The sequence below is a fragment of the Halichoerus grypus genome, chromosome 14, assembly GCF_964656455.1.
Source record: "Halichoerus grypus chromosome 14, mHalGry1.hap1.1, whole genome shotgun sequence".
In the NCBI taxonomy this organism is placed as follows: Eukaryota; Metazoa; Chordata; class Mammalia; order Carnivora; family Phocidae; genus Halichoerus; species Halichoerus grypus.
In genome coordinates, this window is record NC_135725.1 from 66,450,144 (window position 1) to 66,522,232 (window position 72,089).

At 36.1% G+C, this 72,089-nt stretch overlaps 2 pseudogenes; one reads left to right on the forward strand and one right to left on the reverse strand.

Moving 5' to 3' along the window:
- Nucleotides 1-19,744: 19,744 nt before the first annotated feature.
- On the forward strand, nucleotides 19,745-19,834 carry LOC118527945 (U2 spliceosomal RNA; annotated as a pseudogene).
- A 4,564-nt stretch (nucleotides 19,835-24,398) lies between these two features.
- LOC118527932 (small ribosomal subunit protein uS5-like) lies at nucleotides 24,399-38,681 on the reverse strand (annotated as a pseudogene).
- Between the last annotated feature and the right edge of the window lie 33,408 nt (nucleotides 38,682-72,089).

Genomic DNA, 72,089 nt, shown 5'->3' on the forward strand with positions numbered 1-72,089 from the left:
TTTGAGGAACCTCCACACTGTTTTCCAGAGTGGCTGCACCAGCTTGCATTCCCACCAACAGTGTAGAGGGTTCCCCTTTCTCCGCATCCCTGCCAACATCTGTCGTTTCCTGACTTGTTAATTTTAGCCATTCTGACTGGTGTGAGGTGGTATCTCATTGAGGTTTTGATTTGGATTTCCCTGATGCCAAGCGATGTTGAGCACTTTTTCATGTGTCTGTTGGCCATTTGGATGTCTTCTTTGGAACCATACTGTCTTGATGATGACAGCTTTGTAATAGAGCTTGAAGTCCAGAATTGTGATGCCACCAGCTTTGCTTTTCTTTTTCAACATTCCTCTGGCTATTCGGGGTCTTTTCTGGTTCTATACAAATTTTAGGATTATTTATTCCATTTCTTTGAAAAAAAAGGTTGATGGTATTTTGATAGGGATTGCATTAAATGTGTAGATTGCTCTAGGTAGCATTGACATCTTCACAATATTTGTTCTTCCAATCCATGAGCATGGAACGTTTTTCCATTTCTTTGTGTCTTCCTCAATTTCTTTCATGAGTATTTTATAGTTTTCTGAGTACAGATCCTTTGCCTCTTTGGTTAGATTTATTCCTAGGTATCTTATGGTTTTGTATGCAATTGTAAATGGGATCGACTCCTTAATTTCTCTTTCTTCTGTGAAATTGACCCTCAACTCTATGGTCAATGAATCTTTGACAAACCAGGAAAGATTGTCCAATGGAAGAAAGACAGTCTCTTCAACAAATGGTGTTGAGAAAATTGGACAGCCACATGCAGAAGAATGAAACTGGACCATTTCCTTACACCACACACAAAAATAGACTCCAAATGCATGAAAGACCTAAATGTGAGAAGGAGTCCATCAAAATCCTAGAGAAGAACACGGGCAGCAACCTCTTTGACCTCAGCTGCAGCAACTTCTTCCTACAAACATCGCCAAAGGCAAGGGAAGCAAGGGTAAAAATGAACTATTGGGACTTCATCAAGATAAAAAGCTTTTGCACAGCAAAGGAAACAGTTAACAAAACCAAATGACAACCGACAGAATGGGAAAAGATACTTGCAAATGACATATCAGAAAACATTACTGTTAAAATGAGAAAGATAGTAAGGATTTATCTTATTGTTCTTACTATTCAACATTGTACTGAAAATCTTAGCCTAAGCAATAGAATAGAAAACAAAAGTGGGGAGAGGATTTAGAAAGCATAAGATTATACTGAAATTATTTTTATGCATGTGTTGGTCCACAAAGAAAATGCAAGAACATATATGGGTTAACAAATGGAAATAAGAGTTCAGGAGAGTTGTTCTTATGTTTGGGTCTTCTGTTTGATCACTTTGCTGTTGTGTTTTACTTTCTGAGACCTCAACTCAATTTATATTTCAACCCATTTACTGAAATCCTAAAATTTCTCATGTATTTTTATTTTTTAAGAGCTGTTTCTTGTTTTCTTAAAATACCTGTGTCATAGAATTCAGATCTTGTTTGTAGATACAACATCATTTTGAGGATATTACTAATTGTTGTCTTTGGCTTCATCTATCTCATTCTGAGTAATTATAACAATTAATAGGATTGGTAGTATCTTCTTCATATTGAAACTATTCCTCAAATTCTTAGTGAAATTTTTCTGGTCTTTTTAATTTAAGGATAAGCCAATAAAGTTTGATAAGGTGAGGATTGTTAATTGATGGTCTACTTAATATCTGACTTTTTCCCCATGAGACTCCCTGAATTACATGTGAGCATCTTTCCTCTTAAGATGTTTTGTTTCTTTGGGCACACATCCTCCAATCCCCTGTCAGTATGTGTGTTCATATTGAGGTGGGAGGAGGTAATATGTCCATGCCATTATCCTGAGAACAAAGTGGGTCTAAAGGCCACGCGATTCAGAGTAAAGAAATTAACTCAATCCCTTTGTTTTCAGCTCCTTCCTTGGACTCTACTTTCTGCTATGCATAAATTCCCTTAGAAATAGCCTTTTCCATTCAAATTCTCCTGAGAAAAAAGGAGGCAACATATCAGTCATTAAGAGAATGGAGACAGACTGCCCCGGGTTTGAATCATAGTACCCCCACTTACTATATGGGTGACCTTGAGCAAGTTAAACTTTCTGTGCCTCAGTTTCCTTAGCTGTAAAGAGATAACATTAATATTCTACTCTTAGGTTCTATTATAGAAGTAAAACTCTATTTTCTGTAAAGCACCAAGAATGTGCTTATTAGCACATAGTGAGTGCTATATACATACCATAGTAAGTGCTACATTAAGTAACCACTCACTAGACAAACTTAAAACTAGCTCCCAAGTTTTCTGGGCCATATTTCACACCTCTCTGCCAGAGGCAGTGGGTACTGCCATAAAGAAAACTTACTAGAAATGCTTATTGTCATTGGCTTTCTCAGGGTTGGTATTTTTCACCTAGTCCAGATACAACATAAATTTACTGGTAGAGCCCATGCTATACAGATCATGAAATATTTTTACTATCATCCTTAGGTAAAGCCTCTTCAGGTTCTTAAACTGTAGCTTTTCTTTTGTTTTTCTTTTTTTAGATTTCTAGGCTCAGCTATCACTTCTCCATCTGGTTTTTGTCTTCCAAAGATTTGCAGAAATATTTCATCTGCAGCTCCCTCTCCTATTCTCATTGTCCCTTGTGGGTCCATAAAGTTTTTATTCGTGAGCTTTCAATTTAGTAGTGATTTAGTAGTGATTTTAAATTGAGTAGTAGTGATTAAATACCTAACCAGAAACTGATGTGTCTTATCTTTCCTTCTTTTTTAAAAAAAGCTTTAATATCACATAGTAGCAATGGAATCTGTTTAGACACATTAGTATGTGTGTGCTCACATATATGTATTTGTGGGTTTTAGGTCAGCTGCAAAGTCTTAGGAATTCCATAGGGATATGTACTGGGGATGAGGTGACTGTATAGGAATGGACTCCAGAACTCTTCTTTTTGAGGAGATCTCAAAAAGAAACGCTCCTTTTTTATTGGGTTTATATATTGCTTTTCCACTTAAGATTATATTTGAAGAAAAATGCATTTGAGGAAATCACTAGTTTTAACCTTTGTGGTTACAAAAAGAGCAAATATAATATAAAAATATGATTGTGAATAAAGACAGCCATGAGACATTTCATGAGGATGGAGTAAATATATATAGGGTTCAGTCATGTGGGAAATACACTGGTGGTCCCCAGAAATAAAACTACTTACTTGACATAAGTGGATACTTGGATACAAAATGAAACCTATGAATTGCAGTAGATATTTCAGGATGAACAAATAAAATATGAGTGAGCAATCCAGAAAAGAGCCAGGAACTAAGGGAGGAGAAGGGTGGATGTATTCTACCCTTCAAAATAGAAAGGAAGACCGGAAAGCTATTTGTAAACGTCCTGTTGTCATTAAGAAACTTAGGATAGGGGCGCCTGGGTGGCTCATTCACTTAAGCGTCTGCCTTCAGCTCCGGTTATGATCACAGGGTCCTCGGATCGAGCCCCGCATCGGGCTCCCTGCTCAGTTAGGAGTCTGCTTCTCTGTCTCTCTGCTCATGCTCTTTCTGTCTCTCTCAAATAGGTAAATAAAATCTTAAAAAAAAAAAAAAAAGACACTTAGGATAATGACTACAAGAACTGCTAAAAGAAAAGTCCTTACATTACTGTCACGTTGCCATATTTATATTTTAATGTGTTATGCTCAAGTCTGTCTTCTCAGTAACACTTTTTATTAAAAATCTTCAGGCAGCCACTCTGGGGAATGTCACATGACAGTGGGTGGTGATACAAATGAAGAGAAAGGAAGACAGACTTAGGTGCTGAACCCCGTAGTGGGAAAGAAAAGGAGAGCGCTTCATGCTGGTCTTGGCATGCTCTGAGAAATGCATAAAGTTCAGGAACACCCGGAATTGTACAATTCTCCAACAGAGACTCATACTTTCCAAGGATGAGGTACTGTTTTCTCTGCCATGTCAGCAAAAATAAAACAGCTGCTAGGACACATGATTAGTAGATATTATTAAAATACAAGCTTTTGTTCCACTCTCTCCCTAAAAATATTGAGTCAGCATTGAATAGCAATGTGCACAGGTCAGCGGGTGCTCCCTAGATTTTAATGGATTCATTTGCCGGAGAAGAGTGCAGTGTCTGAAATTAGTTTAGCATGTAACTTTCCTTTTACTCTGAGTTGCCCAGAGGAAAAGGAAAAGTAAACAGTCCCTTGGATCTGCTGATCCAGATTAGATCCACATTTTAGATGGCCTTTCTTATGGTTTATCATGTGGTTGCTTCTATCACTCTGTAGTAAGGGAAAAGAAAAAACAGATCACAGGCACGACATGATGTCACAGACTGGTTGCTGATGTACTATCCCCACCTTTTCATTGTTAAAAAAAGTATGAAAATTTGCATGACAGGGAAAGGTAAGATTATCAATAAAAAGTTTCTTTGATGAAATGTTTTTCAATCTAGAATTCACAACCCAATAGTGGATTGTCAAATCAGTTCAGTGGCTTGCAACCAGTTTTTGTCTAAAAAAAATAGAATTAAATTGAGTCAAATCAGCATATAGAATGGACTAGAATAGAAGTATATCTCAAATGTATAGGCTAGTAGTATTTCATAAAATGTTTTTTTCAGTGGTGAATATTTATGAGTGTGTGTGTTACATCAAAATGTAAAAATGTATTGTGAATCACAGTTAAAGTTGTTTGAAAAACATGCTTTTAGAGTAACTATCCCTAAATAAACTATAACGTAGGTAGATTAGCAAAAATTATACACTAATTCATACCTAAACCTCTGAAACAAGAACATGACCACAAAGGAAAGGGATTGGCAAAGATTTCTGTTCCTTCCTTGAAGACATAGAAACTTTTCCACTATAATATAATATCCAGAGACAAACTTAATTATTTCTAATATCTCTCTTTTTTTGAAGTTAAAAAAAAGAAAAAAAAGAAACATGTATTTGTGATTTTCCAGAAGCTTTCTGGGAAATTTCAAAGATATTTTTACATGTAATAGGTATCCTAAAATATTTTATTTTTTTCTAAATTTATTTATTTTGTGAATGCAGATTTCAAAAATATTTTCACAGATTTGTTTACTTGGCTGATTAAGAAATGCAAGTGACTGGGGCGCCTGGGTGGTTCAGTAGGTTAAGCATATGTCTTTGGCTCAGCTCACGATCTCAGGATCCTGAGAACAAGCCCCAAGTCAAGCTCTCTGCTCAGCGGGGAGTCTGTTTCTCTCTTTTCATCTCCCTCTCTGCTTTCTCTCTTTCAAATAAATAAATAAAATCTTTTTTAAAAATTAACATATAATGTATTATTTGTTTCTAAATAAAGTGTTTTTAAAAAATTTTTTAAAAAGAATTGCAAGTGGCTGAGAAATCACTTGGTTACCTATTTTATCAAATGGACAATAAAACATTTAAAAATACATATAAAAGGGATAGGGTGGCTGAGTGATGGACATTGGGGAAGGTATGTGTTGTGGGGAGCTCTGTGTATTGTGTAAGACTGATGAATCACAGACCTGTTCCCCTGAAACAAATAATATATTATATGTTAATAATAAAAAGAAATAAAAATACATATAAAAGGTAATACTATTGTAAAGTATCTTAGCTCTTCAATAAGTGAAGAACCTTAGTTTTTTGTGTTTTTTGTTTCTTCCTTCACTATCACAGACATAATAAGAGTGACATAAAGCACAGAAAATTATTCTAGTAAGAAGCAGGATCACTTTTATTTAGGCAAATAACACAGAAGGTAAAGAACACCTGTCAATAGTATAGGTTAAGACTTCAATTAGTTTACCAAGGAAGACAGCCCATCAAGACTTAAGTAAAAGGAGGGAAGGAAAGATGGCGGAGGAGTAGGGGACCCTATTTCAACTGGTCCCCGGAATTGAGCTGGATATCTACCAGACCACTGTGAACACCCACGAAATCAGCCTGAGATGTAAGAAGATCTGGATCTCTACAAACAGAATATCGCAGGTGGTTGGTTTTGAGGTACAAAGAGGGGAGCCCTGATTCTGCGGGCAGATATCGGAGGATAAACGGCAGCGGGAGGGTCCCTGGCCGTGGGGATCCTACACCACCGGTGAGCGACAGCCTCGCGCTCTGGGGACGGGGCACAGACTCGCAGACCAGTAGCAGCGAGGAAAGGACTTTAGGGCAGCCCCCGGGGCGGAAACCTGGAGTGGCAGGGTCACGTGGGCGAACTGGGAGTGGCTGGCGGTCTTAGAAGCACAAAGGGCAGAGACGTGTTCCGACCTGGAGGCAGGACTGGGGGCACTGCGGAGGGGCGCACAACCCAGGACGCTGCAGTTTATAGCAGCACGGAGAGAAACGGAGACGGTGTGGCCTGGAGAGCTCACTGAAGAACAGACTGAGGTCTCTCTGCTCTGAGGCAGAGGGTTGGAAACGGTCTGTTCTGCTCTGACTTGCAGAAGAGACGCGGAAAGCCGCCAGGGAAAGCTGCCAGAGAACAAAAGCCCCAAAAACTGATTCCCACTGAGCCCATCCCCCGTCACAGGGGGGCAGGGCAGCTCCGCCCAAACAGGGTTGCCTGAGTAACAGCTCGGCAGGCCCCTCCCACAGAAGACAGGCTGGGAAAACAAGAGGCCAACAACCCTAAGGTCCCAAGAAAACAGGTGCATCTTGCTTGGGTTCTGGTCAATAATTTGGACTCTATACATTCCCTCAAACATCCATCAACAGAATGATTAGTAGGAGGAGCCCCCAAAATAGAAAAGACTCAGAGATTATGACTTATGCTGCAGATTTACAAATGGATGCAGATAAAACCAAGATGTCGGAGATGGAATTCAGGCTAGCAATTGTGAAGACAATGGCTAGAATGGAGAAATCAATTAATGGCAACATAGAGTCTCTAAGGGCAGAAATGAAAGCTGAATTGGCAGAACTTAAAAATGCTATCAATGAGATCCAATCCAATCTAGATAATCTAACAGCTAGGGTAACTGAGGCAGAAGAACGAATAAGCGACCTGGGAGACAATATAATAGATAAAAAGGGAAAAGAGGAGGCCAGGGAAAAACAACTCAGAATCCATGAAAATAGAATCAGAGAAATAAGTGACACCATGAAGCATTCCAATGTCAGAATAATAGGAATCCCGGAGGGAGTGGAGAGAGAGAGAGGACTAGAAGATGTATTTGAGCAAATCGTAGCTGAGAACTTCCCTAATCTGGGGAATGAAACAAACATTCGCGTCCTAGAGACAGAGAGGACCCCTCCCAAGATCAAGGAAAACAGGTCAACACCCCGGCATGTAATAGTAAAACTTGCAAATCTTAGAACCAAGGAAACCATCTTAAGGGCAGTTAGGGGGAAGAGATTCCTTACGTACAGAGGGAGGAACATCAGAATAACATCAGACCTATCCACAGAGACCTGGCAAGCCAAAAAGGCCTAGCAAGACATATTCAGGGTACTAAATGAGAAGAACATGCAGCCAAGAATACTTTATCTGGCAAGGCTTTCATTTAGAATGGATAAAGAGATGCAGAGCTTCCATGACCAGCAGAAACTGAAAGAATATGTGACCACTAAGCCGGCCCTGCAAGAAATATTAAGGGGGGTTCTATAAAAGGAGAAAGACCCCAAGAGTGATACACAACAGAAATTTACAGGGACAATCTATAAAAACAACGTCTTCACAGGCAACATGATGACAATTAATTCATATCTTTCAATAATCACTCTCAACGTGAATGGCCTAAACGCTCCCATAAAACGGCACAGGGTTGCAGATTGGATAACAAGACAGGACCCATCCATATGCTGCCTACAAGAGACTCATTTTGAACCTAAAGATACATCCAGACTGAAAGTGAAGGGATGGAGATCCACCTTCCATGCCAGTGGACCTCAAAAGAAAGCTGGGGTAGCAATTCTTATATCAGACAAATTAGATTTTAAACTAAAGTCCGTAATTAGAGACACAGAAGGACACTTTATCATTCTTAAAGGGTCTATCCAACAAGAAGATCTGACAATTGTAAGTATCTATGCCCCCAACATGGGAGCAGCCATCTACATAAGCCAACTGTTAACCAAAATAAAGAGTCATATTGATAACAATACGTTAATTGTAGGAGACCTCAATACTCCACTCTCAGCAAAGGACAGATCATCTAAGCAGAAAATCAACAAGGAAACAAGAGCTTTGAATGATACATTGGACCAGATGGACCTCATAGATATTTACAGAACATTCCACCCTAAAACAACAGAATACTCATTCTTCTCGAGCGCACATGGAACTTTCTCCAGAATAGACCACATACTGGGTCACAAATCAGGTCTCAACCGATACCAAAAGATTGAGATTATTCCCTGCATATTCTCAGACCACAGTGCTTTAAAACTGGAACTCAATCACAAGAAAAAATTTGGCAGAAATTCAAACACTTGGAAGCTAAAGACCTCTCTGCTCAAGAATGTTTGGGTCAACCAGGAAATCAAAGAAGAACTTAAACAATTCATGGAAATCAATGAGAACGAAAACACATCAGTCCAAAACCTATGGGATACTGCAAAGGCGGTCCTAAGGGGGAAATACATAGCCATCCAAGCCTCACTCAAAAAAATAGAAAAATCCCGAATTCACCAACTAACTCTACACCTTAAAGAACTAGAGAAAAAGCAACAAACAATGCCTAAGCCATGCATTAGAAGAGAAATAATTAAAATTAAAGCAGAGATCAATGAATTAGAAACCAGAAACACAGTAGATCAGATCAACAAAACTAGAAGTTGGTTCTTTGAAAGAATTAATAAGATCGATAAACCACTAGCCAGACTTATCCAAAAGAAAAGAGAAAGGACCCAAATTAATAAAATTATGAATGAAAGGGGAGAGATCACTACTAACACCAAGGAAATAGAAACAATTATTAGAAATTATTATCAACAACTATATGCCACTAAACTGAGCAATCTGGATGAAATGGAGGCCTTCCTGGAAACCTATAAGTTGCCAGGACTGAAACAGGAAGAAATTGACAACCTGAATAGGCCAATAACCAGTAATGAGATTGAAGCAGTGATCAAAAACCTCCCACAAAACAAGAGTCCAGCGCCTGATGGATTCCCTGGGGAATTCTACCAAACATTCAAAGAAGAAATAATACCTATTCTACTGAAGCTGTTTCAAAAAATAGGAGGAAAACTTCCAAACTCATTCTATGAGGCCAGCATTACCTTAATCCCCAAACCAGGCAAAGACCCCATCAAAAAGGAAAATTTCAGACCGATATCCCTGATGAATATGGATTCCAAAATCCTCAACAAAATCCTAGCTAATAGGATCCAACAATACATTAAAAGGATCATCCACCACGACCAAGTGGGATTTATCCCCGGGATGCAAGGGTGGTTCAACATTTGCAAATCAATCAATGTGATAGAACACATTAATAAGAGGAGGGAGAAGAACCATATGGTCCTCTCAATTGATGCAGAAAAAGCTTTTGACAAAATACAGCATCCTTTCCTGATTAAAACTCTTCAGAGTATAGGGATAGAGGGAACATTCTTCAAGTTCATAAAATCCATCTATGAAAAATCTACAGCGAATATCATCTTCAATGGGGAAAAGCTGAGAGCCTTTCCCTTAAGATCAGGAACACGTCAAGGATGCCCACTCTCACCACTATTGTTCAACATAGTACTAGAAGTCCTAGCAACAGCAATCAGACAACAAAAAGAAATAAAAGGTATTCAAATTGGCAAAGAAGTCTAACTCTCTCTTTTCGCAGACGACATGATACTTTATGTGGAAAACCCAAAAGACTCCACCCCCAAATTACTAGAACTCATACAGCAATTTAGGAATGTGGCAGGATACAATATCAATGCACAGAAATCAGTTGCTTTCTTACACACTAACAACGCAACTGTAGAAAGAGAAATTAGAGAAATGATTCCATTTACAATAGCACCAAAAACCATAAGATACCTCAGAATAAACCTAACCAAAGAGGTAAAGGATCTATACTCCAGGAACTACAGAACACTCAGGAAAGAAATTGAAGAAGACACAAAAAGATGGAAAAATATTCCATGCTCATGGATCGGAAGAATAAACATTGTTAAAATGTCTATGCTACCCAGAGCAATCTGTACCTTCAATGCCATCCCGATCAAAATTCCAATGACATTTTTCAAAGTGCTGGAACAAACAATCCTAAAATTTGTATGGAATCAGAAAAGACCCCGAATCACCAAGGAGATGTTGAAAAAGAAAAACAAAGCTGGGGACATCACGTTGCCCGATTTCAAGCTATATTACAAATCAGTGATCACCAAGACAGCATAGTACTGGCACAGAAACAGACATATAGACCAATGGAACAGAATAGAGAACCCAGATATGGACCCTCAACTCTATGATCAAATAATCTTTGACAAAGCAGGAAAAGACATGCAATGGAAAAAAGACAGTCTCTTCAATAAATGGTGCTGGGAAAATTGGATAGCCACATGCAGAAGAATGAAACTCGACCATTCGTTAACACCCTTCAGAAAGATAAACTCAAAGTGGATGAAAGACCTCAATGTGAGACAGGAATCCATCAAAATCCTAGAAGAGAACATAGGCAGTAACCTCTTCAACATCAGCCACAGCAACTTCTTTCAAGATACATCTCCAAAAGCTAGTGAAACAAAAGCAAAAATGAACTTTTGGGACTTCATCAAGATAAAAAGCTTCTGCACAGCAGAGGAAACAGTCAACAAAACAAAGAGGCAACCCACAGAATGGGAGAAGATATTTGCAAATGACACTACAGATAAAGGGCTGGTATCCAAAATCTATAAAGAACTTCTCAAACTCAACACCCAAAAAACAAAGAATCAAGTCAAAACGTGGGCAGAAGATATGAAAAGACACTTCTCTGAAGAAGACATACAAATGGCTAACAGACACATGAAAAAATGTTCATCATCATTAGCCATCAGGGAAATTCAAATCAAAACCACATTGAGATACCACCTTACACCAATTAGAATGGCCAAAATGGATAGGGAAAGAAACAACAAATGTTGGAGAGGTTGTGGAGAAAGGGGAACCCTCTTACACTGTTGGTGGGAATGCAAGTTGGTACAGCCACTTTGGAAAACAGTGTGGAGGTTCCTCAAAAAATTAAAAATAGAGCTACCCTATGACCCAGCAATTGCACTCCTGGGTATTTACCCCAAAGACACAAATGTAGTGAAAAGAAGGGCCATATGCACCCCAGTGTTCATAGCAGCAATGTCCGCAATAGCCAAACTGTGGAAAGAGCCGAGATGCCCTTCAACAGATGAATGGATAAAGAAGATGTGGTCCATATATACAATGGAATATTACTCAGCCATCAGAAAGGATGAATACCTAACTTTTACATCAACATGGATGGGACTGGAGGAGATTATGCTAAGTGAAATAAGTCAAGCAGAGAAAGTCAATTATATGGTTTCACTTATTTGTGGAACATAAGGAATAGCATGGAGGACACTAGGAGAAGGAAGGGAAAAATGAAGGGGGGGAAATCGGAGGGGGAGACCGAACCATGAGATACTATGGACTCTGAGAAACAAACTGAGGGTTTTCTGAAAAACAAACTGAGGGTTTTAGAGGGGAGGGCGGTGGGGGGATTGGTTAGCCCAGTGATGGGTATTAAGGAGGGCACGTACTGCATGGAGCACTGGGTGTTATACGAAAACAATGGATCGTGGATCACCACATCAAAAACTAATGATGTATTGTATGGTGACTAACATAACATAATAAAATTTAAAAAAAAAAGACTTAAGTAAAAGTTGCTAAAATTTTAATATCTTTTGTGGCCTACTTGCAAATTCAGGTATTCTGAACCAAGGCAAATAAAATTCAATTCCATATTGTTCTTCACTGTGCTCTTTGGTATTCTGGAACAGACTGACATTTCACTTTAGGACAGTGATTCTCTCTCAATTAGGTCTGCAAAATCAAAACTATTTTTATTGTAACACTACGATGTTATTTGCCTTTTGCACTCTTCCAGGAACGTACTGGGGAGGTTCTTAGAGGCTGTCTAACATGTGATACCTCAGAAGACCAAGTACAGAAGCAGACCTAAGAACCCATCTGTCTTCTAGCAAGTAAGACATTTAAGAGATTTGCAAAAATGCCACTCCAATCATGATTATTTTTTTCCTTTGGAAAAGAGTTATTTCTTCATAAAAATGTTACTTTGCTAACATAAAATGAGTTCACTTTGCCTATTTTCAAATGAATTGATACATATGTATTTTAAAGTTTTTCTTTATTTAAATTTCTGAGAGTATAATTTTGATAGCAGTCATTTACATTACACCCCACATAAAAGGAAAATTTTAGGGGCCCAGAGACCAAAAAGTTTGGGAGATGCTGCTTTAGCGAAAAACTACTCTTTTCCTTAGGGGAAAAAAAAAAGCATGCATAGTTGAATTTCTCTGTCATAAATATTCTTTCTCTCAACTGTCTATATTCAGTATAACTTCTACCCAAATAACTTATTTTCATAAGTTTTAAAAATTCCCTTCAAATATACTCTGTAATACACACGTGCGTGCACACTCGAGAGAGAGAGAGAGTGGGAGAGACAGAGAAGATAAGTAAATGGGACAAAATATAAATTTATATAAATATAAATAAGACTCTCAGTCATCCAGTCAGGCCTCAATCTGAGCTAGCCTTATTCACATAAAAAATAAGAAAAAATTCCATCAAAAGTCAATGCCCAACATTTAATTAGAGTAAATGTATTTACATCACACATACAGTAACACTTTTAAAAAACTTAAAATGAGGAACAAGCTAAATTTCACCCAAACTTCCCTTCCTGAAGCTATTCTACTGGTTGAAGAATTGAGGAAATGTTCCAGAAAGCATAAGTCAGAGAGATAGAGACAGAATTGGAGTTGGAAATAAGAAGGCAGTACAGGAGTCGGGGGAAAGGGGTGAAATATGAGAAGAGAAAGATGAAGGTTTGGTTCTGCCCAAAGGAGTGCAGCTGCAAGGGATTCTAGAGAGAGGGGGAATTCCTGCTTTTACCTTGAAAAGACAGATTTCTAAATGTGGGAAATAATCCAACTTTAAGGAAGGAGTTTAATATGTTGAGGAGCCTTCAATGATCGATATCCCCTGCAGTTTTCCATCCATCATCTTCACCATTGTAGGTTTATGATTCCTGTTCTTTTGTTGCTGTTAACTGCACTGGGGTCTCAGGAAGGGGAGAGATTACTGTACATCTTCAGTCATCCTCCTAATAAACTCTTTTTAAAAAACACATGTATGTATTCATCTCTCTATATATACACATGTATGTAAATACATATATATGTGTGTGTGCTGTGTATTATATGTATATAGGTATGTGTATATAAAGAAAGACAGAGAGAAAGAGAAAGTATTAATAGGAGAGTAGTCTCTGTAAGAATTATTTTATGGAAACCAGGTACAGAGAGGGTTGAAATGAGCTAACCAAAACTCATGCTTCTATGGTCTCCTTCTATAACAATTCAAGACTTCAGTTAAGGAATTTAAAATGTGAAGGAGCTATTTTATTTCAGGCAACAAGCAGTTACTGAATACCACCAGAATAAGCTCCTTGGACCTATGGCAAAAATTAATGGAGAGAACACAGGATACATCTTTGTGTCTAATTTAGGGCTCTGAATCAATCAGTTAAGAGTTGCCTGTGAGGTTCACCATGGTATTAACCTCAATCCTGCAATATATTTTTATTTTCCTGGGCTTTATTTATCCTACAAAATAAAAATCTTTACATTGGCTAATATTAAAATCTGCTGTATAATACCACCTGCTTCTACCCCTTCTTAAGTGGCTTTCTCCTGTTTCTCATGAAACAGTTTTCTCCTAATCTGTACATAATCCTTTTGTATTCCTAATTCCAGGGGTTGTTGGGGCAAATACAATCTCTTGATTTTCTTGAAACTCTAATTCATATACAGCATCTCTTACTTTATTTATTGATCAATTTCTCTGTGAAACACTCTTTTAAGCTCTGGAGAAGTAGTGGTAAGCAAAATAGAACAAAGACCCTACCTACCTAGAGCTCAAAATCTCATGAGAAACCCCAAAATTACCAAATCATCCCACAAATAGATGCAATATTATAACTGGTATACTTTCTATGATTAAAAGGCACATAATACTATGAGAGAAAGGTTGATTTGAGGAGGTTAGAGGTTTAGGGAAGTGATCAAAAAATATTTGCTTGATGAACAAGCAGTTGAATAGATAGTTGAATGAAAATAAGAGAAAACACTTTCCCTTGAGGTAGAAAACAAAGAAAGCATTTTTAAAAGATCTGTCATCAAATTCCAATATTTATGTAACAGGATGTTTTTGTTTATGTGATTGAAGTACATAAATTCATTAAACTAAGCATGAGAACCTGGTTGGTTTTATGTATCCATTACCATTTTTAAAAAGGATCTTGCTTTTTTATGATGTTTTGCTTCTTCCAGATTGAATTTATATTGTCTCCTTATTTTATGAAAATCTAATATCATATATTATCAGCCTTTTATAATAATTCTCTCTTTACTCTGAATTTATGAATACAGCTAATTAATTCACAACCTTAATTTGGCAAGGTCAGTAAATAGCATGAAAGATTATAAACATCTGGAGGGAAAATCCAAGACCTTTGAATTAAAGTGTTTAGTTTTCACTTGATGTAAATCTTAATAAATAAAACCCCTAGGCTATTTGCACAAGTGACATGTCTCAGAACAAATTGATGGTGTATGTATGATAAACTGTTTGTATGCATAAAAATTCCTGGTATTTACTGGAATTACGTACAGCAGATGTCACATTAACATTTGGCAAGAAAAAGCCCATATGAATGATTGGAGAAAGTAAATAGTCGACAGGGTTTTAATAGAATGTGTGTACACACCAGAGACTTCAGAAGACTATTAAATATTGAAATATATAAACTGACATTGTACTTGGTAGATGTATTTGGAATGAATGCGCCAAAGTAAAAATCAATGATTCATGGAAGTGGGGTTTTTCTTCTCCCTTGTAAATCCCGGAAATGTGTTCTTCACCAAAAAGTTATCAATCAACGTTTGTTAAGGATTTGTAGAAAATGGTAGAAAACTAGTCACAGGAGTATCCAGACAGTGACACAGCTTCATTAAATACCTGATAAAAACACGCAAAATACACACAAATACTTCATTCTGTGTCATTACAAAATTTAAAATTCATCGAGAATATCCACAATGTTCTCTATTATTGTTATTTATAGCAATTATAGTCAAGTTGGTATCAGTAATAGAGATATATGGAATTGTGAAGAGAAAATGGAGGTAAACTGACTATAGACTATGACTCTGAGATTTTGGATTCTTTCCTGTCTTGAAGAATGGACGTAAGTTGTGGGTAGAAGGCAAAATAAACATGGTATAAAGTACCCTCTCCAGCTCCTTGAAGTAGGAATCACATATATAAACAAAACTTTCCCCCTTAGCTTGAGCTCATTTGTCAGAGGTGAAACCCCAGAAAGGAAAGGAAAGGAAAGGAAAGAAGAAAAGAGAAGAGAAGAGAAAAAGAGACGAGACGAAAAAAGAAGAGAAGAGAAAAGAAGAGAAAACCCACTTGGCCCAGTGGCAAGGTAGAAGAGTTAGGCTGAACCAAGCAAATCCTTGGAAATGTGAACTGAAAGACCAGAAGTTACTGTTAGGGGCAGAAACTGAACAGAGCAGCAAAAATGCTGTATAAGTTCCACACTCTCAGTTTTGTTAGACAGTGAGCAAGCTATATAACCAAAGGAAATGAAGAAGAGTAGAAAATGATGAATTATTTTACAAAACAATAGCTGTAGCCTATATGAGAAGAAATCTCATGCATTGCTCGTGGGAATGTAAAATGATAAAATTATTTTAAAAACTGTTAGTTTCTGCTAAAGCTGAATATTTGCCTTCCATGCAACTCAGCAGTTTCACTATTGGTACATTCACAAGAGAAAAGAGTACATCCGGCCACCAAAAAACATTCCCCCCAAAAAACCCAAAACAGTAACATACATAATGTTCATAGCAACTTTATTCAAAGTAGCTAAGACTGGATGCCCATCAGGAGGAGACTAGATATATTGAGGTATATTCACACAATGAAATACTACACAGATATAAAAATCGGACTACCACATACAAAAACATAGGTAAATATCATAGATATTATGTTCAGTGGAAAAGTCAGATACATAAGTGTATCTTCAGTAACATTCCATTTATATTTATATTAAGTTCAAAACAGACAAAATTAATCAATGGTTATAAAAGTCAGAATATAGTCATCTGATGGGACATATAGTCTGAGGTACAGACACAAAGGTATCTAATGGAGTGCTAGAAATATTCTATATATTCTCTGGATAGTGGCTAGACAGGTATAAATATATGTAAAAAAATCATGGTTATTAACATTCAAGATTAGTATATGTCATATATCGATTGAAAAGAGAGAGTTCTATTTCCTTTCATGGCAAATAGACAACTCATTCTAAACCTCCCTTTGATGATAACTGGGAAAACTGGAAAAAAATATGAAAAGAACACCCATTTGGAAGTGTGGGAGAGCTAATAAACCTGCAAAGAATTCAGGGCCCAAGATCCAAGAGAAAAAGGAAACGAAGAGATGTGAGCTCAGAAACTGGGACTTGCTTTTTCCTAGCTCTATCTACCAGTTGAGGTGTAGGCTAATACTGCTGCATGAATTCCCATGGAGACTTGTGTGATACCACATAGAATTTTGACAGTTTAAGTTGACAAAAATTGGAGTTCAGTATTTAGGTATCAAAGGGCTTCAACTTAGAAATAGACTGTGGAATTGGAAGCCCCAAAACAGAGAGAGAAAGTAAAAGAATCAAGATTTAAAGATGTTAATTACCACTTTGTAAAACTGATTAGCTACATAAAGCCACAATTCCGGGGTGGGGGGAGGGACTATGAAGTAAAAGAGAAAATCTTAAAAGCAGCCAGAGTGACAAGAGAACCCAGAACTCATTGGATGAACATTTTCAGAGTTAGGAGGAAAACTTAGTAGCATGCCCTTTTATTTTTTTATTTTTTTAAAGATTTTATTCATTTGACAGAGAGAGGGGGAGCGGCAGGCAGAGGGAGAGGGAGAAGCAGGCTCCCCACTGAGTGGTGAGCCCAACGACGCGGGGCTCAGTCCCAGGTCCCTGGGATCATGACCTCAGCCGAAGGCAGACGCTGAACCAACTGAGCCACCCAGGCGCTCCAGTAGCATGTCCTCTTAAAACAAAAGCAAAATAAAATATTTTTAGACAAAGAGAAACAGATTATCTGTCAACCAGATTTGCACTAAAAAGAAGATAATGGACATTCTAAAGTCAGAAGAACAGTGATCCACAGATGCAAGTTTGGAGATGCGAGAAAGAACATAAAGCAACAATAAATGTAAATATGTGGGTAAGATAAATAAATATTTAATATTTAAAAGTTATACAAATTTTGTGTTATATATATGTTTATAACTAAAATGTATGACAATATGGCAAAATATAGCAATAGCATGAAGTCGGGAGAGAGATAAATAGTGTTAAAACGTTCTGAGGGTCTTGTTCAGGTAAAGGAGACATGTTAATATAAAACTTCAATGAATCAGAGATATGTGTTGTAATCTATAGAGTAACCTTAAAAATAATTTAAAAGCGTATAAACTGTGAAGCTAAGGGCAAATATTGACATTAAATTAAGAAATATATATTTAACACATATATCAAACGAGATCACAGTAGAAATTGAAAAATATTTGTGAATACATAATGAGAATATTGCAAGGAAATTATGTGGGATGTAGTTAAATTTATGCTTAAATGGAGAATGGATAGCCTTCAACTCAGATGTTACAAAGAACAAAGCCTGAAAACAAATTTTCTAAGTATCAATAGAAGACATAAAAAGAACAGCACATTAAGGTGTAAGAATGAAAATTACAAAGATAAGAGCAGAAATTATTGAAAGAAAAAATTAACGAGGAGGATGGAGGGAGCCATTTTACACTTTCATACCTCTAACCATGAAAGTAGTAGAAGGTTTCCCTGTAGGTGGCAGCAGTCTCAAATCTGGGGACAATAAAGATGATGGAGCATGCACAGTACTGATGCTGGTAAATGGGACTGGCCAAAGGCTCTTTGAGTTTAAGATTTTAGAGGTCCATTAGAGGTCTGATGAGGAAGAGGAAAAGAACAGGTAACCAACCCAGAAGCAACAATTTTTTAAAAAAGAAACAGAAAAGAAAACATACAGCACAACTAATAACCAGTGAAGGTAACATGAATCTTAGCTATAGATGTATTTTTATTTTTATTTTTATTTTTTTTTAAGTAGGCTCCATGCCCAGCATGGAGCCCAGCTCGGGGCTTGAACTCACAACCCTGATATCAAGACCTGAACTGAGATCCAGAGTCAGATACTTAACCAACTGAGTCACCCAGGTGTCCCTATAGATGTATTTTTTTAATTAACATAATTTCCATTAATTCTTATTAAGAATGTTTGCAAGGATTTAAAGAGAACATCAGCTGTTCTGTATGTATTTTTCCAGATGTACTGGGTAGGAAAGGGATACTTCTAAATGACCTGGTATCCTTACCTTAGACAATATAGGGATTTCCTCCAATGTAAGCAACCGAGAGAACATAGTCAGGCTTCAGACTAAAAATATTTGATGGCCCCAGTTGGATGTGGTTCAAGGTTAAGCTATATTCTTCCTCCTGCTCATTTTGGTAGCAACAAACCCTAGATTGTATTCAGATTAGTAATTAAAACATGAATGCAATAATGGAGAAAAAAAAAGAAAAGATTGTTTATCTAGACCTGGACATGGGAAGAAAATAATTTCAGTAGAGTCCAAATGGATTACAAGCACACTGTTTTCTATCATAAATATACTAAAAATGTTAGCTGTCTTCTAGAATTGTTCTTTGTCGATTTTAAAATATAGCCATTTAAGAGAACAATTAATAAATGTAAGATAAAGTAAGATAAAATTATGCCCTTATCTCATCGTGCCCTGTAGCCTTAAAGCTAATCAGAATCCCTTGAGAGGAAGAATTCAAAGGAAAGGGAGGGAAGGTGAAGCCTAAATTTTGCAAGAAAAAGAAACAATAGAAAATCTTAAGTTTTCTAATAAATTATAGAGGATGTACTGTTTTATTATGTTCAGACTTACAAATTAAAATCTCAGATCATATTTCTCATTTTCACCTTTTCTGATTTCCATGAGGAATAGCTGGCATTTCATTTCATTTTGTCTCATTAATAGTAATGAGTCAATGTGAAAGAATTGGATTTTGAATTGTCCATTACCATTAATGGTAACACTGAGGGAAGGCATTGTCTATGTCTAATGATGTCTGCCTATTTACTTTTGGAAAGCATGACTTCTAGGGTTTATATAAGAAGAAAATTTCCTTCAGAGATAATTTTGTCAGGTTAATGTTAAAATTCCTTCCACAATAAACTGTTAGATTTCTCCTCAGTCCCCCAAATCAGAATTAATCACTGTGTGCCCCGTAGCATTTCATCATACTTCTTTCAAGGCACTTTTTGGTCTAACTTTATTATAGTTTCTCATAAACATGAATACCTCACCCATTAGATTATAAACTACTTATCACTTCTCGGCCTTTTGGCTAAGATCAAGTGTAGATTATAAACTACTTAAAGGTAAGAATGAATCTTATTTTTCTTTTTCTACCGCATGCAGTAAGGACATGAAATAAATATTTTTGAATGAATAGAAAATCAGCTTAATAAGAAATATGCAGTATTTTGCAAGTCCCTATGGGGGGAAATGCAGTAATAGGTAGAGTTTTTCTTACCATCCTAACATATGCACATATATGAGCATAAAAGATCCAGTACACAAGGAATTGGGAGGAGATATTGACCCCTCAGAGACATGTAAAGAAGTTAGTGCACAATTGGAATATTAACTATCAGCTTATGAATCTTGTTTTCCCTAAGCAGATACGAACCAAACCACCCAGGGAAGATAACAGAAACATATAAACATAATGACGTTGAGGAGCAAAAGTATATGAGACAAAGTCATGGGTCGCTGCTTTAGACTGAGAGCTATGCAGTCTTTTTTAACTGGAAATCAGCAAAATTTTGGAGTCATGGGATAGAGATCTGCTAGAGGGTCTAGCACCCATGAATGAATCAATCACCAAGATTTGAACCAATATGATCATAATTCAATAGAAGAGAGAATAAATCTAACTTTCCCAGGAAAATGGGGCTAGGAGATGGAAAGGGAGCAAAACACTATGATGCATAGGGATGAAAATATAACCCCCACTGCTGCCTAGAAAGTCTCTATCATAAGGGACCTTCAAAAAAACCCCATTTATTGCCCCCAATATACAGTATGGTGATTAGAGATAATGTGATTAGGAAAAATCCCAAAACCTGAGCTGAGAGTTCTAGTCTTTTTCTGTGGGTTTTTATAGACAGAAAATCAAAGACCATTTGCTATCAAGATCACATGGAGTCCTTGTCTGTTGCACATGTAGGTATGGTGTGGCTGGACTGCAAACTTGTGTTGATTTTATTCAATACTTTTCAGAAGAAGAAATTAGCAACAATATCCTCACTAATTAGCCCAATTAAGGAATGATCCTTTGAGTTTGAGGATGGAACCTCTCTCAGTTGGAAAACTGTTTTTCACATATTAGCTACATGACTCTTGCCATGCTTTTATTGCCAGAAAGCACTTGCACTTGTAGTTGATGACAAGATCTTCCCCATTTCATCCCCCAAGAACATGGAAGGTGTCCCATAAGAATAAGATAAAAATCAAACCAATCAATCAGAACACAACTACACAAAGTATAGTATGCCTCAAAATAGAATGGCACTAAAACCAATTAAACTTGGTAGCAGATCTAAAGGTTTATGATGGAGGGTGGACAGTGCATTGAAAGCATCACTAAGGAAGATTTATAGAGACAAACTTTGACATTCTTTCCCATTTCCATTCTTTCCCAAATTGCTGTGCTAATATCCTGAGCAACTTTCAAATCTATTATAATTATGAGATGTAAACTTTGGATATCAAGTCTGATGTCATTAAACTGAACATCTCAAATAGGTGGCCTGATTCGACCTAAAAAACATATTGTCTTTGGCTCATTCAGTTTTAAAAACTGAACTTAGGTTTACAAAATAGAATTTTCCCCCTGAAATCTAAATTTTGGGCTTCTCTTGAAAAATCAGATCTGATAACATTGGGACAGAATTTCTGCCTCATGTGGTACTGTACTCGGGTGTATCTGCAGAGTGGCTGAATCCTTGTGATGGGGCGTACCTTCCAGTTTGTAAGCACCCAGCATTCAGTCACAAAGACACCTTCCTTATCTACTTAGCTGCTAAACATTGAATTTCAAATCCCTTAAACCAGTCTGAAATCCTAGTGGCTTTTCTATAGTTCCTGTGAACAAGGACAAATTACTAACAATATTTCCATGTAAGTGTTTATTTTAATTCATGTGCATAATGGACAGTCATTGTCAGTAATCTTTTTGTGGACCAGTAAATGATTTATGAGAAAGCCAACTGACATAATTGTGTGTCCAAACACAGGGCCTCCTAAATTCAAAGTTTAGTCCTTCTGATAACTTAAGGAGGTTGAAAGTGTAAAATGGTTGATAAACAATAATCCTAAGTAATTGCTCTTCTAATAATAAATAATTACTTTGTATAGTGTGGTCTTTCATTGTAATAGGTGTTTTAACAAGCAAGAATGTGATAGGTAAAGAAAATAAATATTTTTTATACTCTTTATAATCACAATAGATTTTCCATAGACAGTTATATTAACAGCTAATTTTGATTAAAGAGATTGTGAAAGCATTCAAAGAAATGTATTATTCTACTAATGTATGGAGAGACCACGACAGATATATTTTCTTCTGGGTGCGGAGTAGAGATGGGGAGGGATATGAGGTATTTGAGAGATAATTCATAGTGGAGATTTGTCTTGTTAGGAAATAAAGATTTCAACTTATTGGGAAAATACATGAAATAGTGACGGGGATGCTATTATAATGTTCTGAATAGAGATACCAAATCATCAGGGTCACTGTGTTTCTCTTCTGTTCATATATTCTTATAATAGTTCCACTCCTGAGGTATGTAGTGTACCCAGTGCTTCTGATCCTTGGTCCTCATAATATCCATTATTTAAAAGAGAGGCACTTTTCTAGACCCTGCCACTTTGATTTATTCACTGGGCAGAAGTGAGAATGTGGATTGAGTTTTATGGTAACTGTATTCAGCTATCAACCAACCTACTTACAGTGGCAAGGCAAGTTGAAACATACCATTCTGCCATTAAGTACATATAAACTCCTTCCTCTCAAATCTCCCCCTACTTCCATTTCCTAGAGAGTTAAGGAATGGCATTACGCTTCCTATTTTGACATTCCATGATTAGTAACATCCTGGTAATTATATTTTCTCAGAGTTCTCAGAATTAATAAAATGTTCCAAATCTCTGTGTCCTCCCAAATTCAAGCATCTGCATGTCAAAATAATAAATAAAATAAATCTTATATGCCAGAAAAGTAGATCCATACTCTTGTGGAGTATTAGGGAAGGTGATCCAAGGTAACGTAGAAAAGCAATTAATTGACAAGGAGGAAGGAACTGTGTTATCCCTGAGAATCTTCCCTCTGAAGGTAGACCTCAGAGGACTGAAGCATTGCTCAAGTGGTAAGGTCTAGGTTCTCATGTAAGTTATGTTCAGTAGTTCCAAAGATATGTACTTACTTGTATCTGGGGCCTTTATTTCCCAAATGATCAAATTAAACATGAGGTTGTAGCTCACATATCACAATATTGTCTTTTAACCAGAGCTACTAGAAATATAATAGAGCAAAAATATAAGAATATAAGCATATGAGCATTTCTAAAAGAAACTCTTGTATATCACAATACAAAACATTCATTCAATTTATATGTGAAATATTTCTGGTAAAATCATTATTAAATACAATTCCTTTGGGGGAGTATTTTCATTTAGATCCCCCAAAAAGGTTAATTGCTTTAGTTTTTTAAGTTTCTATTGTTAATGGTACTACGTAGCATTTATTTATGATCAATCTTAAGGCATACTCCACAATTGATATATTCTATTATTTGAAAACTCATCCATATCTTTTGAAACTGAGTAAGCCAATCATGCAGCCTATTCCACACAACAATCTTCCATGGAAATTTCATCTTGCTCAAGAGAGCCGCCATTTTGTATACCACATTACCTGCTTCCTTGTCATACATGATCCCACCAAGGGGAAGGCGTCTGGATCAGGAGTCACTAATCTATAGTTTGACAAAATGCAAATATAAGTGGGGTGAGATGTCTGAGAGTGAGACTGTTTCCAAAATACAGGAAACTACTAAAATTATCCAATCAGATTCTCTCTTTCTGGAATGTGAAATAGAAGTAGAAATAGAGGGGTGCCTGGGTGGCTCAGTCGTTAAGCATCTGCCTTTGGCTCAGGTCATGATCCCAGGGTCCTGGGATCAGGCCCCTAGCAGGGAGCCTGCTTCTCCCTCTCCTGCTTCCCCTGCTTGTGTTCTCTCTCTCGCTGTGTCTCTCTCTGTCAAATAAATAAATAAAATCTTAAAAAAAAAAAAAAAAAGAAATAGAAATAGAACCAGAGAATTATTAGCTGGAGAAAAGTTGAGAAAGATGTAGGGAAGCAATGCAGAGGACCATGAGGGCCCATGAGTATAGAGTAGTTTTGACTAACCTCTTTGTACTTATTTCTTCACCTGTAAAAAATGGATATGATAACAGTATGTCTACTTATGGATCTCTTTTGATAACTGATGAGGTAATACTTGTAAAGCTCTTAGCAGAGTCTGGCATATTGTAAGTGCTCATAAAAGTTAAATGCTGCTCACATCACATTATAGTATAATAATTGTCTTAACTCTCTGTCTCCACTACTAGGCTCTGAGCTTTCTGAGAGCAGGGACTGTCTTACTCTTCTCTGTATCCTCAGTTATTAGCACAGCACCTAAACACAGTGCTTAGCACATTGCAGGTCCTTCACTATATGTCCATTAGATGAGTGAAATAAAGTTTTTCTGCCTCTACACATCTTCCTCACTTTTTTCTTCATACCCACCTATCTACCTCATCATATTCGAGGACCCTAGGAAATCAGTGTATTCAAGTAGCAAACTGAGAATTAGTTCACTTTTATTATTGTTTTGTTTTGCTTTTTTAAGTCTTTAATTCACTTTATTTTTCTTATGTAAAACTATGTGGTGGCCACAGTTGGACCCTCCGCACGGAGACTGTGGTGTGGGTCTTTACAAGATGGTCAGTGAATTCCTGACCTGATAGAAAGACTTGGTGGACACAGTCTCTTTCCAGAGGTCAGGGCTGAGATAGCTGGAGATCTTGGAAATGGCATCAAAAGTGGCCTTGGTGGGGCACGTGGGTGGCTCAGTCGGTTAAGCATCTGACTCTTGACTTCAACTCAATTCATGATCTCGGGATGGTGGGATCAGGCCCACATAGGGCTCCATGTGGAGCCTGCTTAAGATTCTCTCTGTCTCCCTCTCTCTCTGCCCCTTTCCCCATAAAAAAAAAAAAAAAAAAAAAGTGGCCTTGGCTAAGTTACCCAGGGTGGCAGTGCAGCCCCTGGCCAAGGTGCAGCAGTCATCAGTACCAGCCATCATCAGGAGCTTCGTGGGCACAGGGACTGAGATGATGCCAGTGCTTCTGGGGGCAGGAATGAGGCGTGTCAGTACAGAGCCACAGTGGCTGGTCACCTTACATGGGACGGTGTGGGCTTGCAAATCTCATTCCCCCAGTAGCCTTGCAGAAGGAAGATAATGGAAAGCTTGGCCAGGATGGTGGCCCCACAGATGGCAGTGGCTACCTTCTTGGGGTACTTAACACCCAGACCAAGGTGTCCATTGTAATCTCCAATGGCAACAAATGCCTTAAACCTAGTCTGCTGCCCAGCACGGGTCTGCTTTTGCACAGGCACAATCTTCAAAACCTCATCCTTGAGGGTTGCCCCCAGGAAAAAGTCAATGATCTCAGATTCCTTGATGAGAAGGAAGAAGAGATAGGTCTCCTCCAGGGACTTGATCTTCATGTCCTTGACCAGGTGGCCCAGCTTGGTGATGGGGATTCATTCCTTGCCCTTGGCGCTCCACGAGTTCTATGGCCTCAGCCCTGGACTGACCATGGCCACAACCCCGGCCTGAGATGCCAATGCCAAAGCCACCAGGGCAGCCACTACGGCCTCCCATTTAAGGGCCCCAGGACCCTCCAGGCCTCCCAGCCCTTCTGCAGCACTGGCAGCATCTGCCATTTGGTGTTTTCTCAAAGATGCTAGTTTGCTTTTAGAAGGTATAAGAATCAACTTGACTTTGCCTTATTTTCTATGCTAAAAATTATATATACTTCAAGTAGCCACAATCTCTTTTCACAATTTAATAGAGTTGAGTCAGAGACTCAAGGTATGGAGGACAAGGTGGGGGTGTAGGCAAGGCTTAGTATTAATGAGATAAGAAAATCACTACCTATCAGTTAGAATCCCAGTAAAGATTTAACAAACACAAAATTTCAGAATATTAGGGTTAGAAAGACCTTTAGAATTTATCTAGTTCAATTTAACTTTGGCTTCATAGATGAGGAAACTGAGATCCAGATAGGAGAATATATTTATAAGACACAAGAGAGCTTGGGACTTAATTATGTGACTCCTTATGGCAATAATGGTCCTTGCTGAACTGTACCACACTGCATAGCAATATATTTTGCATGTCCATAATTTAACTATATACCATATTAGTTATGGTATATAGTATAATAGTAGGACAAAGTGTAAACTCACAGCCTTAGGTTTAACTTTATTAGAGGTAAGCAGAGGTAAGCAGCTGTCTAGCATATCTTTTGGGAGAAAATAATCCCAGCAGTAATGATGCTGTCTTCGTCATTGTCTATAAATATACTAAATTATTTATTAACATATGTCACAGATGTCAACCAGAATGGAGAACTAATAGCTTATAGTGGTTTAATTTATTTGATTTACACATATTGTCAGAGACAACCTTTATGGAGGAACATATAATAATTAAGCACTTGTCAGAATGGCTAAATGTCACTATAAAATAAACTAGCAATCCAAATCTCTTGGGGCACTTTTGATATGTTACCAGTTCTCCTGGGAAAGGAGGTTTTGAAAGCACAAATTTGCAAAATGTAGCCAATGTGGCCTTAATAGAATCAATAGATTTCACTTATGGAGCTAAGATTAATGGGCTAGGCAAAAATCCAAGCTAGTTATAGGAAATAACAAGTAAACTGAATTTTAGGAACAATCTGGATAAGAATAGATTATTTTAATGAAGGGTCAAATTCCTAGTTAAAGAGATGGCCTAAAAATCCCTTCCTTTCTCTCCTCTCTCCTATTGTCTTCTTCTCCCTCTTATTTCTGTTTTCTTTTTCTTTCTTTGTCTCTTTTTTATAAGAACTCCCAGAATTATCTAATAATTTGGTGCTTTATGCACTCTCTGCTATCTCCTCCTTTTATACATCATACAACCAACGCTGCTAGAGGATCATTAATTTTATAGAAGGAAAATGTTTATTTGTAACATTTTTTATCATTTTAACATTTATATCATGTTTTAGCCCACCCGAGAGCTTTGCTCAAGGAGGCTCATTGGTTAATTTTCTTTAGTTCTAGGGCTATTCATGAATTTTCAGAGCTACTGATTCTTAGATGGAATAGCTCAGAGATAAAAAGTCTAGAGCATTCCTGTGGTTGATGTCTGTCTTTATTAAGATATAACAATGATGTAATGCTGCTATGATTCATACTATGATTAATTGGTTTTTTGTTTAAATGCATGAGGGTTCAATATTTTACATTTTATTCTCTCCTCTTTACTTTTTATTATATAACTATGTACAAATAAATTAGCAGATGAGTTAAGAGGGATTCTGCTTCTAGCCATGAAGGAGTACCTGGCAGTTATTACTCTCTTTCCACAAACAACTATGAAATTGGACAAAATATGTGAGGCAATGGTTTTTAAACATGGGACAATAGATATGGTAGGATAGTAGTCTTTGAGAGAAGGGAAACATACGAAGTAAATCCCAGGTTTATCTTCTTTTTCTGTATGAAGTAACTTTCCAAATTATGATTCAAACAGTCAAACCCAAGTGAAACCCTGTATCTCATTGAAGATGAAAAGATTAAAATAGCTGAAATTTGGGGGCTCAGTCGGTTAGACGTCCGATTCTTGATTTCAACTCAGGTCATGATCTCAGGGTCGTGGGATTGAGTCCTGCATCGGGCTTCACTCTCAGTGTGGGACCAGCTTGAAATTCTCTCTCTCCCTCTCCCTTTGCCCCTCCCGGCTCATACTCTCTCTAAATAAATTAATAAATAAAATCTTTTTAAAAATACCTGAAATTTGTAGAGCATGAAGCCATAGAAGAGAGACCAACATGGTGGTTGTAAGGAGGACAAAAGTCTCAATGGGTGGCTTCTGAATATCCTTGGTCAATGGCTGGGCTGCCTATATACATCATTGGGCTTCATGAGACCCCAGAGAACTCCTTGTGGGTTCACAATTGTGGGACAGTGGGATAAATGGGGATATTAGAGGTTGTGGGTTCTGAGACACATTGAAGCTACAATTCAGTCATAGTGAAATAACCTCATTGAGAACCTCAGGCTTTCAGCTGAGACTGAAGAAAGACCATACTTTAAAAATAAGTCCTTAATTTTAGTAAAAAATGTGTTAGAAAAATGTTCTTAAGACTAAGGATACAACTGAAACAGACCAGCCATAAGGAGGGATAAATCCAAGTATACCAGATCAAGAGGATCCATTAATAATCTATTTCCCTGTCAGAAAATCTAATACCTATTTAAATAAGCCAACATAATCTAAACTCACAGCAACATATTATTTCTAATACCCTGTATATGATATAAAATTAGTAGACATACAAAAAAGCAAAGTAATAATAATAACTCTCAGGAAAAACATCAGTCAGTAGAAACTGATCCTATCAGGATTCTAGAAGCTATAATTGGCAGAAAATAACTGCAGTACCTTTTATAAATATGTTCAAATATTAAAAAAAAAAAAGAACATAATGAGTGAACAGATACATCACATTAGAAATGGAAATACTATAAAATAACCAAATGGAAATTCAAGAACAGTGCAGTATCTGAAAACCTACATCTATAATTTACTTAATGTAAAATATTGAATGTTTTCCTGCTAAGATTATGATCAGTAAAAGGATATTTATGATATCTTCTAGTGTACTGATATTCTAGCCATTCTAATAAGAAAAGTAAAAGAAACAGAAGTCATAAAGATTGGGAAGGAAGAAGTAAAATTATCCTTTTAACCAGATGTCATGATCATTTACATAGAAAATCCTAAGGAATAGACATTAAAAGCCTACTGGAATAAGTCAATTTTAAGAGGTCAAAGACAAAATAGCAATCAATAAAAATTAAATGTATTTCTACATTTGAAACAATTAGCATTTAAAATTTAAAAAGTCAATGTCACTTTTAGCAGCATCTAAAAACATGAAATACATAATAATCCTAACAAAAGATATACAAGATCTATTCACTGAAACTACAAAAGTTCTGAGGGAACTTTAAAAAGACATAAATGTATTTACATAAATGTAAAAAAAATATAAATGTACCATGCTCATAGAATGAAAGACTTAATGTTGTTAAAATATAAATTATTCCAAAATGAAATGCCCCCCCAACAAAATTTCAGTATATTTGTTTAAGAAATTGACAAGTTCATTTTCATTCTAAAATATATATGGAAATTCAAAATGTATATAATTCCTATACTTATTGTGAGACTGTAGAAATGTAGACAGTAGTATTGACATTAGTATAGACAAATATATCAATAAAAAAAGAAAAATAGACTTTACATATATGATCAATTGATTTCTATTTACTTAAATTAGCATGTTTAATTACATTCGATGTTTTAAAAATATTGAAATAATCATTTAGGCAAAATTTAACAAAATTTAATCTTTTGAATAAAAAAACAAAATTTAAGCTTTAGAATAAGGCCACTCTCACATAACTTTCCATTTCCCTCCTTCCTAACATTATTTTTCCAAAATTCAGTTCCTTTTCAAATCTCCAAAGGAAATAAAACATCATAAAAAGTATCTAAGCACCTATGTCAAATCCCATCTTATGGAATTTAGATAGATATTGTAAAGTTACTGCTATATGGAAAAATAAAGCAAATTTGATTGTGGCACTACGTTATACAATTTTTTTAAGCAAAATATCAGCTAAGGATTCAAGTCAAGTCAAAACACTATACTGGCTGATAAATTCCATCATTAGGAGAAGAAAACTCAGTTTGGGTCACTCTCTGATATAAAATTCCAAAACAAACCAAACTTTTCAGACAGGGAATAGTTTTGCATGGAAGGTAGCTTCCGGAATGAGTCTAACACAACATCTAAAATTTAATGTCTAGGGACACCTGGGTGGCTCAGTCAGTTAAGCATCTACCTTTGGTTCAGGTCATGATCCTGGGGTCCTGGGATCCAATCCTGCATCGGCTTCCTTGCTCATGATTGGCAGGGAGCCTGCTTCTCCCTCTGCCTGCCGCTCCCCCTGCTTGTGCTTGCTCTCTCTCTCTGACAAATAAATAAAATCTTTGAGTGAATGAATGAATGAATGAATGAATTTAATGTCTACTCTCCAAAAGAAAGTAAGGGAGAGAGAGCACGCGCATGCAAACATCCATTGTGATGACAAGTCCTGTCAAACATTAAGCTATATTCAACCTGTGTGAGTGAATGATTTCTTTCAGATCATCTCCATTCTGCTATGGAGCCCATCCAGTGAGGTTTTATTTTCATCATGGTAATTTTCAGGTCTATAATTTCCATTTCTTTCTTTTTCACAAATTCTATTTATTTGCTGAGATTTTCAATTTTTTCATTTGTTGAAAGGCAATTTTTAACTGATTTTTGAACGATTTCAATGATGGCTGCTCCAACATCCATATTAGATAATTCCAGCATCTGATTCATCTTGCTGTTAGTGTCTGTTGATTGTCTTTTCTCATTCAAGTTGTGATTTGCTTACTGGAAATGTTGGATATTATACTATGAGATTCTGGATACATGAGAAATAAAAAATACATATATCAAAAGTAGCTTGTATGTGAAGGTTTATAGGTGCTTTATTCATAATAGTCCAAAAATTAAAATCACAAGATGTTTCCCAGGAGGATTAGGATAATCACACTTGGTATATTCATATAATGGAAAAATAATTAGCAAAAAATATAAATGAATTACAGATACATCCTGCAATATGAATGCATCTCAAAAATATTACATTGAGTGAAAGAAGGCACAGAAGAGTACATACTATATGATTCCATTTATATAAAGTTCAAGAACAAGATAAACTAGTATATGGCAATAGAAATCAAGGCTATAGGGAGGAGAGTTGACTAAAATGGGCACAAAGGATCTTTCTGGAGTGATGAAAATGTTCTACATTTTTATGGCTATGTCAGTTGCTTGGGTGTACACATTTGTCAAAACTCATTGATTTAAACACCTAATACATTTCATTGCAGGTACATTTTCCCTCAAAAACTACAAAAATGAATAAAAATAAATAACTGATGTACTGGGAAAATAATTTTATTTTTAAAAAAATCTTATGCAAAAGAATGCTTTGTAATTCATGAAAGCATACTGTCAGGAATAAATTCCTCCTTTTCTTAGCGTGGGGATCTCCCCGCCACCACCTGCTATCATTAATACCAGAAATCTAACAACAAGCAAACAAGGAAGAACATGATGTTGTCTCAGTCTCCAACTCCCTACCACTATGTCCTGTTTGCACCTACCTCTGGATTTTTCCAAAACTTCTTTAAGAAATCTATAAAATGATTGTGCTGAGGAGGTCAGAGTGATTGCATTATGTAGGTAATGGCAATGGGAGTTCATTTCGATGATTAAACTAAAAATACAATGTAATAAATGAATACTATTGGATGGATACAAATAGGCAACTAAAGGCAGTAGACTTCCTTAGGCCAAACTGCAGTCTTTTGTAACATGTTTAAATAGTGCTGTGTAAAAAATGATACTCATGTTATAAAAGAAGAATATGTCAACAAAAAGACTTACTCTTCCTACTGAAGTACTGTCTCTTTCTGCCTGGGTGAACAGTGCCATCCAGAAGTAAAAGAACACCTCAGTTGTCAATGTGTCTGTCAGCCCCCTCAAGAATCCCTCTGCTAGGAGCACCTGGCTGGGTAAGTCAGTAGAGCGTGCAACTCTTGGTCTCAGGGTTGTGAGTTCGAGCCCCACATTGGGTGTAGAGATTACTTAAAAATAAAATCTTAAAAAAAAATAATCCCTCTGCTATTTCTGACTGATTGTAGCTCTACTCTATGGCCTAATCTTCATCACCTAAGATAGAGGTCAAAAGGTAGAATTTGGACCCTCCATCTATTCACACAGTAGCTTATGCTCTGGGCTGTTTATTTCAGTATCTCTCTTTAAAATAAATAAATAAATCTTAAAAAATAATGAAATGAAAACATCATGGGCAGCATTCCACAATGTCATTTAGAGTAATAAATCCTATGTAAAGACCATCACTATAATAAATCCAGATATTGGAGATATTATTGCTGTCATAATTACAGAATTAAGAAGTAAAGGGAGTATTGAATTATCTGAAGAAAATCATTCTTGTGCCAATAACAACAGCTGTTCAAATTTCTAAGTTGCTAAAATCCTTAAACCATAGCTCACCAGTCTTTATATAAATTTACTTTTCGTTTTGATGATTATTTTTTCATCAAGGTGTAACCAGACAATTTATTTCATTTATAAAATCAGGCACACAGATGACCACAATTGATAAAATTTATATTGCAGAGGAAGCCAAGAAATATTTCATTTAACTTAAAAAAACAGGCCACTAAAGAACAGATAAGGAAACAGACCTAGACCTTGATCCTCAAGCTGTCTTCATAAAGAGCTGCAAGAAAAAGGTGTAACCAGACTCTCCCAGTAAACTGGTTTTGCACAAATCTTGTGGGCATCCTAGGCCTACTAAACATGTTACCTGTCTTTGTGCAAAAAAATATTGTACCGGGGCGCCTGGGTGGCTCAGATGGTTAAGCGTCTGCCTTCGGCTCAGGTCATGATTCCAGGGTCCGGGGATCGAGCCCCACATCGGGCTCCTGGCTCAGCGGGGAGCCTGCTTCTCCCTCTCCCTCTGCCTCCCCACCCTGCTCATGCTCTCTCTCTCTTTCTCTCTCTGTATCTCTGTGTCTCAAATGAATAAATAAAAAATCTTAAAAAAAAATATTGTACCCCCTCAAATTGTGCCAAATGTACCATGTACTGATAATGTACCATTTAATATGGAAACTTTCAACAGAGCCAAATGGGTAGTTGGATATTGGATAACCTTCATAATAGCAAATCTCTTTTCTGAAGTTAGTCCACATTCCAGTAATAGTTCTATTTCCTCTGGATAGAGAGTTTGGTCTTAGAACAAGAGAAAATAAATAATGGAAGAATGAAAGATGGTTTATTTTTGGAGTTTAACACCCTCAATACTCCGTCTGCTACATAATTGCCTGAGAGGCCGCTGCAAGCTCCACTGGTAGAAAGACAGATTGGTGTTGAAGAAAAGATGTTCATTTGGCATAGTTGGTTTGGAGAAGAAAAAACAACATTCTTCTGCATCATCTACCAATGCTACCACAAAAGCATTTATTTTTGTTCATTTTAAAGATTTATTTATTGGGGCACCTGGGTGGCTCAGTTGTTAAGCATCTGCCTTCAGCTCAGGTTGTGATCCCAGGGTCCTGGGATCGAGCCCCGCATCGGGCTCCCTGCTCAGCGGGGAGCCTGCTTCTCCCTCTCCCACTCCCCCTGCTTGTGTTCCCTCTCTCACTGTGTCTCTCTCTGTCAAATAAATAAATAGAAATCTTAAAAAAAAAAAAAAAAAGATTTATTTATTTAAGAGAGAGAGAGTTGGGAGAGGGGCAGAGAGAGAAGGAGAGAGAGAATTCCAAGCAGACTCCACACCCAACACAGAGCCTGACTCAGGGCTGGAACTCATGACCCTGAGATCATGACATGAGCTGAAATCAAGAGTCGGACGTTCAACTGACTGAACCATCCAAATGCCCCCAAAAGCATTTATTTTAATACACTTACTAGTCTTTGTATAAAATTGCTAATGCCAAAGCTTTTAACACACATACATAAATGCATACACATACATACATACACAAACACATAGTTAAGCAAACAGCTGAATAATTAAGTGCAGTTTGTATTTGGAAGACCTTTTTTGGTTGTCACATATAGGAGTTATGTCCCTATTTTCATTTTTGTTTTAGCAAAAGAATATGTCTGAAGCCTTCCCTAAAAAGTACACTGACACTGTCAATGTTAGTTATGTCTGTGTTGGAACTGTACCCAACTAAGACCTCCAAAATGAAGAAAGCCCGTATAATAATGCCTTCCAGTCACTGCATCGTATCATCCTGATTTCTCAGTCTCACTTTTCATTATCTGTTTTCTCATGTTTATGTATTATGTGCCATTTACAATAGGGCAGACACTTCTATTTTTCACTATGATGCTGTACTTAACAGATTGCTGGCACATAAACACTCCCTAAACATTTGTGAGAGGGAAGGGTTGACAGTGCTCAATCAGCTCTCAAGAGGAATGTGGGTGAGGAGAAAGACAGAAAGGTATCTGTAACTGTGAAGTAGAGCCCTTAGCCACCTATAATTTCCTAAATCTAATTTATTTATATTATTATAAATAACATAACCTGCTTTTCTTCCTCACCAATTATGGGTTGTACTTGGCCATCTTTGAAGATTTCTCAGTCCAGAGAGATTGCACTGATGGAGGACACGACTGTCCATTAAAGTCCTTTGGCTGGGTTTACACAGAAGTCTGGTAAGTTGTTGTTTAAGTGTACGTTCTACTTCCTGAATTCTGTCCATACTCTTTCATATCGAAGTCTGATTTTTCTGGACAAGTAGAACTGAGAATGAGTACCTGAAGCATAGTAGATTCTTTAAGTTAATGTCATCCTGTAGAGTAAGTGGGGACAGCCAGCTAATCTTCCCTGGCAACAACCTCCATGTATGCTAATAATGGTTGTAACGTTGTGTTAAAACACACTTCAGAAAACCAGCTGCTTTTAAGTGGGTTGAATATAAGCCTAGTAAAAATTTAAAATCTTTTTTTTCCTGAAAGCATAATGTAACCAGCAAGGTTCTCCAGGAAAACAGACCAATATATATGTGTGTACATATATACATGTACAAGCCTATGTATGTGGGGGTGTGTGTGTGTGTATATGTACCCAGGTATATACACCTAAAATATATACCTATATATTTTAAGGGGTCTTATAATTTTAATAGTTTAATTATGGCTTTTGAGGAAAGTAAAAATTTTACCAAATTAAACATACATACCAATACTAAGACACAACCTATTTTCAGAAACTGGATCTTAAAATCAAGGTAGTTTCTTGTCGGTGCAGCATCAGATGTGATGGTGAGAGGGAGGAGATGTGGTTTGAGTGGCCATCTCGAGAAGAATCTTGTAAGAACTAAAATTATCAAACTCTTAGATAGAAGCATAGGAGTAAATTTTCATGACCAAGAAATAAAGCCATACCCATTAGCAGTCACTCCTCATTCCTTCCTTCTCCCAGCATCTGGCAATCACTAATCTACTTTTGCCTCTACGGTTTTGTTTATCTTTTCATCAGCTCATGAGCATTTGGGTTGTTTCCACTTTTTGGTTATTATGAATACTGCTGCTATGAATGTTTGCGTACAAGTTTGTATGTGGACATACATTTTCAGTTCTCTTGGGTATATACCAAGGAGTGGAATGGCTGAGTCATGTGGTACCAAGTTTAACATTTTGAGGAACTGCTAAACTCTTCTCCAAAGTGGTTGGAATGTTTTACAATGCCACTGGCAATATATGAGGGTTCCAATTTGCCACATCTCATCAACACTTGTTATTGTATCTTTTTGAATTTATAGAAATTTTTAGCTACTTTAGTGTGAAGTAACATATTGTGATTTTGATTTGCATTTTTTCCCAGTGAGTAATAATGTTTACCACCCTTTCATTGCTTAGTGGCCATTGTAGGTCTTATTTGGAGAAATGTCTATTGAGATATTTTGCACATTTAATTGGGTTGTCTTTTTATCATTGAATTGTGAGTGTTCTTTAGGTATTCTTGATGTGAGTCCCTTATCAGATATATAATTTGCAAATGTTTTCTCTCAGTCTATGTGTTGTTGTTTTTTTCACTTTCTTGGTAGTATCCTTTGAAATACAATGTTTTAATTATAATTATGGATGGGTCAATGAAGATATATCTAGAGTATGGTGCACTTGTGAGCAAGAAAGCACCTGATGCAAAGTCTGGCTAAGAAAGGCCTACTTTTATTCTTTTTCCTTTAACCATCCTGGTGCGGCACACTACACATCTGTGCTACTAGCTTGAAGCAATTTTTAATCCATTTATCATTTGTGTCGGCTCTATAAAGTTGGCCTAGTAATTGGCCATGCTGAGTTTGACACTTTTTATATAGCCAGCATCTAGAAATAACATCTTACAGATCAAGAAATGTGTATATTCTCAGAAATTTCTAAACAACACCTTTGTTGACTGGCAGTGGAGGATCCAAGTATAAGAACTTAGCTATTTTGGTTCTCCTTAAAAATTCACGAAACATAAGCCATTCACTTTTCGGAGTATGGGGAGGAAAGGCATGGGCTTCCACCTAATTCTATATCATATAAAAATTAAGGTATTAGTATACTTCTTAGGGTAGTGCTTCTAGAGTTCAACATGGTGTCTGGCACATAGTAGACTCTCATCAATATGTTTGTTCTAGTGAATATGATTACATATACATTTGTTAGTGTATACACTGGTAGTGGGAAACTTGTAGAGTATCCATGCCCCTTGAAAATATCATTGGGGATATACTGGGGATGCTATACAATTTTAAAATTGATTGCATAAATCCAATCAAAGCAAAAATGAGAACCTAATGTCCAGCAAGAGGGAGTTTTCAAGCAAAGTATAATATAATCCATAATGAAAAACTGCATAAATTAAAATAAATTTTAACATCAACTCCATGTTTATTTTCTTCAAAACTTATTAATGGTATTTTATAAAATCAATAAGAAAAATATGAAAATACTATATAAAACATGAGAAAATTTTTAAAGTAATCTTAGAATGGTAAGGCTTTTGTAAATATGACATAAAATTCAGAAGCTTTAAATCTATTACATAAAAATTCAATGATCTATATAAAATATAAAGTTACTCTCTGGAAAAGCCCAACATAAGCATTTCAAAAACATAAATGAAACTGGGGAAAATACTTGCACATCTTTTTAAAGACAAGGCATGATTTTTCTGTTATGTAAAGAAATTCATATCAACAAGATATGAACAACCTACAAGAGAAAGGACAAAAATATGTTAAGTTTAAGGAAGATAATATACATATGCGTTTTAAACATATGAAAATGTTTATTATATTAAGAGAAATACAAATAAGAACTACACTGAGATGCAATTTTTTAGTTTGACAAAAATTAAAAAGTTTTATTAAAACACACTAATGTATTAGTGACAATGTGGAGGAACAGAAATTCTCCAAAGATCATTGAAATCATATAAATTGTTAAACATTTGTGGAAAACAATAGTATTTATCAAGATGATAAGTATACTGTCATTTGACCCAACAATTTTGTTTCTAAAGAATTTATTCTCCAGATATTTTCAGCCCTGTAAGAAATTACATATGTACAATATTTTATATTGCAGCATTGATTGTAATAATAAAGGAATAAAAGCAATATAAATATTTATTAATAGAGGATTACTTAAACAAATTATGGTACATAAATCCATACAATGATAATCAATGGAGCCATTAAAATAATTGAGGAAGTTCTTCGTAAACTGATCTGTAAAACTCTCTAAGATATATTGTTGGGTGAAAAAAAAATCAAGGCACAGGACAATACATATAATATTCTGCCTTCGTATATAAGTACATTAGGAGAAGAATACATATATGTATGCACAGAATATCACTGCGAGTAATATAAGATATTCATAATATTGGTTGTCTCTAAGGGAAATGATATGTGTAGCCTAGAAAAGAGATTGGAATTTTAAACCATATGAATTCCTTATATTTAATAATATGTAAATAAAACTTAGCTACAGAAAAAGTTTACACAAGATTATGTGACATATTTTTTATGAACTTTTAAGAAACAAATGAATAACATAAATTAGCTAACTCTGTACACTGAGAAGGCCAGGAACTGATGTCAATAACAAAGAACATACTCAGAGCCCATATTTTGGTTTTGAAATTCAATCCTCCAGTAAAAGAAACCAGAGTTGCTTGGAAAAATGGCTGATCCTGGTACTGGGCCAGAGAAGATAAAAGATGAATGTGGACCCGCTGGTAGTACCAGAAGTGTTCCAAAAAATTGAAAGAATAGACACGTTAAAGGAACACAGGATCCAACCTAAAAGAGCACCCTGTGACCAAAACTGGAACAACTTGAGCAATGAAATGAATAATGTAATATTGGATTACAAAGCAAAATATAAAATAAATATCCATGAATCTGCACTGACTTATAAACAAATGATTGAATAAATAAGTAAATGGAGAGGAGATGAATCCTCCTTAAAAAATGATTCCAAGATAATATATAGAGATAATCCTTTCTCCAGGAGTGGAGCTTAATCCCACCCTGGTCCTAAGGGTGAGCTAGAGTAGACTTAGTGACTCTTCTAAAAGAATAGAATAGAGAAAAGAGGAAATAACTTTCTAGTGGAGAAACTGAGCAGACACTACCTTAACCAAGTCATCAAGATGGACATCATCAGTGATGTCAAGTAGGTATGTACTTCCTGATGTCATGTGATGAGAAGAACACTTCATATCTTTGGTGTTTTTCCACAAATCCTTAACCCAAGGCCAATCATGAGAAAACTGTCAGACAAATACAGATTAGGGGACATTCAACTAGATAGTACTAATCCTCAACACTGTGAAGGTCATTTAAACAAGGAAAGACAAACTCACAGACTAGAGGAGGCTGGGAAACATGTATGCAGTGTGGTACCTTAATTAGATCCTGGAACATAAACTAGACATTAATGGAATATCTGGTAAAATCCAAATAAAGTCTGGAGTCCAGTTCATAGTAATGCACCAATTTTGGTCATTTCAACTGGAAAAGAGAGCTCAGAGGCTTCAGTCTGTGTATTTCAGGAGATTATTTTCTAGTCATAATTGTGCCTGGATAGAACAAGGAAAAAGACTCCAATATTAGCCTTCTCTTCTCATTGCCTTCCTTTCTCCACTGTTTTTACCAATTCTTCCATAGTGGTTTCAACTCATTTCTCCAGATGAGGTGATAAGAGGAATAAGGATAGAATTGTTCAGAGTGGGCAGTTCAGGCTCTCTGACTGAGAAAAGCATGGAGGAAGGATAGTCCCTAATCAAATGTAGTGAAAATGGGGTAGTTTCTTCACCATTGGTTCCTTCCCTGAAACATCTACTCGTGGATGGATAGGCATGCATATATAGATTAATTAATGAATGAGAAAACTGGAAAATGGCCAAAGTTTACTTTTAAGAAGTAGGTCACATCCATAACTATTTCTGTAGAAACCATATAGATAAAGGGAAAAACAATATACTTTAAAAAATAGATAAATAAAAACCCCAAACCAGAAAGCCAATGAGAAGTTGATACTTTAAGAAATTTAATTATCTTAAAAGAGAATTAGTAAATCACTGAAAATTCTACATTAGGTTCATGTTATGTGCAGAAAGCAATCTTCAGTGCTCCCAATCTGCTATTAAAGATAAGCCTAATGCAATTTTCATTTGAGGCTTAGCTATACTATGCTTGAAATAGAATACTTTCCTCAACTTTTAACATTCCATCTATGAAAAAGCAAATTAAAATACCTCAATCTACTGGTACCTTTTATATAACCTTTTCCTTGCATTATTTTTTATGTCTTTAGAGGCATAATTGCAGGCAGCTTAACATAACCAAACTATACATGAAACTTTTCTAATATGTTTGCTTACCTCAAATAATTTGGTCTTATTAGTGATGCAGCTATAAACATTTGTATGAATTGTATTTGTACTTCCAGTAAATTGGTCTCATTCACATAAACAGTCCATACACTTCCATTTTTTTTTTTTTTTGCATAAAAGATATCTTAAAAGGTAATTTTTTCCCCCTTTCTTTCCCTCAGGATTTCTGCTCTAAAATTCAGTCGTGGTTGGTGAGATGGCACCTAACACAGACTGCTTTTTTTCTCCTCCGAAAACAAACTTTCAAGTGGCCTCAGAACAATAGAGAAGTGAGTTAATGGATATAAGAAACTAAGAAAAAAGGAGAAAAAAAAAAACAATCTCTGACAGCTGACAACTGTTAGCTGGCCGCCAAAAGCTAGGTTGTAGTGTTGCTTCCTGAACATAAATCATTTCACAGAATATCACCATCAGATAAGGTTATTTTGTGACCTTGATGGAACAAGACAAAAATAAGGACAAGATGCTACCACATTCTCCTCTCGAAGCCAACGTGAGTGACTAATGCTCTTTGACCAGCGACAGCCTGCTTTATCCCTCCCCTCTTCTGAATTAAAATGATTAATGTACTCGGTAACGAAATAGCCTCCATTCTCTTTCCTTTTTCTAAAGTTGAGGTATAGTTGATATACAATGTTATATTCATTTTAGGTGTACCACATAATGATTCAACAATTCTGTATATTAAGCTATGTTCACTGTGATAAGAGCAGTTACCATCTGTCACCATGCAACATTATTACAATTTATGGACTTAATATTCCCCATGACTTATTTATTTTATAACTGAAAGTTTGTACCACTTAATCCCCTTCATCTGTTTGGCCTCAACCACACACACCGCCCCCCCCCCCAGCTTTGGCAACCACCACTTTGTTCTCTGTATTTATGACTCTGTTTGGTTTTTGTTGTTTGTTCATTTGTTTTGCTTTTTAGCTTCCACACACAAGTGAAATCATAATACAATTGGTCTTTCTCTGACTGACTTGTTTCACTCAGCGTAATACTCTCTAGGTCCATCAATGTTGTCACAGTTGTCAAGATCTCATTCTTTTTATAGTTAGTAGTATCCCGTTGTACATCTTCTTTATCTGTTCATCTATCAATGGACACTTAGAATGCTTCAATATCTTGGCTATTATAAGTAATGCTGCAATAAAATAGGGATGCATATATCTTTACAAATGAGTGTTTTTGTTTCCTTTGGGTAAATACTTAGTAGTGGAATTACTGGTTTGTATGGTATTTCTATTTCTTAACTTTCTGAGGAACCTCCATACTGTTTTCCACAATGGCTACACCAATTTACATTTCCACCAACAGTGCACAAGGGTTCCCTTTGCTCCACATCCTCACCAACACTTTTTATTTCTTGTCTATTTGATATTAGCTATTCTGAGAGTGTAAGGTGATATCTCATTGTGGTTTTATTTTCATTTCCCTAATAATTAGTGGTTCATGTGTCTGCTGGCCATCTGTATATCTTCCTTGGGAAAATGTCTCTTCAGGTCCTCTGCCCATTTTTAAATGAGATTATTTGGGTTTTGGTGTTGAGTTGTATAAGTTCTTAATATATTTTGGATATTAATCCCTTATTGGATACATCATATGCAGTAGGTTGCTTTGTTGTTTTGTTGTACAAAAGCTTTTTATTTTGATGTGGTCCAATAGTTTGTGTTTGCTTTTGCTTGCCTGAGGAGACATATCCAGAAAAATGTTGCTAAGGCTGATGTCCGTGAGATAGCTGCCTATGCTTTCTTTAAGGAGTTTTATGGTTTCAGGTCTCACATTTAGGTGTTTAATCCATTTTGAGTTTATTTCTGTGTATGGTGTAAGAAAGTAGCCGCCACTTCCTGATAATTCAATCAAAAACAGACTTCCAAATCACCTGGTATAAACCCAAACCCCATACATGAACTTTCTGGTTACATTTCCCTAAGATTATTTTCCTCATAGGATACAGTTTTCCTTGCTGCAGCAAGTTAATAAACCTACATTTGTTTGACTACAGGTGTGTTCTTCGTGGTCTTTGGGCACCAGACTTTAACAAAACAAACAAAAGCTGTGGAAAAATTATTAGTGGATAAACGATCTTGTCACCGTGGTTGTTTGGCAGGGGTGGGGTGGGTTGGAAGGTGCCATGCATGTGTATGTTGGCCATGGTGGGAGAAAGAGCAGAAGAAAGTTATATACCATAGGTTATATGAGAAGTTGAGAGACTAGTTTTGCTCTATTTTTCTTTCCCATATTGTCTTGCCTGATTTTCTTATTGCCCTTATTCCCAATATTATCCCTTCATTCTGCTTTCACTATGAATCACAAAATGAAGCCCAACAGCATTGTTGCCGTTGTTCAGGTCCTTTAATAAATAACACCCCTCTCTTTGCCATCTCATTCTGACCCAAGTGAGAAGCGTGCAGAAGACAAAAGGATATCAAAAGAGGAGTTTTGTTACTGCTAAGAGCTAGATTAGAGGTTGTGACTGAAGTTTATGACCAGATTGGTTTGCTAATGCTCTCTGGTGACCCTCCCAGCCTAGATCTTAAGGCACTTGAACTGAGGAAAACTTTGGTTTTCAGGGCAGACATAACTACTGAGGATTTCTTCTTTGTACTACTAGTGCAAAATGAAAAAAAATGAAGAAGAGAGGCCAAGTTCACACTGCCTACAAATCGTCTCCACTCAGTTAGGAAATACGGACCATTGGTGTCACCCAATAATCCAATAGCTTATTCCAGAAGAGCTTCTTTAGTGGAATTTCAAGTGCATGGAAAACATGTGTAGTGGATTATAATAATACATCCCCCTAATACTCTCCAGTGATTTTTCTTCATAGAATCCACTGAGTTTATTCATGAAACCTGCGATCATATGTGACTGTCTCTATCTTCCTTGGGAAGGAAAAGGACAGCCTCATTTCCATCTTCATGTAGCCACCCCTCCCGAATCAACCATTGTTCTTTTGTGGACATCCTTTGTACCTCTCATGGTCAGTATAGATTTTGCCCCCCAGAAGACATTGAAATGGATGAGAACAGTGTGCTTAATTAATTGAAGCTGTATTTGAAACTGTATTTGAAGCTGTATGTTACACTGTATTTGAAACTGAAAATTCAATCCCTAGTCTAATTATGTCTAGCTACACTGTCTTATAAAGGTTATTAGGGGCTCTGCAGTGATATAAAATGACAATATTAACATACTCTAATAACAAAATACAACATCTAGATGTCCCAAGGTTAAATATAAACTCCTCTTATTACTGAATTTCTGGGAAAATTTAAATTCAAATATAATGCCTCTGTGGTTAAGTGCACAGACGCTGAACCAGATCACCTGACTTCAAATCTCAGTTCTTACACTTACTTGGTTTGTGATCCTGTGAAAGTTCACTAACCTCCCTCTGTCTCAGTTTTTTCATCTGACAAATGGGAATGTGATAAGACTTACAGAGTTGTGAAAATTAAATGAATTAATATTTATAAAGCTTTTAGAAATATCTCTGGCAGATAAGTGTTTTATAAAAATTATTGTTTACTACTGTACTTGTAACTCAAAAATTATATTGAAGTCAAAGAGTTACCCCTACATCCCTCAATTTCTTATTCTGCTCAGTATCAGCTAATATGTTCTCCATCTTCAGAAGCTTAAGGAGATCCATTCATTGGTTATCCATTCAGTGTCTATCTATAGTTATTTTTATTAAAAAAGCTATTGCTTCTGGCTTAAAGGGCTATAGTATCTCTGAAGTTAACTCATTCCAACCTGATATACCTCATCTTTGTTATCAGTTATATTGACCTATAATTTACAAACAATAAAACTCACCAATTTTCAGTGTATAGTTTGAAGAGTTCTAAGAACTGTTTATAGTCTTGTAACCACCACACAACCATGAAATAGACATTTCCATCACCCCAAAAAGTGCCTTTGTGCCCCCTTTTTTGCCAGTATCTTCTGTTCAACCCCTCACTCCTTGAAGCTGCCAATCTTCTGTGTATTACTATAGCACTGCCTATTCTAGAATTTTACATAAATGGAATCACACATCATATAGTTTTTCTCTCTGGCTTCTTTCATTTAGCAAAATGCTTTTGAGATTCATCCGTTTTCTTGCATGTCTCAGCAGTTCATTTATTCTTATTAAGTAGTATTTCATCATATGGATATACCAATCTTTTAAACTTCATTAAAAAAAGAGGAAAATGATAGATTTTTTTCAGGCAATTGGGATAAAAGGACAAAGATACTCAAAAATCCTTTCTGGCTGTTCTGAGCACTGAGGAGATCAATATTTGTCATACCCATAAACCTTTTGTAAAGATAAATATCTTGTCCATAACATCTACGTTTTTGCCTGCATTAAAATATACCCTGATCTTGTACAGTATGTCCATCTTTTACTACTTATTCAAAAGCCTTATGCCTTGACTCCTCGCTGAACCAACTACAGGTTCCTTGTTTCTACAGATGCAGTTCTCTCTGTCAGGAATTGCTTTACCTTCTTTGTCAGCATCATGTTTATAACTCCACTATATCACTCACTTAATGGTGATTTATAAACAAATTCAGATATGTCTCTATTATGGAAAAAGATAGTAGTGTTCAACTTTGTTTCCCCAATGGTAAGTTTAATGCTCAACACCAGTGTAGATATTCAATAAATGTTTGTTTGATGAAAGAAAATGAATAAATGAGTGCATTAAATGTGTCCTCCTGTTGATACATGTCCGTCACGGGTAATATGAGTATGTGAACACAACTCACTGTTCTAAGTTGCCTAGAAATCTGCTTCTTTGTCCCCCATCAGGTTTTGAAACAGGGAACAGGGAAATCTGTTAATGCTTGGATAAATCTTGCTGAATTTTGAGGAAACAACTGCTATCCACTGAAAAGTGCACTTAATTATTCACAGTACATAGGGGTTCCTAGCAACAAGCTCCTGGCCCTTCAGACGGGAAGGATGCATTCGTAATTAAACCGTGACCCATGCTGTCTCCTGCTGCCAGATTTCCTTGAGTAGTCACTGGAGATGAAATTCTAATTATGACATTTGAAGAAATAAAATTCTCCAGGGAAAGCAGCCTCCAAAGACAGACTGTATGTCGACAGCTGTTGTGGAAATTACTTATTTTAACCTTTGCCATAAAAATTGTAAAACTGATCCAGCTCCTTCTCTGTGGCAGACATTTTGGGAGATGGATTTGTAGGTGTGTTTTGGGGATTAGCCTAAAGCCAAGATAGCATCATTTTGCAACAGAAGTTCCATTAAAGTTTCTTAAATTTCAGTGAACTTCTGTTCAGGAAGTCCTTTTAAATTCTGATGAGCTGACATTTGAATGTTTCTGTAGCAGATGGCTATCAACTAAAAGAAATGCACAATATTTTATTCTCACTAGCTGAAACCAAATTTGAAGGATATGATAGATTTTTTCTAATTAAAACTCTTAGAAGCTTGGGTAATAGATTTTATATACTTAAAAAAAAATGAAAAATCAGACTGCCTTGGACTGAAACTCAAGTTTCCAGGTGTAAGGTTTTTTTGTTTTAAAACATACAAACAGAAGCATGGTTCTCCAAGATACCTATACTATAGCCATTTAGAACAACATATTTAAAAATCACTGCACTTAATCAAATACTATTTATTAAAGTGTATATAACTAAGAGTTGATTGATCCATCAATTATTCTTCTATTCAAGGATTTCTTCTTTAGCAGATAGCTAGTCTGTGCTCAATAGGAGATTTAGAAGAATGGTTCAGGGTTTCTGACCTGCAGGGATTTCATTACCCTAGTGGAAAGATAAAGTTAATACACACAGAGAATCACATAGTTAGAAAAGAAACACTGCAATGAAAAATACTTTGTCAAATCTCAGTGTTTACAGATGATGACTCAGGATGGAGACTTTAAGCGCTTTACCCAAAGATACACGTCTAATTAGTACCAAAGTTTAAGAAGTGCTTCTCAGTTTTTCTCATCGTATCAGAATGATTTATATATTCCAGTGGTTTTGCTTTTCTGATTCAACACTGATACAGAATCCAAGTTTTTATAACAACATAGCCCACACTCTCTCTAAAAATACTATTCTCTGTTTTATTGGTCTTTTACCATAATAAAAGGCCTGGCTTGGATATACTAAAGACCTTAAAATTCTCCTTTTCAAAATGACCTTCTCACCAAAATAGAGAGCCAAGATGTCTCATAAGCCTCTGCCTCACTCAACTGTGCCATCATCAACCACTAGTAAATAACTCCAGACAAGTAAAGTGCTAGCTGTTTCAAAGCTTGATGAATAGCTTTATGGGCCCCTTCTCACAGCTGTCATTGTTCTGACAGCTTGATTGAATACAACACTTGCACCATACGAAGGGGAGCTGCCCACAAAGGGCACCACATGTTTCTAAGTGCTTCTGGTCGCATGCTTCCAGGATAACACTGCAGCACAAAACCAGCTACCTGTTACTCTAAGGGAAAAGTAAACTCTGATCTAGAACCTAACTCCAATCTTCTGTAAAGGATTCATAGATCAAAACTCATCTCTTCATATGGCACGCACATGTATCCCTATGGAATTAGATAACGTTCATCTTCTAAAATCTAATCACACCAAATGGCTGTCGAGCCATGTTTGAATTCATTTCAGTTAAACAATTAAACATTTAAGAAGGGGAGGAAGCATTAAACAACAACTTCCTCTCAGTTCAAAAGGTCACCTGTCAATCTTGTCTTGTTTCTCTTTGCATCTGTGTCAGTTCTCCATAGCTCAATCTACTTACTGGTGCCCCCATTTGCCTGCAAACTCTTTCCTGTTGCAGTTTCTGTGCTAACCCTGACCTATTCGAGAAGTAGATCAGCATCCTCCATCTCTCATCCTCGCCTTCTTGGTCTGGTCTGTTGTGGTTTAGATCTAATGTCCACTGGGAGTCAGAATCCAATGTGCCAGCCCAGGTTGCTGGCTTATCAAATTGCTTTTTAAGATAGCTTCACTAACAATGAAATTTGGGATTAGTCTCCCCACCAGCAGTTTCTGAGCTCTTTTTCACCCTCTAAGTCAAAACCCCCTCCTTTTCTTTTTGTTGCATTAATTACAAGGTTTAAGTTATGCTCTAGTCCTTCCTCCTAATTTCTAGTTAAATTCTTTAAGCTCAGTAACTTCTAGTCAAGTACTGCCTCATACTCTAGAACTGTATGTTCTGCCTTGCCAGACACATGCCTTTCTAACACGCTGTCCAATCCAGCAGCCCAAATTTCATCATGGTGAGTATGGACTCATGGACACCAATGTCTTAAGTCTCAAGTACTGATTCCACCTTCATCCCTTGCTATAGTGCTTTCTCCCACCAGCATCAAAGGTGCTAGATTTATGCCTGAGAATTTTATGACACGTTAGATACCCACAATCAGCTAACCAGTTCCTCTAGTCACTATTCCTGTGCTGTTATGCACTTGTGTTTTGAATTGACTTAATCCATGACTTCACTCTAAAACTGAATAATTGATCTACTTTTAAGACATGTGCAGCAGATGGATAATGTAAGAAATATACAATTTTGAGGTGGATGTAATCCATACCACAATTCAGTAATATATTCCCTTTATTGAGCATCTATGCACAGTCCTAGGATGCATATCAGATAGAGGAGACACTCATATAGCCTATCAATATACAAAATCCATATTTCCCAGGCTGTAGCAGCATAAAGCATAAATAAGGGCATCTTACCAAGATGTCTCAGGCTTCATCACTATCTGCTCTATAGGAATCTAATCCACACTCAAATACGCCCCCTGTGGTTCAGGGTGTCGGCTTTAATCTTCTTCTTTATTACAATAGCACGTACTGTTTACCTCCTCCTCTGATCTAGCTCACTGTGATGCTGTGCCTGTCAATAATGATTCAAAAAGAACGAGCCCTATTATTGATGTCTGTTGGCACCCACTGATGCCGATGCCAACAGAAGTTTTAGATGTTTGTCCCAAGGAAGCCAATGACAGAGGTTAAGGGCATGTGTTGTTGTTAAAGACGCCACAGCCTGCTACGTGTTTGCTCTAGTAGTTCTTGTGTCTGCCCATTGATCCTTTATTTTTCTTTTGGAAACACTGTCTCCCTTCTGCAGAGAAATGCTGTTCCTCCAGAACTAAACATGAGTTCTGAAAGGTTACATGTTCTTAAAAGCATCCCTATCTCCCCATGTTCGCATCCCCATCTACATGATTAGCTTGGTACTGGGTACCTCACTTAAATTAACCCTCTTCTTGGATTTTATAACATGACATTAGATTAAGCAAATGTCAGCTTCTCCCAAGAAATAGGTGACGAGGCCCTGAAGATTTCAACAGCATAGTGCCTGCCATGTGGAAGACAGATTTGCAGTAGGAGAGAATGTTGTCATAGAGAAAGGAAGACAGAAGAAATCTAGAGAGATTTCTGGCCTCATTAACTTCCTTGAGAAGTGTTATACCCAATGTCTAGCTTTACTTCTGCCTTTCCTACAGTTGTAGGACACCCTGAGCCTCTTGTCACTGTATGTAGACACACTAATATCTGAAATATGGGATTTATCCCCTGAATTTATTATTATTATTATTGAAGTGTTGGTATCAGTACCGTTAAATACTGGGGTCTCATTTTCCAGCTTCTTCTTTTTTCCCCTAAATGTTCTCACTCGGGTATTTTAATTTATTTTGTTTATGTGTTTTTTTAAGTTTTTAATTTAATTCCAGTTAGTTAACATACAGTGTTATATTAGTTTCAGGTGTACAATAGAGTGATTCAACACTTTCATACATCACCCACTGCTTATCACAAGTGCTCTCCTTAATCCCCATCACCTATTCCACCCATCCCCTCACCCCACTCCTCTCTGGTAACTATCAATTTGTTCTCTATTATTAAGAGTCTGTTTCTTGGTTTCTCTCTCTCTCTCTCTCTCTCATTTCTTTCCCTTTGTTTGTTTTGTCTCTTAAATTCCACCTATGAGTGAATCATATGGTATTTGTCTTTCTCTGACTTATTTCACTTAGCATTATACTCTCTAGCTTCATCCATGCCATTGCAAATGGCAAGATTTCATTCTTTTTCATGGCTGAATAATATTCCACTGTATATGTACACCACATCTTCTTTATCCATTCACCAATTGATGGACATTTGGGCTGCTTCCATATCTTGGCTATTGTAAATAATGCTGCTATAAACGTAGGGGTGCATGTATCCCTTTGAATTAGTGTCCTTGTATTCTTTGGCTAAGTACCCATAGTGCGATTGCTAGATCATAAGGTAGGTCCCTTTTTAACTTCTTGAGGAACTGTTTTCCACAGTGGCTGCATCAGCTTGCATTCCCACCCATAGTGCACAAGCATTCCTCCTTCTCCACATCCTCGTCAACACCTGTTGTTTCTTGTGTTGATTTTAGCCATTCTGATAGGCATGAGGTGATATCTCATTGTAGTTTTGATTTGCATTTCCCCCAAGATAAGTGAATGATGAGCATCTTTTCATATGTCTATTGGCCATCTGGATGTCTTTTTTGGAAAAATGTCTATTCATGTCTTCTGTCTGTTTTTTAATTGAATTATTTGGGTTTTGGTGTTGAGTTTTATAAGTTCTTTATATATTTGGGATGCTAACCCTTTATCAGATATATCATTTGCAAATATCTTCTCCCATTCTGTAGGTTGCCTTTTAGGTTTTTTGATTGTTTCCTTCACTGTGCAGAAGCTTTTTATTTTGATATAGTCTGAAGTTTATTTTTGCTTTTGTTCCCCTTGCCTCAGGAGGCATATCTAGAAAGAAGTTGCTGTGGCTGATGTCAAAGAAGTTACTGCCTGTGTTCTCCTATAAGAGTTTTATGGTTTCAGGTCTCACATTTAGGTCTTTAATTCATTTGAATTTATCTTTGTGTATGGTGTGAGAAAGTGGCCCAGTTTTTTTTTTCTTTTGCATGTTGCTATCCAGTTTTCCCAACACCATTTGTTGAAGAGACTTTTTCCCATTGGATATTCTTTCCTACTTTGTCAAAGACTAATTGACCATATAGTTGTGGAATCATTTCTGGGTTTTCTATTCTGTTCCATTGATCTATGTGTTTATTTTTGTGCTAGTACCATACTGTTTTGATGACTACTGTTTTGTAATATAACCTGAAGTCCAGAATTGTGATGCCTCTAGCTTTGCTTTGCTTTTTCAAGATTGCTTTGGTTATTCGGGGCTCTTGTGGTTCCATACAAATTTCAGGATCACGTATCAATTTTGTTGATTTTTTTCAAAGAATCAGCTCCTGGGTTCATTGATCTGTTCTGTTGGTTTTTAGTTTCTATATCATTTATTTCTGCTCTAATCATTATTATTTCCTTCCTTCTGCTGGTTTTAGGTTTTGTTTATTGTTCTTTTTCTAGCTCCTTTAGGTGCAAGGTTGGGTTTTTTTTTATTTTCACTCAGGTATTTTAATCCTCTCATTCTAGGTTTCAATTATGAGTCCATGCAAGCTATGACATATTCAGAATCACATACTCTGTTTTCTGCCATCCAAAATGGGTCCAATGACTCAGACAAAATTTCTGTGCCTTCATTATCTTTTACCTCCCAGGAGGCTTTTCAACTTCTAATAAAAATTCCTAGAATCCCTGTCCTGTTAATAAAAGCTGGATTACCTAGTCAGCAATATAGAACTACATGGAGTAGAGCAGAATCGGGTAGGGCATCCTAGAAGAGGTGATAGTGGAGATAAGTCATGAAGAATGAATTTAATTCTGTACCCACAGATAAAATCTTTGATATACTACTTGAAAAAAATGTTAAGAATCTGTACACTCCTTCAGTGTGCCCCAAAATCACTTCCTAGAAGAACAAAGAGAGTATATTTCAAACCTGGCCAGCTAGACAAAATTCAATAAAACTTGCATCATTTCATTCACTTTGAGGTTTGTCCTAGTTTTGCAATAAGTAAGTTAACTGTTGCCAGGGAAAATAATAACAAAATTAAAACTCTCAATTGTCTGATTTCTTCTAAACCTGTAAGTTTTATCAGTATTATAGATTTCCTGTAACATTCTCCTCATATACTGTTTCCCTGCATCTTTATTTCATTTGCTAGAGCAGAAAGTGGAATATAGATCTGCCTGTGGCTCCAGGATGGATGGACAAGTGAAAATAATCTTTTTGTGAATGAAACATTGATATCAAACAGGCAAAGCCCTGGCAAGAAATATGAAAATCGAGTTAGAGTACAACATATATTGCAAAAGATACATCCAGTGCCTTTTCAGGAAACTAAGCAAGAAATGGAAATAAGGAGAATTCCATTTTTCCAGCTGAATGCAGACAATTGTCATTCGTCATGTCTTCAAAGTCTTTGCCTTCTTACTTGATGTCATCTGATATTTGTTTTGTTTTTCCCAGGGGAAGTCTTTAAAACATGTTAGTGAAACAAAACAGATAGATATCGATGTGTATGTCACTTCCATGGTGAAAACAAAAACAGAAACAGAACCCTAGTGGAACTCCCTTGTTTGTGTCGGAACGGGTTCCTGCCTCCTCAGAATGGTAGGAGCAGTGCTCCCTGACTTCCTTCTTTGGCTTTTCTCTGCTTTCAGTCCCAGGGCACCTTTTAGATTTCCATGATTTTGTACTCTCTGTTTCTTATCCCCATAATTAATGCCTTTCCCCCACTTTCCCTCCTAAGAAATTCTGGAATATTCTTCGACCCTACTCTTGTGTTGCTGCTTCTCTATGTCTTCCTAATGTCTCTCCCCAGCAGGTAGAGTATAACCCCCATTCTGTCCATGTTCTCCCTGCATGTTGATCACACCCCTGCTGCAGAATTTTTCAAACTGCCTATGGGCACCTCTCAAACATTAGCCTTTAGATTCTTCCAAGGCAGAAGCAAGGTCCTCAGTTCAACTAATTCGAAGCATTTCTAACCCCTATTTCAACATGCGGAATATCATCAAATCCTCCAGTTCGTTGGACTCAACTTGTTCTTGTTATTTTATTTATTTATGTATTTATTTTGGTGCAAAAAGGTGGTTGTATTAAATCAAGGGCGCAGGACCCATGGGCAGAAACAGTTGCTACCCGTTCTTGTTATTTTAAATGGGTTTAAACTGTACGCTACACAAAAAGGGAAAATCAGCACCTCCCTCAAAGGATTTTGGGGGGGCGACATTGTCTGTCTTTTTAGTACCTCCTGTTCTCATTTGCTTCTTCCATTGAATTCTCTATCTCTTTTCATCCTTTCTCCTCCCGTGCACGCTCTCCAGTTGCAGCACTACACCCTACTAGACACCATCCTTAAAAATATATTTTTCTAATTCTTCAGAGTCCCTGGACCATTCCTTCTACCTGCACACAATTTCCATTGGTCATCCCTTCCTGTTAGCTCCAGCCTCGTGCCTGAATGTTGGGTGTCCTCTCTTTCTTGATTTCATGATTTCTCTTCACTAGTTTAAGCACCCTCCACCCCAGAAAAGTTTTGGTCATATGGCTCTTTGGCTCCCTCCTGGCTATCTCCTTAAAACTATCATGCTACTATCACAATTGCCATCAAGGTATTTTACTAAGCAAAAGTTTCTATCTAGTTATTCTAGAACGAGCTTCTATATAACTGTCTTACTCCAACAACACGTGTAATTAGTACTTGATTATCCGACCCTGTGCTAGGCTCGAGGAATGCAATAGTGAATAAAACATGGCATTGCTCAAAATTATTTGACAACCTAGCAGAGTCCTGTTCATTTTTGGTAGCTATAGTATTTGACACATAGTAGGAACATAACAAAAGGCACTATAGGATTAGGAAAAGAAATGGAGTCCTCTTTTCAGGTGGTTAAAATTAATATGGATTTCATCTGGCATCATGTGAAATATGACTAAAGGCAGAATAGTGTGGTTAATGAACTTTACAAGTCCCCTCCTAACCTCTAATTCACCGATTCTTTTATTCACCCATCTTCCTAGACACAAATTCAACCTCATGAATATACAGTGGCTTTGGAATTAGAGATATTTTCTGTGGTGAATTATGCATTGATACAATGGAACTGTGGAAAAGACAATATTCTTGAGAAGCATTTTACATATCTTATTAAACAATTAACTGAAATCATTTTTTTTGTTTTTTTTATTATGTTATGTTAATCACCATACATTACATCATTAGTTTTTGATGTAGTGTTCCATGATTCACTGTTTGCGTATAACACTCGGTGCTCCATGCAGTATGTGCCCTCTTTAATACCCATCACCAGGCTAACCCATCTTCCCCCAACTCCCCTCTAGAACTCTGTTTGTTTCTCCGAGTCCATAGTCTCTCATGGTTCGTCTCCCCCTCCGATTTCCCCCCTTCATTCTTCCCTTCCTGCTATCTTCTTCTTCTTCTTTTTTTTTTTTTTTAACATATAATGTATTATTTGTTTCAGAGGTACAGGTCTGTGATTCAACAGTCTTACACAATTCACAGTGCTCACCATAGCACATACCCTCCCCATTGTCCATCACCCAGCCGCCCCATCCCTCCCACCCCCCAGCACTCCAGCAACCCTCAGTTTGTTTTCTGAGATTAAGAATTCCTCATATCAGTGAGGTCATATGATACATGTCTTTCTCTGATTGACTTATTTCGCTCAGCATAATACCCTCCAGTTCCATCCACGTCGTTGCAAATGGCAAGATTAACTGAAATCATTTTAAAAGTTACTTTCTCTTAAGGGATTAAGAAGCATAGATAAAACTGCCTTATAAAAAGGATGTGAAAAATGGCCATATAAAGCTTAAGCCGATACTTATATGATTTAATAATAGTGTAAATCATTCCTTGAAAGGCTTTATGTTTTTGAAAAGAGACTTTACTAAAAAATGAATTAAGTATGAAATGAACTAAATTGATTTAAGAAATTTAATGATTTCCAGTGTGGTTATATTTTTGAGAAAAGACATGGAGCTTTCCATTCTACGTATTTCATTAACAGTGTCATTATCATTGCCATCATGCTAATTGGCTTTTTAGTATCTAGCACCCTTTGTAATAGTTTGGGATTCTTTTTGAAAACTGCAGGAAGGCCTTTGTCCTTGCTGTATTGTTCATCCAAAGCATATGGCATCAAACTTTCCTGCCTCTCCTTTATCCGAAATGTTATCACAGGACACAGGTGTCTATTTACTAAAAAGCTAATGAAGCTAATAAAACTTAAACCTCAGGTCCCTGGAGGGGCCCTAACATTGGGTTCATACAGTCACATATTTTTTGTAAAGTTTGCAAAGTAGGATATTCTAACCTACTTATACCTACAGATAAGTATTCCAATCCAAGTGCCATTTCTTTCCATTCCAACCTTTTCATCTCTGGAATAAGCAGAAAATTTTTGAGTTTGGCTAACAGGAATTTGAAACAGAGATATAGGGACGCCTGGGTGGCTCAGTAGTTAAGCGTCTGCCTTCGGCTCAGGTCATGATCCCAGGGTCCTGGGACTGAGCCCCATATCGGGCTCCTTGCTCAGTGAGGAGCCTGCTTCTCCCTCTCCCTCTGCTGCTCCCCCTGCTTGTGCTCTCTCTCTCTCTCTCTGACAAATAAATAAATAAAAATCTTAAAAAAAAAAAAAGAAACGGAGATATAGTTAGTTTGGGGTTTTTAGTATATATGTAATTCAGAGCCACTGAATTACATGTAACTATATTATATGTAACTATATCATATAGATATTTAGAACCACTTCTGCTTAGAGTTAGGATATTATTAGCTTTATGGTATAAAAACAGATTCCAGAAATATTCCTGCTGTCCACTGTGCCAACTTACCCAGTTTGTGTCAAGAAGAATTAGAATCAGAATGATACTGCAGTACAGGTATAACCTATGATAGCCAGCACTGGAAATACACGGGAGTGGAGAAGAAAAGCTGGATTTAAATGTGTGGAGCATCTGTGCAGTTGAGAGGTAATTGCTGTTTTTTGGTTTTGTTTTTTTTGTTTGTTTGTTTGTTTTTAAGATTTTATTTATTTATTTGAGAGAGAGAATGAGATAGAGAGAGCATGAGAGGGGGGAGGGTCAGAGGGAGAAGCAGACTCCCTGCTGAGCAGGGAGCCGGATGCGGGACTCGATCCCGGGAGTCCAGGATCATGACCTGAGCCGAAGGCAGTCGCTTAACCAACTGAGCCACCCAGGCGCCCCTGGTTTTGTTTTTGTTTGTGTGAGTGTGTGTGTGTGTTAGGCAGTTCTTCATAGATGATGTGTAATCTGCCTTCGGCAAGCTGAGTGTGTATGATGTACTCATTTCTGTGTTGGGTACAGACATGCATCCAGTGAGGGACAAGGGTAGGTAGCATCCAAGTGATTGACCTTTTCATTCCAGATTACAGTGACTGGTCAGTGAAAATTTGTTTTAGGAATAACCTTTTAATTGGAATGAGTCCCTCTCAGAGTCTTAAAATTAGATAATCTCAGAAGAGATAGTCAAGGACTTCCTAGTATAGTAAATAAATTTTAAGTTTTGACCATCAGTTTTGTTGTCTGACCTGGAGTGAGAAGTTGAGAGCTGGGAAAATATATTTGGAGTGTTCTAAGGAATTTCAGAAGGAAATACCCTGGATTACAGGCTCAGTAACATGGGGCAAATGTTGCCTGATAGAGAGGCAAATACCTCCCCAGACTTAGGGTTATCTCTAGGAAAGATATGATTTTCTGGAACCTTCTAATGAGTCATAATATGGAGTCTATGAATAGGGTACCATTCCAATAAGAAAAATATGTGTATAATAAATCTCATTTTGCTTACTGCATTGCTTTATGCTCTGACTGTTGACAGTGCAGTATTTTGCTTGGTGCATGTCCTTCTAGGAAAAGAAAAAAATAGAGTTCAATCATTAGACTATAAATTCAACATTAATAGAAAAATGAATTATTCATCCATATTTATAGCCTGTGTATAAGTATCTGGCCTTTGCCATCATAGCTGTTTTTCTTATGTGACTTAATAATAGATAAAAGCCTACTTACTTTCAAACGCCAGAACCCTTTTGCTTGTTTTTTTTTAACCCTAAATTTAAAAAAAAAGGAATTAATAAAGTTGGTGTATCATATATCACTTCTGATATCCTCGGGCTATAAGATCACAAAAATTTCATCTTTAGTGGCATTAGGCTGCACCATTATTAACTTCTGTAAGGGAGATAACAATTAGCTCCTCCTGACCAGAAGTGATCACGGAACATAGGATTTATAGAAATATACATTTATAGGGATATAAGTGCTCTGAAAGTTACTGCTAAAAAATGAAAATAGACAATTTTAGAATTACTTTTAATACTTCATAATTGAGAGTTTTGTGTAGTGAAATAACTCATGATTCATCCTTGAGAATTCTATTCATAGTTATTTTAAAATAATAAAATAGTTGCAAAATTCTTCATCCAGTTAATTGCATCTGCCTCCTTATCTACATAATGGACAAGGTATAATTGAAAGAATTTGTGCTTTGAATCTGTCTAGACCCTCTTTAAATCTTGGCTCTCTAACTAATTAGATATATTGTTATGGTCAAGCAATGTTGTCTCTAATACAATTTTTATCAACTGAAAAATGTGGATTTTAATGGATAACTTGGAAAGAATTTATGATGATTATATATAACAAATATGATGATTATTAAAGTCTCAGCTCAGGTTCCCTCTTTTTGCAAGAGCCTACTCTGTTCTTCCCATTTCTACTTCTGCCAATGGGGATACGTAACCTCCTCTCAACCCCCTTCTAAAAGTGCCCTTACTTTGTAACATCAGTTTATGTTAAAGGAACTTCATAAAAATAGTCTGTTGTAGTTATCACAGCATGTGCTGATAGGTTGCTAGTGAGAACACTTTTCATCAGATTACCCATATGCCTTCTATGAGGACCCATAAGAGAAATTCATTTTTGGTTTCTCTTCCAGAAATAGATTCATCCTAAACATCAGGATGGGTTTTTATCTTATGTGCACTATGAGTTATAGTATTAATAGTGGTTCATTAGTTTAGAGCAAAAATAATGTCCATCTTTAGCAAAAGTGTGTAAATTTATGGTATATATCCTGGGTACGAATTTCATCTTCAAATCTATTGTATTTCAAAGACAAAGTCTCATCTCTTGCTTAACTATATTTTTTAAAGATTTTCTTTATTTATTTATCTTAGAGAGAGAGAAAGAGCAAGCCCACACACAAATAGGAAGGGAGGGGCAGAGGGAGAGAGAGAGAGAATCCCAAGCAGACTCCACACTGAGCATGAGTCTGGTGCAGGGCTCCATCCCAGGACCCTGAGATCATGACCTGAGCCAAAACCAAGAGTAGGATGCTTAACCAGCTGAGCCACCCAGGTGTCCCAAATATTTTTTATTTTACTTTATTTACTTAATCTTAGCCATTCTAAATCCTTTTCATAAGAAATTAGAATATAAAAAAAATTAACAAATATGACCTTGCCTAATTCAAAGTTGCTGTCAAGATTATGAAACAATGTATCTAGTGGCCCTGTGTTTTGTTACTTGTCAAAAGTTAAACATATGCTTAGTAATATATACTTCAGTAGTTGTGTGCATCCTGACTCATTCCTTCACTTTTCACATGTGCTTTTGCTCAATTTTTTCACTAAAATTCGTCTGATGTAGACTCAGTGACCTTTTCTCTTCTCTTGGAAATTAGTATTCTTGCCTATTTATAAATAAATAAAATGGAACAATTCAAATTGGCAAAAATTTAGACTGAATGTGACTGAATTGTAGGCAACAAACTGACAGTCAACCAGATTAATGTAAAGTTGGCTGTGCTAAAAAGACAAAAACAAAAAGCAAACTTTAAATGCTGTTAGTGCTGTTAGGAAGAGAATGCATTGCCCCGGCTGCCAGAATCTCCACCATTTCTTGATCTTATATCGAGCTTGATGCACACGTGTTATGTTGTCTGCTGACCCCTGTGGGCTTTTGACCTTGGTAATCTATATTTTATCATGAGCCCTGGAATAAAGCTAAATATAAAGAAAATCACTTTAAAGGAGGTCATATTTTTTTTCTTCTCTCATGTGCAAACCTATTTTCCTTCTGGCTTTCTCTCCCTTTATGGTCTCTATGAAGACAGCAGGGCACATGCCATCTTGGAATAGAAGAGGTTACAATATATAACCTAGAGAAGTAGGAAGACTGCTATGTTGATGTGGAGAAGCAGAGCAAAAAGGAGTAGGACAACAAGGGAGATAGACCTGGGGTCTGTCACACCCGGGGTTCCTTTCAGGGTAAGCATGGAAATTTCAAGGGTGGGGAGCAATGAGTCTCTAAGAGAAGCCTCATATATGAAATGAGATTGCAGTACATGAAGGATGAAGGGAGGTGGCTAGAAAGATGAACCGAAGACATCTTTCAAAGAATTCATCAATGAAGCCATCTGGCCCTGGAGTTTCTTTCTCTCTTAGCCCTCTTCCTCTCTTTCCTCTCTCCCACCCACTCTCTGAATATGTGTCCTTTCTTTAGTAACAAATTCCATTATTTTAATAGATACAGAGCCATTTAGTTTTTCTAATCATCTTGTATCAATTATGGTAAGTTGTACCTTATAAGGTATTTGTCATTGATCTTAATAGTTAAATTTATTAGCTTAAAGTTAGTTGTTCATAATATTACCTTTGAATATTTTTTAATGAAGGAATTATTTATTTGACAGAGAGAGAGAGAGCATGAGCAGGGGAAGGGCCAGAAGGAGAGGGAGAAGGAGGCTCTCTGCTGAGCAGGGAGCCCAATGAGGGGCTTAATCCCAGGACCCTGGGATCATGACTTGAGCCAAAGGCAGACGCTCAACCAACTGGGCCACCCACCCAGCTGCCTCTACCTTTTGAATCTTTTAATGTCTGTTGGATTTCTGCCAATATCCACTTTTTAATGTCTCATATTGGCAATTTCTGCACTTTCTCATTTTTCTTGATCAGTCTAAGTAAAGGCTTATGAATTTTGTTGATCTTTTCAATGAGCCAAATATTCTGTGTTAATTGTCTCTATTGTTTTATATTTCACAGTTTTCTGCTCTCATCTTTATAAATTCTGTTCTTCTACTTTGGGTTACTTAGCTCTTCTTTTTCTAGCTTCTTAAGATAGAACTTTAGGTCACAGTTAAGGAAACTTTTTGGTAAAGAGCCAAAGAGTAAATAGTTTAAGCTTTGCAGATTGAGGATATTCTATAGATAGGCATTTTTTATAGATATGCATATTGAAGGTATTCTATATAAACATATGTGAATATTGAAATATAGCCATTTAAAAATCTAAAAGCATTTCTATTTGATGGGCTATAAAAAAGTCCCTACCAGGATTTGGCCCACTGGCTCTTGTTTACCAAACCCTGCTTTAGATCACTGATTTTATATCTTCCTTCTTTTCTAAAATAAGTTATTAAAGCTAAAAATTTCCTTCAAAGCATTGCTTTGGTTGAATCTTACAAATGGTTATATTTTCACTGTCATTCAAAAAAATTACCTTTTTGAATTCTCCTTTCACCATAGCTTTCCTTGAAGTTTTTAAGTTTCTAAATATTTGGGGAACAGTTGTTCTGGATATAACATTTTTCCTGATTTTAATTTAGGTCCACTGTGGTCACAGATAAACTCTCTCACATTTCAATCTTCTGTAACTTACTGAGATTGTTTTGATGTCTTAGCATATGTCCTATCTTATTGAATGTACACTGTGCCCTTCTAAAAAATGTGCATTTGGCAATTGTTAAAAATGTAGTTTTTTATAAATGTCAATCTGATCAAGATGGTTAAAGATATTCTATGTCTTTACTGATATCTTGTCTGGATGTTCTATCAGTTACGTAAAGAGTGGTATTAATATCCCAAAATATGCTTGTGCATTTATCTATTTTTCTCTTTATATCTGTCAGTTTTTACTTTATGTGTTTTGAACCTCTGCTTTTAGAGGCAGACATGCTTTTTGAGATGTTTCTGCAGAATTAATCTGTTTATCATTTTGAAATATCTCTCAATCTCGGGCAATAGATTTTGTCTTCATCATCTGATATTATCCTTATTATTTACTTGGTATTTCTTTTAGCACCCCTTGAATTCAACCCCTATGTGCCTTTATATTTTAAGTGCATCACTTCTAAATAGCATATATTTAGGTCTTGCTGAGATTTTTTTTCCTTTTCACTCATATGTGCATGTTATAGTAATTGGTTGATTTACATTTATGTAATTATATATGGGTAGATTTATGTAATTATAGATATGATTATGTTTATCCCATTTTACTAATTGTTTTCTGTTTATAATTTCTGTTCCTTGTTCCTCTATTACTCATTTCTGAACTTCATGTTAATTGATTTTTTTTTTTTTTAGAGTTCTCTTTTAATTTATCTTTTGACTCTTTGCTATACCTCTTCGTGTTCATTTTTAGAGGTTTCTTCCTATAATGTCTCCCAAAGTAATTAGAGTTCACATATGTCTTCACATAAAATGTAAGAACCTTGAAATTATCCACTTTGTGCTATGGTTTCCATGTGTATTACATCTACATATGTTACTAAACACAGTATGTTACAATGTCGTTTTAACTAGTCATATATATTTTAAATAAATAAATAAATAGAAAAACTATTTCTGGTATTATTCTTTCCTAAAGAGCAAATTCTATCTGGTATCATTTCTGTATGGCCTGAAAAACTTTTTTTTTTTAAGATTTATTCATTTATTTTAGAGAGAGAGAAAACTTGAGCAGGGGGAGGGGCAGAGGGAGAGGAGAGAGAGAATCTCAAGCAGACTCCCTGTTAAAAGCAGAGCCTGACATGGGGCTCGATCTCAAAACCCTGAGATCATGACCTGAGCCAAAATCAAGAGTTGGATGCTTAACCGACAGAGCCACCCAGGCACCCTTTTAACATTTCTTGTAATGTAGGTCTGCAGGTGACATATTCTGTTAGTTTGAATTTATCTAAAAATATCTTTATTTTACCTTCATTCTTGAAAGATATTTCATAGGATATAAAATTCTGTCTTCTGAACTCTATTGTTTCTAGCAAGAAATTAGAAGTCCTATTTATTGTTATCTCCCTATGTATAAAATCTGCTCTCTAAATTTGGTGTTTATTTTGGCTTTTCAGTGGTTTGTCTTTGATTTGCTTAGGTATAATTTTCTTTGTTTTTATACTACTTATGGTTTAATGATATATTCAAATTGGATGGTTGGTCAGGTCAGCCCAGTACTGGCTATACAATCATCTGGGGTGTTTTTAAAATATTTGCTGTTTGGGAATAATTGACTATGGCCCACTCTTGTATTAAGTCTGAACCTATCTTCAAATCTTCCTCAATTCAGAGTTCCAGGAAGCAGTTACCATTCTCTCAGACTTAAAACTTTAGATGAAAACATTTTGTCAGGTAAGTTATAAACCATGGCCTTTCAGCATTGCTTTCTATAAAAGAAAAAAACAATGGCTTCATAATGTACTCCATAACACATTTATTCATGAGTTAGATTTGGAAGATAAGCCTGGTTATATTCCTTCCCCAATTTTATATATATATATCTGTTATATATTTTTTATTTTATCTATTATAGTTTATATTATGTATTTTATATTTATATACATTTATATTATGAATATATATTTTATTATATATTTATATATTTATATTATATATTACATACATATATTATTATATGTATTATTATTGCATGTATTATTTATTTTATATATATTTTATATATAATATATATTATTTATTTTATATATATCATTCCAAGAATTTAGTATTAGCATTATTTCAAATAAGCATATGCCATTTATATTTCATCTTTTGAAAACCCAAGGCCCATGAGAGTTAAGTCATTTGCTCAGAGTCCCTCGTTAATGAGTACCTGAAGACGGCATTACAGCTTTGATCGGGGATTGTCTGATTTGAAAGCCTGACCATTCCCTCTTAATTTTGCAGACTCCTATAGAGAAAGTAACGATTGTTAATCTAAAGTCTGAACACAGTTTCGAACTCAGCCCTAGAGAAGAAAATGTAGAACCCATAATGTATGGTCTTAGCTAATCTCTTCTCTAAGAATTGATTTTAAAATATTTGAGATCTAGTTCATTTGTTTAACCTCCCATGAAGCTAATTTTGAAAATGTTTTAAAGACATTTTATCTTCAGCTCTAACCTCAATCTTTTGTTTCATACTTGAATATTTTCTATTCATCTCCAAAATGATATTTTTCTTGGAAGTACATTTATAGCTTCGAACACAACGCAGATTTCAGGAGAGGGAGGAAGGAAAGACCATGAAGTAAGCCAGATGCTATACTCTTTGTGGAAAGAAAATGTTATTATTTGAGTAACATTAAATTATTAATTATAGTGACAGTCATCATAGGTAACCCTCATAGAAAGCTTGCTATATTTGAGGTACTGCCTCTGAACATATCACATGCACTAGTTCATTTAAAAATTTCAACAACCATGTGAAGATACTATTATTGGTACCATTTAATACATAATAGATACTATTACTAACATCTCTATTTTACTGTTGATGACATGGAGCCTCAGAGATACTAAGTAACTTAAGTAATTAATACATAAAAAAACAAGAATTTGAAATGAGGAAGTCTAAATCACCACTCTATGGTTACCTGATTTCCAAAAAGAGGAAGAGAAGGAGGAGGAGGAAATTAGAGACAGAACTAGAGCATTGATCTCTATACGGTGTATTTTATTATGCCCAAGTGCTTCCCCAAACTGTGTAATTATCCACATACCAGAGCACAGGGATGGCTGATGACAAAAAGTTCAAGACCATGAACATGGGTAAGTTATACATGGGAGATAAATCCCTATGCTAGAGATTGAACCTTTTAAATCATCAAAATCAATAACTCACTCTACTTGTAATGAATCTGGGCTTAACAAGCACATTTCTGAATGTCTCTATTTCTTCTGTATAATAATAATTGGGAAGAGTAAAAAAGCATAACTTTCTTGCCAAACACCTATCACAAAATAATTACCACTCTTACTTAAATATTTAAAAATTATGCATATGTTTGTGTGAGTGTGTGTGTGTATATAAATAGGTTTGACTAAAATTTTCTATTCAGTGCTTCCATGAAAAAGCACTATAGAGGCCCCACAGTAATTTGGCAAGAAAAATATAAAACAACTGGAATTTTTAAAAACCATATCTATATGATATATACTTAATGAACATTTTAAACAGTTTCGTTCTAGTATTTCAGCCAAATTAAAATGAATTGTCCAATTGTATTATCAAAGACTTAAAAGAGTAAAGGAAATTTCTTCTACAAAAAGATACCACTTATTTTTTGGTAAAATCTATTTGTCTCCGGAAGGGTTTCCAATTTGCAATACCATATGGTATTGTGTTTTTTTATGTGATTTTGTGCATGAAATTGAAATAAAAAACTCATCTCAGTTTTAAGTTAATAATTTTATCTTTAATTCTAGACTTGCTGCTGGTCAAATATATGTTAATAAAATATACTTATTACTTGAGACACAGTAGATAGTCTATCTCCCTGATGATTTATCTTAATAAGTTTCCTGAATCCATAAGTATTAATTATCCATGCAAAGAGCTGATTTTTCTGGGAAAATATGTTCATCAATTTCACATACTTATGCTTTCCTACATAAATATTCACTGTGGACATTGGTCAGCCTAAGAAAAATGCAGTAGTTGAATTTTCTTCTTTGTGTACGGCACAAGGTCAGTTTCACCTACCAATCTCAGAGCAACATCTCTTCAGAAATTTAATACTGCTTAGTCCAGGAAAAAAAAAAAAAACATCTAAAACAACTTATAAATTGTTGTTGCCTTAAGGCAACCACCAACTTAATCTTGGAGAGTGAAAAGAAATTCCAACTTCATTTATTATGAAATCCATACATTTGTTAGAAAGGTACAGGCCAGACCAGTGTTTCTGAGTGTTTATTTGGAGAATGCATTTAGAAATTGTCCAAATAAGGGGCGCCTGGGTGGCGCAGTCAGTTAAGCAACTGACTCTTGGTTTCGGCTCAGGTCATGATCTCAGGGTCGCGAGATGGAGACCTGCGTTGGGCCCCACGCTCAGCACAGAATCTGCTTAAGACTCTCTCTCCTTCTCTGCCCACCCCCAAAATAAATAGAAATTGTCCAAATAGGTAGAAATATATTACCTTTGACCAAATGAGTTTTATCAACTCAGTATTCACAAGCATAGTCAAAAGTGGATGTTGGATTCATCTAATCTGCAAAACCACTGTGAAAGGCAATGCTATCCATGAAAACGTCAAGGAATTGTATGGGTAAGATGGTGAGGTACTCTATTCTCTTCTGTTTTCTAACTAATAGGATTTGCTCTTTTAGTGCAGAAGAAACCCTCTGGGCCTTTTGGTATTTGACTGAACTTTAAATACTAACTCTATCCTGGCATTGCTGAGCCAGCCTGCTCGATCTGTATTCTCAAAGCCATGTCTACATTGGAATAATGAAAAAAGAGAATTTGTGATGAAGAAAAGCTGAAGGTCGGCTATCGCCCTCACCTGTCACTCCTAGTAATGTGAAAATCAAACTTCTGGATTTGTAATTTACGTAATTAAACAGAGATTATCTTCAAGTTTGCAATATTCATGAAAAGTTCTTTTTTTTTTTTTTAATTTTTTTTTTAAGATTTTATTTATTTGCGAGAGAGACAATGAGAGACAGAGAGCATGAGAGGGAGGAGGGTCAGAGGGAGAAGCAGACTCCCTGCTGAGCAGGGACCCTGATGTGGGACTGGATCCCGGGACTCCAGGATCATGACCTGAGCCGAAGGCAGTCGCTTAACCAACTGAGCCACCCAGAGGCCCTTCATGAAAAGTTCTAAACAGATCCATTATTTTAACACAATTATCAAAGTAAGTGTTTAAATTACTTCAGATACAGAGCTACTTTCAAATTTTCAAAACCATATACTTACGTGTGTATGGTGTAATTGCCAATCATTAATCAACTTGTCTCAAATATTTATTTCTTCTCCTTTGACTGATGCTCAAACAGAGATGAATATAGGATTACTATCAGGAAATATGGTAATACTGACATTCCTATGTAGATGTTATTATGAAATAGCCAAATTTTTGATAAAATGATTAAAACAGTTTAAAGCATTTCCGCAGTAACTAATAAATCATCATTAGAGGTGACAGTCTCTAATGGAAAAAAAAAAGTTGTAGTTAAATCACTATATTTGTGCTTTACTCATTTCAGATAGATTACTTATGAAAGGAATATGCTAGTATGTAGCAAAAAACAAAGATTTTCATGGCTTTTGCTACAGTAATTCCACATTTGGAAATTTGTCCTAAGGGAATAATTCAATGGAAGAAAGAAGGTATATGCCCAAAGAATATTCAGTGCAGCATTTTCTTTAATAGAATAAATGTTCAACAATAGGGAAAGGCTTACTAAATTATGGTACATTAACATAATGGGATATTACACAGCTATGAAAAATGATGATTATGAAGACAAAGGGGAGACAACTATTTGTAATACAATTTCAAGTGGCAAAAAAACCCCATAGATTGTAATTTATACTTGACATCAACTGTGTAAAATAAGCTATTTGCAAATAACACACGAAAGTAATATGCAAAAACTGAAAAATACCTGCTACATTAGGATAGCAAGAGTCATGGGTAATTGCTTTTCATTTTTTTCCATTGCATTTTATTAGTAGTAACAATGGTGAGCATGACAATGAAAATAAAAACACCGATAATATATCCAAAGTGAAAAGCCACATCACAGTCAGAAAAGCTGAACATTTTTTAAAGGGTTTTTGAAATAGACTGTTTTTTAAAGGATTTATAGGTCACAGCAAAATTGAACAGAAAGTAGAGAGCTCTCATGTACCCTCTGTCTAAAAACAGCCTCCCCTACTGTCACCATCCCCCACCAAAATGGTAGATTTGTTATTATCTATGACCTTGCATTAACACATCATTATCACCCAAAGTCCATAGTTTATGTTAGGGTTCAATCGTGTACATTCTATGAGGTTCTTTTTAATTGCCTCCTGGGGAGTTCTATATGATTTACAAGTTTTGACAAATGTTTCATGACATGTTTCCACCATTATAATATTATACAGAATGATTTCCTCAGTGCTCTGCCTATTCATCCCTCCCTGCCCCGAGCTCTGGCAGCCCCTGATCTTTTTTCTTTCTTTTCTTTTATATTTTTAGGGTTACCAGTTTATTATAAAGGATAAAACTCATGAGCAGCCAAATAAAAGAGATACATAGGACAATTAAAAACAAATAAAACTGATATTTTTAGTGTCTACATGCTTTTGTTTTTTTCAGAATTTCATATAGTTGGAATCATACTGTACATAACTGTTTCAGATTGGCTTTTTTCACTTAGTAATATGCATTTAAGATTCCTCTATATCTTTCCATGACTTGATAGCTCGTTTCTTTTTAGCGCTGAGTAATATTCTATTGTCTGAATGTAGCATAGTTTATTTATCCATTTACCTACTGAAGGGCATCTTGGTTGCTTCTAAGTTTCAGCAGGTATGAATAAAGCTGCTGTAAACAACCATGTACAAGTATTTGTGTGAGCATAAGTTTTCAGCTACTCTGGGTGAATATCAAGGAGTGTGATTGCTGAATCACATAGTAAGAGTATGGTTTTTTTTTTCCATCAAAAAAATAAAGTATGTTTCTTTTTGCAAGAAACCACCAAAATGTCTTCTAAAATGGCTGTACTGGGGCACCTGGATGGCTCAGTCATTTAAGCATCTGCCGTCAGCTCAGGCCATAACCCGAGTCCTGGGGTAGAGCCCCACAGAGGGCTCCCCACTCAGTGGGAAGTCTGCTTCTCCCTCTCCCTTTACCCCTCTCCTTCCCCACTTATGTTCTCTCTCTCCCTCATAAATAAATAAAATATTTAAAAATAAATACATTAATTAATTAATTAAATGGCTGTATCAATTTGTAATTTTGCATTACCACCACCAATGAATAAGAGTTCCTGTTGCTCCAATCATACCAACATTTGCTGTTGTTAGTGTTCTGGACTTTGACCATTCTAGGAGGTGTGTAGTATCTCATTGTTATTTTCATTAGTATTTCCCTGAAGACATACAATGTGGAATATTTGTTTATATGCTTATTTACCATCTGTATATCTTCCTTGGGGAGGTGTCTGTTAATGTCTTCGGCCCATTTTTTAATTTTGTCGCTCATATTCTTGTTGATTTTAAGAGTTCTTTGTATATTTAGGAAAGTAGTCCTTTATCAGATGTCTCTTTTGTGAATATTTTCTCCCAGTCTGTAGCACATCGTTTTATTCTCTTGACAGGTCTCTCATCAGAAATGTTTACTTTTAATGAAGTTCAGTTTATCAATTTTTTCTTTCATGGATCATGCCTTTGTTGTATCTCAAAAGTTACTGCCAAGCTCAAGGTCATCTAGATTTTTTCCTATTTTATCTTATAGGTGTTTTAAGTCTATGACACATTTTGAATTAACTTTTGTGAAGGGTGTAAGGTCTGTTTCTGGATTCATTATTTGCAGGTAGATGTCCAATTGTTCTAGCACCATTTGTTGAAAAGACTGTCTTTGTTCCATTGTATTGCCTTGCTCCTTTATCAGAGATCAGTTTACTATATGTGCATGGCTTTATTTCTGAGCTCTCTATTCTTTTCCATTGATCTGTCTGTTCTTTCACCAACACCACACCATCTTGATTACTGTACCTTTGTAGAATATCTTAAAGGTGCGTAATGTCAGTCCTCTAACTTTTTTCTTCTCCTTCAATATTGTGTTGGCTATTCTGGGTTTTTTGCCTCTCCATATAAATTTTAGAATCAGTTTGTCAATGTCCACAAATTAACTCACTAGGATTTTGATTGGGATTGTATTGAGCCTATAGATCAATTTGGGAAGAACTGACATCTTGGCAATATTGAGTCTTCCTATTCATGAACATGAAATATCTCTCCATTTATTTAGTTATTGATTTATTCATCAGTGTTTTATAGTTTTCCTCACATAGATCTTGAACATATTTTGTTAGATTTATACTTAAATTGTTTAATTTTTTGGAGTGCTAATGTCAATGGTAATGTCAGTTATAGTGGTTTGTAATTTCAAATTCTACTTGTTCATTGCTACTATACAGCAAAAGAAATTGACTTTCATATGTTAACCTTTAAAAACCTTGTTATTATTGCTTATTATTCCAAGAGGTTTTTTTTTTCCTTTTGCTGATTTTTTTGAATTTTCTACATTGACAATAATGCCATCCTTCCTGTTCTGTTTACCTTTGATTTCCTCTTCTTGTCTTATTGCATTTTCTAGGACTTCTACTACAATGTTGAAGAGTAGTGGTAAGAGGGGACATCCTTGCCTTGTTCCTGATTTTATTGGGAAATATTCAAGTTTCTCATCAGTAAGTATGGTGTTAGTTGTAGGTTTTTTGTAGATATTCTTTATCATGTTGAGGAAGTCCCCTCTATTCCTGGTTTACTGCGAGTTTTAAATCATGATTAGGTGTTAGAATTTATCAAATTCTTTTTCTGCATCTATTGATATGATGATGTGATTTTTCTTCTTGATTGGTGGATCACATAAATTGATTTTTGAATATTGAAATCTCTCTTAATACCCTGGATAAATCCTACTTAGTCATGGTGTATAGTTCTTTTTTTACATTGTTGGATTTGATTTGCTAATATTTTATTGAGAATTTTTGCATCTATTTCTCATGAGAGATTGGTCTGTAGTTTTCTTAAAATGTCTTTGTTTGGTTTCAAAACATATTAGGGTAATGCTGGCCTCCTGGAATGAGTTAGAAAGTATTTCTTCTGCTTTTGTCTTGTGAAAGAGATTATAGAAAATTGGCATAATGTCTTTCTTAAATGTTTATTAGACTTCACCAGTGAACCCATTTGGGCCTGGTATTTTCTATTTTATAAGGATATTAATTATTGATTCAATTTCTTTTATGGACATAGGTCTGTTCAGATTATTTATTTCTTGTGTGAATTTTGGTGAATTGTGTCTTTCAAGGAATTGGTTGATTTCATTTGGATTACCAAATATGTGGGCCTAGAGTTGTTTATAGTTTGCCCAATTGTTTTTTTAAAGATTTTATTTATTTATTTGACAGAGAGAGACACACTGAGACAGGGAACACAAGCAGGGGAAGTAGGAGAGGGAGAAGCAGTCTTCCCACCAAGCAGGGAGCTCACTGCGGGGCTTGATCCCAGGACCCTGAGATCATGACCCGAGCCAAAGGCAAACGCCCAATGACTGAGCCACACAGGCGCCCCTAGTTTGCCCATTTTTAAAATGGGTTGTTCATTCTTTTATTGTGGAGTTTAAGAGCTCTTTGCATATTTTGGATAACAGTCCTATACTTTAAAGATTTTGAGTCAGATGGGAGCATGTGCCTTTGCTAAAAGTATACTCTGTAGATTAACCTCTGAAAGAATACATTCACTGTGATTCCCTGGTAAAATAGTCACATGCAGAAAAGGGACAGTTAGAAGATATGGGTTACATTATCAGTTCTAATCTAACTTAGTTGGTGAGTTTTGTAAGTCATTTAACATCTAAATCAATCCCATACATATATGCGTTTAATAATTGGTAATAATAAGCACTCAACCCCACAGATTTCATACAAGTTACAGTCCAGTAGAGAAGTTTAGGGGATTCATTTTTTAGCAAATGATATGTGAGCACTGTTTTCCAAGCCTTTCCCAGTTTGCCATGTTGAGATGACACATTCAGATGGTGGCAATGGTTGCATGCCTATCAAGGATAAAATTCTGACAGATGTTAGAAGCCTGACTGTTCTCAATCCTAGAATGACTTTGGACTAGTTAACATATCTGAATCTCAATTTCTGACTTTGAAAATAATGCTGGGAGAGTGGGAAGCACAATATTGATTTTTAGTCAGTGATAGACTCTAAAAAAATATATTAAAAGAATGATTAGTCCAAGCAATAATAAAAGCTGTTTCTTTTTTTTTTTAAAGATTTTATTTATTTATTTGAGGGATGCCTGGGTGGCTCAGTCGGGTAAGTGTCTGCCTTCAGCTCAGGTCAAGATCCCAGGGTCCTGGGATTGAGTCCCACATTGGGCTCCTTGTTCGGTGGGGAGCCTGCTTCTCCCTCTGTCTGCTGCTTCCCCTGCTTGTGCTCTCTCTCTCTGACAAATTTTATATATTTGTCAGAGAGAGCACATGAGCAGTGGGGAGGAGCAGAGGGAGAGGGAAAAGCAGACCCCCTGCTGAGCAGGGAGCCAGATGCAGGACTTGATCCCAGGGCCCTGAGATCATGACCTGAGCCAAAGGCAGATGCTTAGCCGACTGAGCCACCCAGGCACCCCAATAACAGCTATTTCTAATGATATGTTTAATATGTATAATATACTGTAATAAGCAATTTGCATCCATTACCTCTCTATGTCTTAAAAAAAAACCCAACTTTATCAGAGAGCTACATTTATTATTCCTATTTTATAGAGAAGCAAAATAAGTCTTTGAGAACACATTGTTAAATTAAAAAATTTCATTAAACTAGCTTCAACTCCCAAATATAATCATTGATAGCACTTCAAAGTGGTTTCTTCAAAATTTCTGCTTTTTCACATAAATACACATTTTTCAAGGTTAATTAAGATTCTTCTAAACATTTTTAATTATTTAATGTCCTTAATGCTGGATATTTAAGTTTTCTGAAAGTTTTAGTCTGTAGAAATAATACTGCAATGACCATCTCTGAGCATAAAGCTTTATTTTTTACTCTATTTCAGACGATGCCCTTAGGATAATTTGAGAAGAGATAGATTTTTCATTTTTTAAGATTCTTGATTTAAATGGGCAATTTTCTGCCCAGAAAGTTTGTGCCAAAGTATAATATTTAATATACATATGAGAATAATACATACTGGTGTGTATAATAGATACACAATTTCAAATCTGCTCAATATATTTGTAATATTTATTTTTTGAAAAGAGATTTGAAGAAGCAAGCCAATCTGGTATATGTGAATGAGAATTTCAGAAATAACTGCTAACATGACCTTACAGAAACTAAGCTTTCAACTGTGCTGGGATAAAAGTCACTGAGGCAAATAAAATTTCTCCATTCATAGATTACGGAAGTAAATTGGTCCAAAATGGTAAACAAAAAACATCAAAGCTAATGGAAGAAACAGATGCTAGATAAGAAGGTGAGTGTGTTGAACTGAAGACTAGCGGTTGTTAGGCTTTAAGGAACAGATGACTAGAAAATATACGATTCCTTCTTCAGGGCTGTCAGAGTGAAACGACTTATAAATGATCAATTTTCTCTTTTGTAAAGTTAGAAACAAAGGATTACTTCAACTGACAGCCATAGAAAAGAAAGGTTACTGAGAAGAAAGGGAGCAGATTGCTAATGGAAAATGATTCTCAAAAAAACTCGTGAATTTTTTTTAATTAACATAATGTATTATTAGTCTCAGAGGTAGAGGTCAGTGATTCATCAGTCTTATATAAAACCCAGTGCTCATTATACCACGTACCCTCCTTAATGTCCGTCACCCAGTTACCCCATCCTCCCACCCCCATCCCCTCCAGCAGCCCTCCGTTTGTTTCCTATGATTAAGAGTCTCTTATGGTTTGTCTCCCTCTCTGATTTCATCTTGTTTTATTTTTTCCTCTCTTCCCCTATGATCCTCTGAAAAACTCATGAATTTTTAAGGAAAATGTTAAAACTTCAAGAAAATTAAATAAAAAAGGAATAGTTAATTTAGAGAATAAAGATTAAGAGCCAGAGAAGGTCTTAGCAGCCAATAAAGCAACACATCCTTTTCTTCATTCAATTCTAAATATTTTCTGATTACCTAGTAGATGCTGGTCAGTGAGTGAGTTAGACCACACCAAATAAAGACTACTTTAGACAGTCTTTGGCTATGGAGGTTGAGTCTATTTTAGGAGTAAACAAATAAAGGTAATTATAACACCATGTAATACTTCTTCAGTAACTATAAAAATATACATATCCAAACACAGAGATGCCTTCTTTACACTGTCAATTAACAAAGCTGAGAAAGTCGACTTTATTTTATAATAGCCAATGTTATCAAAAGTGAGTATATAAGCGCTCTATCCACTATTAATGATATTGTGAATTGATACCACAAGGTATCAATGAAGGGAAATTTGACCCAGAAAAGAACTGTGAAGGGTTAGGAGATTTTACCTTCCTTGCAAGCTAAAAATTTATCCTGCAGCATTTATATGGAGGTTGGCAGAGGCTATGGGACTCCTGTAGCCGCAGTGTCATTATTTCTTTGTGCCAGTCCTCCAAGCCCCGGTGTCCGCAGAGGAAAGCAAAGAGGGCCAGGTGACACACCCACATGTGACGGATGGCAATAGAAGAGAGGAACTTGAACCTTAATTATGCTGGACAGTAAGCATGCTTTGCCAATGTTTGGGCATGAGACATCATCTGTATTTTCCATGACTGTTCACTACATAAACATCTATGAAAATTGTTCGGAACAAAGGTAGTAAGTGATTGTGCTTATAAAATGTAGATAATTCCCAATATACCCTACACATCAAATGTCTTAAAAAATACTGATATTACATAAAGGACGGTATTAAAATCAGATTCAAATGA